Consider the following 71,032-nt stretch of genomic DNA (forward strand, 5'->3'; position numbering starts at 1 on the left):
AACAACTTTGCACGAACTGGACATTAATTTGTAACTCGTGTCGACGAATTACAAAATGGTGTTAATGCCCTTTTCAAAACCCTCATACTTTCAAATCCGTATTGTGTTGTTCCACTTTTCTGAAAACAAATTTTCAAATCAAGGGCAAGAACATCATTTTGTGATTTAGCGTCATCTTAGCATCGTTTAGGGTGCTAGTAGGGTATTATGTATCAAAAATACAATTATCTGACTAATCGTTTCACTCGACCTAACCAAACACTAGATAAGAGTTAGGAGGAATTCTAGATTCCAAATCTAGAGTCAAAACACAAGTTTTGATGAATACAATGTAACTTCAGTGTCATTACACCGAATCATTGTAAAAGCGATCCACACACACGAAAATTGACTACGAACATCCGATATGTCAGATTTTCAAACAAAAGCCGAATGATAAAACATTGGCACGTGTTTGTTTGTCTAGGATAGGATTTGCATGCCAAAGTACCCCGGATCAATAATTCGTTAAAACACGTACACTTGACAATAACAAACACTTTGTCTGTTATTAACATGGCGCATGTTATTTTCTGTACTTGTTTGTCTTGCGGGTCGAGCCTGATCCCTAGGCCGAATAATATTAGGGCTCAATGCCCTAATCATCGATCACAAGGTCCAACGCCCTAATCGTCACTCACAGGGTTCAATGCCCTATTCACTAAGAGCCCACTGAATTGCATTTTTCGGTCATTTCGTAAACTCACGGTGAATCGAGTGGAATATTAACCGAAAGCAAACCAAATGGGATTCAGTCATTTGTAATTTGTAATTTATTGTATTTATTCTGAGAGCACATTGTAAGGAGTTATTTGTACATTCATTATTGTAAGAATCCCATTCAGTGAGCAAACGGTCCGAGAGTCGAATTAATCGAATCTGTCTAATGCTTGCCCAAAGAAAAGTAAATCCAAGAACTCGCGGTTCTGGTTCATGCAAGGATTCAACCTCCATGGTTCGATGAACTGTAACGCAAAATTGTGAACCAATTCCCCGACACACGGGTTTACTTCTCTCTCGGCTTCTCCACCAATATCGTTTAGTTCACCGAATTCTGGTGTCAAAACGTGCGAGCTGAAAGCAACTTAATTCATGTGGTAAATAATAAAACATGCAAGCCTAGCAAATCAAAGTACCGAAAGGGTGTGCGGGATATAGGCCCGCACGTAACATGAACCCCCGAACACGGACTTTCCGGTTCCGCACAGACCAATGCCTTAACAACAACTAAGTGTTTCATACCCCTAGACCCGGGTAACTTATCCACCCTCGACCTTCAGGTCGTAAAATGATAAGTGGCGACTCCTTCTCACGCGTGTCCGTCACGCGTTTCCACGGGAAGGTGGACAATATCGTTTAGTTCACCAAATCTCCGGTGTCAAAACGTGCGAGCTGAGAGCAACTTAATTCATGCGATAAATAATAAAACATGCAAGCCTAGCAAATCAGAGTACCGAAAGGGTGTGCGGGATATAGGCCCGCACGTAACATGAACCCCCGAACACGGACTTTCCGGTTCCGCACAGACCAATGCCTTAACAACAACTAAGTGTTTCATACTCCTAGACCCGGGTAACTTATCCACCCTCGACCTTCAGGTCGTAAAATGATAAGTGGCGACTCCTTCTCACGCGTGTCCGTCACGCGTCCCCACGGGAAGGTGGACACTCCCAAGCCGCGCGATCCAAAAGCGCGCATGTGGGTCCCAACGAGAGTCCACATTCAGGTCCGTACAGCTTAGCGACTCCACTAGGGACCACACTTAGTAGGTTCAGGCTCGATCCGTTTGCTTTGCTTGTATGTTTATTTATCGTTTTTGGTACATTTATTTTACGCACATTTTCTTTTTTGCACTTGCATTGCATCGTTCTAGTGGATTTAGGCACCAAACGCCTGAAATCCCACGGGCGCCGATCTAGGAAGCTAGGTTAGTCAGTGGTTCCGAGTAAGGGAACGAATCGAGTAGGCTCTGCCACCGAACCATCCCCCCAAAGATCCTCGCTCGATTTCAAGGAATTGACACCCTTGAATCGGGAGCCCCCATCCCTAGTTAGTGGTTTTCCCAGTAGAACACTGAAACCATGCATAAACAGGGACCGTCATGCTGGACCAAAATAAAACTTCATGCCGTCAACCGACCCAAAGTCAGGTCTTTGAGTCGGCCCCTAGCTTTCTTTTAGGCGAGCCTTTTGTTGTTTTTCTATAATAAGCGATGTACATTGTAATAGATACAGTTGTACTTTACTTTTCTGCACTGCATGCATGTTTTTAAACAACCTAGGACATTGCAACGGTTTGGTTTTAAACATTGAACCGACATTCTCTCCATTTAGGTAAGGATGGATCGCTCGCATCCCTGTCTTAGGCTCGATGTCATCGTCACACCAGCCACGGACATCATGCGCCTTTGGAGAATATTCAGCCCTGTTGACCGCGCATTTCTCCAACTCATCATAGGAGAATTGCCACTACTTGCGGATTCCCCCATTGACCGGACCTTGCTTAGAACAGCTATCAGTTTTTGGGACACTCAGCGGGTCGTGTTCAACTTTCAAGGGACAGAGCTATCTCCTACAGTAGAGGAATATGCGACACTCATCAGCGGCCCATGCCGACCCGCAACATCGTGGTACCCAACCAGTTTGCCACGATACAGAGTAGACTTGCCATCCTTCTAGGTCTCTGCAACGAAGAAATTCGTCATGAGCTTAGGTATGGATGGGAGCATAGCGTTAGGACCACATAGCTCATAGACTTCATAAATGTTCGTTCTCTCAATGCCACGGGAGAATCATATCAGCGTGACGCTTGTCACGGGTTCCTCTTGCTTATCTTCGGGACCATCCTATTCCCCTACTCGTCGAACCTCATAGACGGGGCACTTGCCCAAGTCATTCTCCAAGTGGTAGGAAGCCATAGTTGCGTGAAAATCGTCTTGGCTGAGACCATTCGGTCTCTTGACTATGTACGAGAGGTTCGATGTGATAGAATGAGAGGAGCTTCGCATCTACTGCAGATTTGGCTTCTTGCACACATTAGGCCGTTCTGCTCATCCCATCCTTTTTTCTACATCACCGACGAGCGTTCACTCATCGCTCGTCTACTTCAGGTGTTTCGACCTTCTGACCGTGATTACACCGACTAGAAGCAGTTTATGGAAGGTCTCACACCGGCACAGTTTCTATGGGCTGCTCGTTGGAATCCCGACGGTCCCATGACCATTGGATGTCCTTCGGCCACAGGACTCCCTTTGATCAGTCATTTAGGGAGCACACTCATCTTTCCAGCCCGAGTCATCAGACAACTCGGTGGTCTACAGGATATCCCTACAAAGGCATATCGCGCTCCATACCACTTCACGTTGGCAGATACGACAGCTTCACTTCCGGATAGGTTTCTACGAGTTCGGGAAGTTCGACGCTTGTGGGGCACTCGCATCGTTCAGGAGCTTTACTTCCCGGAACATTCCACTGACGAAGAACGAGCTTTCTCAGCTACTACAGCATATGTGGTTCAGTTCCATCCGCAGAAGCTCACACCTGTTCGTCGACTATGCACACCACGGATTCCGCATGCGCTGCAAGCAGACATTCCAGATATAGAGAGTTCAGTCCAAGGAGCCAGGCGCACGAAGTTGCAGTCTATCAGGAGGAGCGAGATCTACTCCGCTATGAGCTTGTTGATACACGTTCAGAGCTCACTGACCACAGAGAGCTTCAGAGGGAGCTAGCTCAGACTCGTGCACGCGTAGCGAACCAAGACAGGGAGATAGCGCGTTTGAGCGCTACGTTGGATCGAGCGCAGGCAAAAGCGCGCAAGGTCTCCCATCCTTAGGTTCAGTTGGTTAGTGTTTTTGCTCGTACAAGACCCACGCAGCACTCACTCAGCTACGGGTTGTAATAGGTGTCGGTTTAATGTTTATGTTTTCCTTTTCGAACAAACAGTCTTTGTAAATTATAGAACGTGAATCAAACTGATGTAATGGCATTAGTGTTTTCAAACTCATGCATCTCATGCATTTATACACTTAGTCATTTATATTCTGAAATTAGCCAGTGCACAATAATTACACTCACACACTTATACATACAGGTGCTAACAACTGGCGTCGCATCGTTATCCTACTCGAGCACGCGCAAGGACGGCAGAAGAACAACCACCGGTCATTTCTGAGCAGGAGACTCCACTGGTGCCAGCACATTCTCAAGCCTCACCGACACCCATATGTTGGGAATTGGTGTATGCCCTAGAGGCAATCTATAATCAGTTCTGTAATATGATATCTATTTCATTATATTACGAGGCATATCTGTTATTGTGTAGATTGCGCTAAATATGATTTTACACAATAATGTCCTTGGAATAGTAGGTTCAATAGGCATCAAGTGTGATTTGATTGTGAGATCCTATAATTAATGAACATTATTCCTAAATGTCCATAGTCAAAGTATTATCGTTAATTAGGACAACGATAATACGGTTAGACTAGTGTAAGTGTTGATTGATGACCAAGTCTCATAGGTCATGGATATGGAGATATCAAATCACACCACATGTATACATTAAGAGTAATGTGTATTGGAATGACCCACCATGAGATTGCTACATGGGTTGTTACGTGACTGTCATTAGCATATCTCAAAGTGACTATAGTGTAATGGTCCTTTGACTTGAGGTCACCATAGATTCCTACATGTAATGTCATATACTTTGATACTGTCAAACGCCACTGTAACAGGATGGTTATAAAGACAGTTATTGGGTATACCACAGAGCATGGAGAGGAATGTGAGTGATCAAAATAGAATTTGTCCCTCCTACGAAGCGGGAGCGATATCTCACGGCCACTTGGTGGTTAAGTCTAAAAGTGTATGCATACCCAAATGAGTCGATATAACGATATCGAGCTCATTTGTTCTGATAGACTTAACCGGTAAACCAAGAAAGAGAAATATTGAGCCATACAAGGATGTCATCGACCATGCCTTGGGCTCAATAGAGATATAGGGGACAATGGATTATATTACACGGTAATATAGGTCACGAGGTTCGTCGAGAAATTGACTTTCCGATTACTTGAGTAACGGTGATGCATTGCTAGATGCCGCTCACTGTTTGTAATATTGAAATAGAGATTTTGATATTACTATCAACGTAATTGGGAACCTACAGGGTCACACACTACGACTAAATTGACGAGATATTTTGAAACAAATAAAATCGTCTAATAGAGATTAGATGATTTAGGATGTGACTAATTAATCGGATATTTAATGAGATTAAATTTGTCGATTAATTAGACCCGATTTATTAGATTAAATGGACTAAATTGATGCACGATTAATGCGGTGACACATGGGCCAATGGTTTAATGACATTTACTTGGACACATGTCACTTGGAGCCTTGATTTTCCTTGTCCCACATCGGCTAGAATTGGTTTTCTTCCTTCCCCTGTTGCTTATAAAAAAAGGGGGCAGATCACATATTATATATATATATGCTTATATATAAAAGCGCACACATATTATATATATATATGCTAATATATATATGTACGTGCATATATGTGTGCATATAAAATATATATAATTTGGGTTGAATTGTTCAACTCAAATTAGGTCCATTAGTCTTAAATATTTCGGGTGTTGCATCGGTGTTTCTTTCGAGTGTTGGTCGCTAGCACCGCCGATCTCGAAGACTCGTCGACAAAGTCGGTGTGGACACCGGTAGAGGCGTCACGCGTGGGACGCTTGGTCGACAATTTTAAATATTCCAGGTACGCTTTTATTTACTCTTATTCTTCTAGTAGGTCTTGGAATTAGTTTCACGGGTAGGAAATTTTGAATTTCTGTTCCTTTTTCGCTTCCGTTGCGCCCCGTGGAACTAGCAATTGGTATCAGAGCCTAGCTAGTTAGAATCTGAGTAGATAATAGCATAAAATATGATTTTATGCTTGGTACTGGTATGATTATGTTTGATATTTGCGGTGCATGACTGTTAGACATGGACTATGTCCTAGTTGTGTTAGTATAATAGTTATACGTGTGGACTATTATGTAATAGTTACATAATAGTGTATAGTGAGATCGATTAAATGTTAATCAAATCCCTCAAAATATTAAGTCCATATCCTTCCACCGTGTAACGCTCGTCAAGACCAAGATCGATGAGTGTGTAGACCTTGCCTTCGCAGGATGCCCTTATCTATCCTAGTAAGACGTTGTGTTTACCAGTGGGTCGGACTTAACTGAGCAAGCCTAATAGGATTAGGAGTTCAGAGGCATGTAGTTGGGCATCGATCTATAAGATAGATTTGAATAAGGAGTTATTCACTCAACTAATCAAGAGTTGCATGTGATGCAATTGGGAAAGTGAGTTCCCTACCTAAATAGCCAGTTCTGGGTGAATCAGCCCTCGCTGACTCAGAGCTTGGTGAGATATGGATCTTGAGCTACTATGAGAATGATATTCTCTGAATCAATGTTGAGGGTCATTGATTTGATATAAATAGTGGGAGCAATATTTATAAAGTCCTCATTAAATATTGTTGTGTCATAATACTTATTTTGTATATTTCTATGGTAGTTACCATGGCAGGGAGCACTTCTAGTACTTTCTGTTTGCGATCCGTCCTTGATAAGGACAAACTGTCAGGGAATAATTTCCTTGGTTGGTATCGAAACTTGAGAATTGTTCTCACCCAAGAAAAGAAGCTATATGTCTTAGAGCAACCTCTTCTTGCGCCACCGCCTGACGATGCCCCCCAAGCTGAGAAAGATGCTTATAGTAAGCATCATGATGATGCCGTAAACGTCGGATGTCTCATGTTAGTCACCATGGACTCGGAGCTTCAGAAGCAACACGAGAACATGAAGGCGTACGATATGATCGTGCATCTCAGGCAGCTCTATCAAGAGCAGGCCCGACATGAGAGATTCGAGATCTCTAAAGCACTTTTTCAAGCAAGGTTGACTGAGGGTAGCCCGGTGGGTCTTCATGTACTCAAGATGATTGGGTACGTTGAGACTCTGGGAAGACTGGAATTTCCTCTTGGTCAAGAGTTGGCCACAGATTTAGTCCTACAGTCGCTGCCCAGCAGTTATAGTCAGTTCATTATGAGCTATAATATGAATGACTACAATAAACCATTGCCTGAACTGCTTAGCATGTTGAGAACAGCTGAGCATGATATCAGCAAGGGGACGTCCGTTCTAATGGTCCAAGGGACCAAAAGAAAGGGCAAGAGCAAGAGTAAAGGCAAGAAGGCTAAAGGTGCATCCAATTTTGACTTGGGTGCGTTAAAGCCTAAAGCCAAGGTGGCGAAGAATGATTACTGCTTCCATTGTGGCAACACTGGACATTGGAAGCGGAATTGTAAGATATACCTGGAAGAGTTGAAGAAGAAGAAGGGAAGTGAGACTTCCACTTCAGGTATCCATGTTATAGAGATTAATGTATCTACTACTTCTACATCTTGGGTATTAGATACCGGATGTGGTGCTCATATTTGTGGAAATATGCAGGACCTAAAGGACAGTAGATCGTTGACAAAGGGCGAGGTGAACCTACGAGTTGGAAATGGAGCAAGAGTTGCTACATTAACTGTAGGGACTTATCACCTAGTTTTACCTACTGGGCTTGTATTAGATCTTAACGACTGTTATTATGTACCTGCTATTAGTAGAAACATAATATCTGTTTCTTGTTTAGACAAGAAGGGATTTTGTTTCACTATAAAGAACAAGTGTTGTTCTATGTACATGAATGATGTATATTATGGCAGTGCACATTTAAGTAATGGTCTGTATGTTCTTGATCTAGATACGCCTATTTATAATGTGGAAACCAAACGGCTCAAATCTAATGATTCGAACCCGACTTACCTCTGGCATTGTCGTTTAGGCCATATTAGCGAGAATCGCATCTCTAGACTCCATAAGGATGGATTACTGGACTCGTTTGATTTAGAATCGATCGAGACATGCGAACCTTGCTTAATGGGGAAAATGACTAAGGCCCCTTTTACCGGAAAAGGTGAGCGAGCTAGTGATCTTTTGGCTCTCATACATACCGATGTATGTGGACCAGTGAACAAGCTTGCTAGAGGTGGGTATCTCTACTTTATTACATTTACTGATGATTTCAGTAGATTTGAATATGTGTTTTTGATGAAACACAAATCTGAATCCTTTGAAAAGTTTAAAGAATTTAAGAATGAAGTGGAGAATCAGTTGGGTAAGAGCATTAAAGTTCTTCGATCAGATCGAGGAGGTGAATATTTGAGCTATGAGTTCGCTGACTATCTTAAACAGTGTGGGATTTTATCTCAACTGACTCCACCTGGAACACCACAATGGAATGGTGTAGCTGAGAGGAGGAATCGAACTTTATTAGATATGGTTCGATCTTTGATGAGTCATGCAAACTTACCTGACTCCTTCTGGGGATATGCTCTACAGACAGCTGCTCTCATATTAAACAATGCTCCGTCGAAATCAGTTGAAAGGACACCATATGAGATGTGGTATGGGAAGCGTCCCAAGATGTCTTTTCTAAAGATATGGGGTTGCGAAGCTTATGTGAAGAGATTATCTTCGGATAAGCTTGGCCCTAAATCGGACAAATGTTACTTTGTGGGGTATCCTAAGGAAACTCGAGGATACTATTTCTATAATCCCATCGAGGGCAAAGTGTTTGTCGCTCGAACTGCGGTATTCCTTGAGAAAGAGTTTCTCTTCAAAGGAACTAGTGGGAGGAAATTAGAACTTGGGGAAGTTCTACCACAAAATGACATTGACCAATCGACGGGCAATGTTGCAGAACAAGTATCACAAGTTGTTGTGGCACAATCTTCTACACAGGTGACACAGGAGCCTCGTAGGTCTAGTAGGATACGTCATGAGCCCGAGAGATATGGATTTCTCGTGACTCAAGACAATGACGTATTGCTCATAGATAATGATGAGCCTACAACCTATGCGGAAGCCGTAATAGGCTCTGACTCTGAGAAATGGCTGGTGGCCATGAGATCTGAGATGGAGTCCATGTACACTAACCAAGTATGGACTTTGGTTGATCCACCTGAAGGGGCAAAACCCATTGGGTGTAAGTGGGTCTTCAAGAAGAAGATTGACATGGACGGTAATGTGATTACCTTTAAGGGCCGACTTGTGGCAAAAGGTTTCAGACAAGTTCATGGTGTTGACTATGACGAAACCTTTTCCCCGGTAGCTATGCTTAAATCCATCAGGATCTTGCTTGCAATTGCAGCTTATTATGATTATGAGATCTGGCAAATGGATGTCAAAACTGCTTTCCTGAACGGGAATCTCCTCGAGGATGTGTATATGACGCAACCTGAGGGTTTTGTCGATCCACATAGTGCCAGAAAAGTTTGTAAGCTACAACGGTCTATTTATGGGCTGAAGCAAGCTTCTAGGAGCTGGAATCTTCGTTTTGATGATGCAATCAAAGAGTTTGGCTTCATCAAGAATGAAGATGAACCCTGTGTTTACAAGAAGGTTAGTGGGAGCATAGTAATCTTCCTGGTGTTATATGTAGATGACATACTTCTGATCGGGAATGACATTCCTTCCTTACAGTCTGTGAAGACTTGGTTGGGAAGGTGTTTCTCTATGAAGGACTTAGGCGAAGCTACCTACGTGCTAGGTATCAGGATCTATAGAGATAGATCCAGGAGACTGCTTGGCTTAAGTCAAAGTGCATACATAGATAAAGTGCTTCGGCGATTTAGCATGCAGGATTCTAAGAAAGGGTCGCTGCCTATGTTACATGGCATAAGCCTTTCGAAGGCTCAGTGTCCTTCTACTCGAGAAGAGAGGGACCGCATGAATAGGATTCCATATGCGTCAGCTATTGGATCCATCATGTATGCTATGTTATGCACTCGATCAGATGTCTCGTATGCTTTGAGTATGACGAGTCGATACCAATCAGATCCAGGTGAAAGACACTGGATTGCAGTAAAGAACATCCTTAAGTACTTACGAAGGACTAAGGAGATGTTTTTGGTATATGGAAGCGAAGAAGAGCTCGTTGTAAGAGGTTACACCGATGCTAGCTTCCAGACCGATAAGGACGACAGTAGATCGCAGTCAGGGTATGTGTTTTGCCTGAATGGAGGTGCTGTGAGTTGGAAGAGTTCCAAACAGGAGACAGTAACCGATTCTACCACAGAGGCCGAGTATATTGCTGCCTCTAACGCTGCAAAAGAGGCCGTTTGGATCAAGAAGTTCGTGACAGAACTTGTTGTGGTTCCTAGCATCGCAGACCCAGTGGATCTCTATTGTGACAACAATGGAGCCATTGCGCAAGCTAAGGAACCCAGGTCTCACCAGCGATCCAAACATATACTCAGACGCTTCCATCTCATTCGCGAGATCATCGACAGAGGAGATGTGAAGATATGCAGAATACCAACAGATGAGAATCTCGCAGATCCACTTACGAAGCCTCTTGTGCAGCGCAAGCACGAGGCTCACACTAGATCTATTGGCATTAGACAGATGCCAGATTGGCTCTAGTGCAAGTGGGAGATTGTTGGGAATTGGTGTATGCCCTAGAGGCAATCTATAATCAGTTCTGTAATATGATATCTATTTCATTATATTACGAGGCATATCTGTTATTGTGTAGATTGCGCTAAATATGATTTTACACAATAATGTCCTTGGAATAGTAGGTTCAATAGGCATCAAGTGTGATTTGATTGTGAGATCCTATAATTAATGAACATTATTCCTAAATGTCCATAGTCAAAGTATTATCGTTAATTAGGACAACGATAATACGGTTAGACTAGTGTAAGTGTTGATTGATGACCAAGTCTCATAGGTCATGGATATGGAGATATCAAATCACACCACATGTATACATTAAGAGTAATGTGTATTGGAATGACCCACCATGAGATTGCTACATGGGTTGTTACGTGACTGTCATTAGCATATCTCAAAGTGACTATAGTGTAATGGTCCTTTGACTTGAGGTCACCATAGATTCCTACATGTAATGTCATATACTTTGATACTGTCAAACGCCACTGTAACAGGATGGTTATAAAGACAGTTATTGGGTATACCACAGAGCATGGAGAGGAATGTGAGTGATCAAAATAGAATTTGTCCCTCCTACGAAGCGGGAGCGATATCTCACGGCCACTTGGTGGTTAAGTCTAAAAGTGTATGCATACCCAAATGAGTCGATATAACGATATCGAGCTCATTTGTTCTGATAGACTTAACCGGTAAACCAAGAAAGAGAAATATTGAGCCATACAAGGATGTCATCGACCATGCCTTGGGCTCAATAGAGATATAGGGGACAATGGATTATATTACACGGTAATATAGGTCACGAGGTTCGTCGAGAAATTGACTTTCCGATTACTTGAGTAACGGTGATGCATTGCTAGATGCCGCTCACTGTTTGTAATATTGAAATAGAGATTTTGATATTACTATCAACGTAATTGGGAACCTACAGGGTCACACACTACGACTAAATTGACGAGATATTTTGAAACAAATAAAATCGTCTAATAGAGATTAGATGATTTAGGATGTGACTAATTAATCGGATATTTAATGAGATTAAATTTGTCGATTAATTAGACCCGATTTATTAGATTAAATGGACTAAATTGATGCACGATTAATGCGGTGACACATGGGCCAATGGTTTAATGACATTTACTTGGACACATGTCACTTGGAGCCTTGATTTTCCTTGTCCCACATCGGCTAGAATTGGTTTTCTTCCTTCCCCTGTTGCTTATAAAAAAAGGGGGCAGATCACATATTATATATATATATGCTTATATATAAAAGCGCACACATATTATATATATATATGCTAATATATATATGTACGTGCATATATGTGTGCATATAAAATATATATAATTTGGGTTGAATTGTTCAACTCAAATTAGGTCCATTAGTCTTAAAAATTTCGGGTGTTGCATCGGTGTTTCTTTCGAGTGTTGGTCGCTAGCACCGCCGATCTCGAAAACTCGTCGACAAAGTCGGTGTGGACACCGGTAGAGGCGTCACGCGTGGGACGCTTGGTCGACAATTTTAAATATTCCAGGTACGCTTTTATTTACTCTTATTCTTCTAGTAGGTCTTGGAATTAGTTTCACGGGTATGAAATTTTGAATTTCTGTTCCTTTTTCGCTTCCGTTGCGCCCCGTGGAACTAGCACCATAGGCGTGCCTACAGCGTATTCTGGCACCCCTTCAGGACATCCCCCTCCTTCGACGGCACAAATGGCATCTAATTTCGTTAACGCCGCACGCTTCACGGCACTTGAAGGAATGGTGAATCAGTTGGCAGCTAACATGAACACCAATATGGTAGAACTCATGGCCATGCTTAGAGATCAAAACCGAGCTTCCTCAAGCCATACCCCGCCTCCCGAGCATAGGCCAACGTTCGACCCGAACCCAGTGGTCCCGTCGACCTTTGTTTCGGAGGTTGAGGACACATCATTCTCTGCCATGATGTACGTACCGGCGGTCCATTCGGTCAGTGATCCTCTATCGCCACCACCTGCCCCTACAGCGGTTCCTTTACGACCAGTCGATTTCCTATTGACGGAGTCAACTATGTATACTTTGCCACCGCTCAACATACCAACTCAGCCTCTGATCTATACTGGTCCGCCACCGACACTTCCCCCGGTCACAAGTGTTCCGGCTCCTATCTCCGCCATAGACCATTTCCCTTTCCAAACTCCACAACCCCAAATGAACTTCCCTTACCCAGCTCCACCGCCTCTAAATATTCCTCCCTCTGAATTGGGCACGCCTACTCAGGCTGCCCCTACAGCTCCACTGACAAATATTCCTCCAGAAGCGGAAATGGAGCAGGAAAGAAGAATGAAGAAAATGGAGGAAACCATCGAGGCCCTCCAAGTCGGCACCTCTCATCTTGATTATGGTGACTTCAACTGGAATCTATTCCCGGGCATGCGATTGCCCCCGAAGATCAAGATCCCAAGTTTTGAGAGGTACGATGGGACCAAAGACCCACATCATCATCTCCGCCATTATCAGAGCAAGATGCTACAATACTAGGACTACGAGGAATTCATCATTCAAACATTCCAGGACAGTCTCATGTGATCAGCACTGGACTGGTTTATGACTTTGAAGGCAAGAGACATCCCCACTTGGGCCAATCTTTCTCAGAAGTTCCTCAACCAGTACAGATTTTGTGCGGAGACACCCCCAACCCTCCTAGAGTTAAGCACCATGGAGATGAAGGAAAATCAGGCTTTTAAAGCCTTTGCATTGGAGTGGAGGGGGAAGGCAGCAAAGCACATACCCCCAATCAGTGAGATCCAACAGGTTCAACTGTTCCATTCCACGCTGAAAGGTGTATACTACTCGCACCTACTGTCTCACGCTTCCTCATTCTTCGAACTCATTGAAGCCGGGAAGAAACTCGATATGGGCATCAAATTGGGGAGGATCGAAGGACCCACCAAGAAGAAAGAAGAAGAAGCACTGAAGAAGCACACTGGTAGTACCTCTAAAAGGACCAAAGATACCACGTTAGCACTGTCAATCCGGGACGTCAATCCTCGCAACCAATTTCAGCGGATTATACCCCTACACCGCAAACTTATCAGACATATGCACATCCCGCGCATTATGTGCAGCCCTATCAGTCGCAGCAGGCCTATCCATCGACCCCGCCAACTGTCATTTATCCGCCATCTCCGCAACAGTATGCTCCCGCTCAAGCACAGCAAAACAAAGCTCCGGCTTCGAGATCTCTTCAGCCAGCTCAACGTGCTCCAGCTCCAAGAGCTCAACAAAGCAGTACTGCTCAATCGCGTCCACGCAAGCAGTACACCAATCTCACGACGAGTCGGAGCGGAATAATAACCGAACGCGAATTGAGTGGAATTCAAGCATTTGTAATTTGTATTTATTGTTTTTTAGAGTATTGTAAGGATTTTACTTTGTACATTCATTCTGTAAGAATCTCGATCGGTGAGCGAACGATCCAAAAGTCGAACTAATCAAATCGGTCCAATGCTTGCCCAGACAAAAGTAATCCCAAGATCTCGCAGTTTTAGTTCACGCAGGAATTCAACCATCATGATTTTAATGAATTGTAATGCAAGATAGTGAACCGATTCCCCGACATACGAGCCTACTTCTCTCTCGACTGCTCAATCGACATCGTTTAGTTCCCCGAATTTTCGGTGTCAAAACGTGAAAACCAAGTGCAACTTAATTCACGCGATAAATAAATAAAACTGCAAGGTTAGCAAGCTAGAGTATCGAAAGGGCGTGTGGGATATAGGCCCGCACGTAACGTGAACCCCCGAATTCGGAATTTCCGGTTCCATACAGACCAATGCCTTAGCAAAATTAGGTGTATCCTTACCCCTAAATCTGGGCAACTTACCGACCCTCTACTTTCGAGTCGTAAACAGGCTAGTGGCGACTTCTTCTCACGCGTGTCCGTCACGCGTCTCCCGAGAAAGTGGACACTCCCAAGCCGCGCAATTCGGTCGCGCACATGCGGACCCTGACGAGAGCACATTCGGGTCCATACACTTACTATAGTTTTTTTCAATACCCTAACTCCAACATAACTACAAAATTTTCACTTACAGCTTCTACAATTTATTATGTTTATTTGGTCACATATAAAGGTTTAAATATATCTTTTCTTTTCACCATATCCATTATTTATATACAACATGTGTTAATTTTCTATTTTCAGTTTTACAAAAAATTGACAAAAATTATGGCAATCGCCTAGGAATCATATAATTATATTAATGATTTTAAGAAATTTACAAGCATGTTTACTTTCGAAAAATTAATACTCCATTTTCATTTTATTTTTCTACTTATTTTTTAAATTTATTTCTCCACGAAAAAGTAATGAGAAAAAATTTATTAATGTTCAGTTAGAAAATTTATAGCTCTAAGACAATTGAGAAATACTCATCAATATACATGACAAATTTTAAAATTAATCACTGTATAATGTATAACAAATTAACTCAATTTTATCTTTCAAAATAAAACGTCATACGTGTACAATTGCGCTTATATTTATTATAGTATATAAAAAAATGGGTATTTACCTAAAATGGACAATGGTTTGTCCGTTTTGTTAAATCTATCCTATACTTTTTTTTTGTCAAATCTATCCCATGGTTTACTTTTTGCATTAAATCTATCCCGGCGTTATCTTTTCCGTCGACATCTAACGGCCGTGCTGACGTGGCGCCTACGTGGCTAGTATGGCCCACTATCTCTCCACGTGTCACATCAGCACGGCCGTTAGATGCTAACGGAAAAGATAACGCCGGAATAGATTTGATGCAAAAAGTAAACCATGGGATAAATTTGACCAAAAAAAATGCATATGATAGATTTGACAAAACGGACAAACCATGGGCCATTTTAGGTAAAAACCCCTAAAAAAAATTTACATTTACGATGACAAATCAATAAAATTCCCAAACAAGCTTGATGATGAACTGACAATAAATAAAGTGAAATTTAATAAAAGTTGAAGAAAGAGACTCAGGTAAAAAGAATAGCAATTTATGATAACCTTAGAGTAAAAAATATAAGATCAAAAAGAGAATGTAGCGCAATGACAAATGCATTCACTTGATAAACAAGATATATTATGTTTGATACACATTGCAAGCCAACGCATGCCCCTTAATTAGAATTTTTGTTCCATTATACTAGTCCATGAATCTCCCTCATAATTAAAAAAGTATGAGATTGTCATTAAAATAAGTTATTTATTTATAAATTAGAAGATAGAGAAGGAAACACTTGACTAATGTAAAATTGGAGAACTAACAAAAAAAGCTTTTCTAACTCGTGCAAATTGAAATAGTTGAGAAGGAAATTTTCTTAGAAAAAATCGTTGATTTCTATCTAAACAATAATATTATTTTGCATATTTCTATTTTTTAGATAATTTTCTAAAAAAAATAAAGAATTCTCTAATATCCTCTTTATATCGCGGGAATGGAATGCAAAGGAATAGAATGGAAATCCATCCTTCTACTCCATTTCCTTATATGGTGACACTTCCATAAGTTAGAAAGAGCATTCCATTTAGAGAGGAATTTCTTTAAAACATGATTGAATGGTCATTCCTTTAAAAATTTGCTCATTCTATCATTTCTACTAGATTTTACAGACACACACACATATATATATATATTATGATATCATGAAAAATAAGTGCATCTAATTATAGTTCTTCATAATCTCTAATTCAATTTAAAAATCATTGTTTGTCTCTCAATATAATTACATTCATTATACAAAATTTCACCCCATCCCTTGCGATTTCATTCCAACGCACCAAATAGGTCCTAAAAGTAAGCGGGCCATGTTCACTTAAAAAAAAACGTAAACTTGCCCTCTAATTTTAGTATTCGATTCTACATTTCAATTTTGTAAACTCATCTTAGAAACTATATGTTCACTACATAAAGTCCAGTAACCCAAGACCATTCTAAAATTTTGATGGTCACGCAGAGTCCAAACCACAGAAGTTAACGTACAAGCTTGGCCCATCAATGAACAAGGCCACCAGATAAGAACCCAAGACCATTCTAAAATGGTCGTGCCCAGGCGAAGCACTGGCCGGCCCAGGCTGGGAATAGCTACTACATTAATCAACCTAGCCAGGTTAGGACAGGGCAGAAATCATAGATGCAAGTATCGACGGGCCACAGTATTTCAAGCTGGTTGACGTGGAATGATAGACAGGAGATGAAGGGTATGGGAAGAAAAAATGGAAAACATAAAGAAAAATGATCTTTTCGGAGTAGAAATCGTACTAAGCTATGAGGTTAGACGATAATAGAGTACCACATGGATTGGTAAGTTGGAGAAATTTTAAAAACCTGGTGTAAGGCTTAGGCTGATCGATCGAGTGATCCATTCGAGCCATAGGCACTTTTGACTTGGGACAGGACAAAGCACACCGAACCTGGACCTCTTTCCACCTATACATCAGAGGAGGAAACACCCTTCCATCACAATCCTACTTTGCCATCAGTTACCCAGGAGAATTTGGCCTTTACTCTGAATCATGCGGGATTCCACGTACCCATGCTACCTGGTATAATGTAAGCTAGTGATGTTTTTGGCTACTGGAGTCTCACCACAGAGACACAACACCTACTACTCATAATTTTTATGGACTACGGCGTTGTTCTTGACGTATATACTATCTGGCCAGGGCTTTTTCTTACCAACAAGAGAAGGGTCCTTCTGCAGTCGAATGCCGTGAACCAACTTTTCCAACAATATCTCAAAACAAGTAATTGAATTACATTTCAGGACCTCTATGCACTCAAATATCTACAAATAGTAACTTAGCCGAATGCTTTACCAGATATATTTACATTGTCACGTGATTTCTGGGACTGGAAGAATGTTATTCGAGGCCACCTTTCTCAGCAGAGGAAAGACCACGCTTGCCGGCATCTTACAGCTTCTAAACGAACAACCCTCTTTGGATCATCTAAAACCCTTGCAATAGCTTGCAATACCTGAAAAGCATATATTTATCAAATACCGACAATGAGATTGGCCACAAAGCAAAAACAGGAAAATAAGGAAGAGACTACAGGGTGGCGATTTCATCTATAACAGTAAAAGCCACCTGCGTTCTCAAGGGATAGACCCTAGTGTGGGGCAGCGTGGACATAGCAAAGAGACATTGGAGTCCTGTCTCTCGAACAGGCTGTTCATAGGAAAAGAATATACAAAATCATTCAGTTCAGAGATGTAATAATGAGAATGCTATTGTACCTTCTTAAGCTAACTTACGGAGACATTTCGAATAGTAAAATTATAATACAAAGATTGAGAACAGGGAAAAGATCTGGTACCATCATATGAGGATAAGTAATGCTACTAATGAGACAATTAATGATCATTGATGCATTGTCAATAACAGCGTCCTGCCCTGTACAAGTTGAAATGTAAGAAATAGTCAAACCCTTGAGATCTGAAATGCCTTGAGAACAAAAACTTGAAATTAATTACATGACTCTTGATTAGAGTACCCTGGGAAATATTTGCCTCACCAAAAGGCAAATGTGTAAACAAAGTATTCCCATATTCAAGTCGGATTCGAATCAACAATGGTAGATATATCCAAACTTCAGCCCAAAACTAATTTTTGAACCTCTTAGTGGTAAAATGCCACGATAATGTTACAACACAAAAGGACATGAGTGCTTTGCTTTTAAAAGAATTTCATGAGATAACATTTCATCTGCCAGACTCGGTAGAACCCAATGGTTTCCAAGAATAATTTTGGAGGAACGAGAGAATAGCCAGAAAACAAAAGGAAACAAACAGAAATTCCAATTGCACTTACCATTTTTATCCATCAAAATCCCAGACAACACCAGCAAGAGACTGTACATCAGATCCTTTCCAGCATCATCCTTGCTAAATATCAATATAGCATCCACCAGCAATGGAATGAGCTGAAGAGGAGAGACAGGAAATACAAGAAATTACTCACTATGGGCTCTCGCAATTGTGAAACTAATATCTGCTCAATGCAAGGAAAAAGCCTTTCCAAAAAGTGGTCACTAGGAATCTCAAAGTTGCTCGACTCTCACCTTCTTAGCTTCACCCAAGACAGCAATTAGAGGTGCTTCACACACAACATGAGCAAATGCCCGATAAAGGAGTGATCTGTAAATATATAGCAATTTAGAAGGTATATAACCATATCCTTAAAGACTACCAATCGACAGGTGAGTGCTATCAATTCAGAGCAGCAATGAAATAGGTGCTTACCTTGTAAGTGATGAATCACATTTCACAAATAAAGATTGAAAAATGGGTAACATGATCGAGAAAAATCGTTGCTTGTATAGGGGCCGTATAATTGGATGGAATCTTCTATTCAAACAATCTTCTGAGTCACTCATGAGTATACGAAAGGAATCAGCAGCATATTTCATCACAGATGAATGCAAATTCTGATCTTGTTCTTCTTCTGGTGAAGCTTGCTTTGAGGACATTCCATCGGTAGGCAAAAAGCACTCGAGGAAAATCATAGTTATATCCTTAACCTTATCATGACCTCGCATCAGCAATCCTTTCCCTATCCATGCAAGACCAACAAGGGCACTGATCTGAAGTGATTTATTGGTTGAAGCAGCATGACATATATCAGAGAGAGTGATCTTGCTTTTCCCCGGATATCTCATGGAAAGGTTGAAAATTAGATCGATTGCTTCTTCCAATGAACAATCACTTGGAACCCTCTCTCCATTTTGCCTGGGACATAATTTATTTACAATTGAGCCCAATGCTTGCGCTGACGGAATGTGGCCCTTAAGGAATGTTCTCATAAAAAGATGTATAGCTGCTCTAACATTTGAAATGTGAGTAGTTGGATGTAATGCTATAATTACAGAAGCAAACAACGAAAGCACCCATTTTTCTTTAGCAGGCATGCTTTCCAGCTCATTAGTCGATAGCAAACCCTCCATCTCAATCGGAAGAGTAGGAAATGAGTACTCATCTACTGAAAAATACGAGCTTGAGGAAAGAATGCTGCAAGTCTTCTCAACTATTATATTCTGACTTGCCTCTGAACAGCTTCCCACAGCAAACTTCACCGCTTCCATAGTTGCATCCATAATTCCCTAAAGAAACTCATGTATTAATCTCATTATTCAGAGAAGAGTGACAGATAATTATGAAAAATAATCAGATGTTGCATGATTACAGCATAGAGGAGATAAAATGCAACCCATTGGACCAAATGACAAGTTAATTTTCGCCATATACCTTTTCCTCTGCTACAGAACTCAAATCATTGCAGCCTTCGATTTGACTTAATAAAGCAGCCACAAACTGCATGGGAACCTGCTCAGTTCCTCCAGATTCCTGCATCCTGTGTCAATTTGAAGAGAAGTTTCCCATTAGACAGGGAACTAGACAGCACAAAAGTGATCACAAATTACTGAAATCAAACTGGGTATTCCTATCTTTTCAGGTGAGCTCCTCTGGTTTGGTTTTTGATACCCTTGTAAAGTGAAAATCAGGTCGGCAAAATCCCTCCTTACTATTTTGAAATTTCACAGGTATTCTGGTACTTAACATTATCATGAACCCCTAACTTAGTATAACTATTTTATTTAAATTAAATAAATACTTACAGTTTAGAATATACATATGAAATGAGTCTGACATGAAATACTAGAAAGTCAATTATAATATATCTATACTAATATAAAGGGAAAAGGCTCCTCTGGTGTAACATTCACTTCCCAAAAATGCCCTTCCAAAATAAAATAAAATAAAATAAGAGCCATTAATCTATGGGCAATATTGTAAATCCATATTTTATAACTACCCACCACTACTCTCTTCCTCCCACAACTCTCTCCCTCTCCCCACTCTCTCTCTTACTCATGACCATCACCGTATGAACTCTCTTTCTCACCCTTTCTTCTCTCTCCTCGCGAATATGATACACCATTCTTTTTTATTTTATTAAATTATATATTTCATCATATATAGTCCAATACAAAAAAACTAATTTATCTTTTAAAAATATAATTCATAAACAAAAAATAATTTGTAATGCAATGCACTTAGCACGGGCATATAAACTTTCAAATTTAAATTATGTTTAATTCGTGCGTAGCACGAGTCTCACTCTTGTGTAGCAATATGGTTCAACTAAGCAATATCCAAAGAGAAGACAAAGTAAGCATGTAGTCAACAATTTAATTACTTTTTAATTACATGTACCAGCATAATAGCATTAGTTGTTCCAATAAGGATAAACTAGTCAAAATGAAAACATTAGTGAATATACGCATTGGAATTCGCAAATTAAAACCCACTTATGAGGATTTTTTTAGTCCCAGTAAAATGAGAATATTGCCAATTCGAGATAATTTTAATAACCAAATGCAGTACTATCTGAACTATGGAATCCATCCCTCAGGTTTCTCCGGAGATCATTAAAAAGATGCCACCTAAAAGTAAAATCAGAAGTTGATTTTAGTGGATACCGAATGTTTAACTTTCTGCAATATATTATATTCACTTAGGAACTGTGAACCGCTGTTATATTTTTATCCCAAAAAATAAAAAGTCACTTTTCTGATCTTTCGATTTATCATGGGGTGTCAAGGCATGAAGATAATACATGAAAGGCGAGTTATGTACCATGGAAGAATCTTCGTAGAGTAGCAATGCAGAAGTTGCACAGTCTCTTCAGCTGATTTAATATTTACCTGGGTCTATAAAACCAATTCAGAGAAACACAAACAAATAAGATGGAATTATGCAGATTAGAAAAGAATTCCAATCTTGCCAAATGAAAGATATGAAACTAATTTCCACTTACATAAATCTCTGATAAATTAGTGAACAAAGCTTCTTCTACTCCTCGAACAATTCTCAGCATATAATTCATCTCGATCATTCCAACATTTGAGGCTGCTTCCAGTTTGAGCGGATAAGGCATCCCAAGTTCAGTTGAAGTCAACAGTGAACTAATCTTCTCAACCACAATAGCCATGAAACTAGGGCCTTTCTCTGGCTGATGATATTTAAAAATATAGGAGCCAATATTGACAAGTGCCTTCATTGCCAAGGTCCACAACCACTCGTTCTTGCAATTTTGAGTGACGACTGATACAAGCATGGTCAAAATATCCTCAAATAGGCTGCCCTGAATTGGTAATAGACCTCCAGGAAATGTAGCAAAAATTTGCAAACCTTTCACTGCATGCATATAAGAGAGCAAGTGAATGGGAAGTATGAAAACATATGTCCTAATTATACATCAAGGATGGAAAGAGCTCCCATGGTATTTGTCCACATTTAAGAGAAAATAATTAATTTAAAAATGCAATGAAGAGAAACAAATTTACCTCCGAGAAATACATGTGGGTTGGAGACTTCTGTGTAATTATTTCTTGACATTGTAGAAATAAAAGCTCTTTCAAATCCTGTAGCAAAGCCCTGAAAAATGCTATGAGAAGCCTCAGGTCCAGAGTTAGGTAGAAAAGTAGCTTTCTCAGAGCCCACTATCAAATCCCTAGATGCCTCAAGAAGAAGAACACTAAGGAAGAGAGCACCAAAACTAATCTCTTCAGAATCTACATGCTCATGACCGTGCGGATGATTCCCATAAAGATCTCTAACAGAAATTCCCAGAGCTTCCAGCAAACAAGGACGGATACTCCCGAAAACTCGATTGCAGGAGGCAATGGAAGTTTTAGCAGAAACCGCGAGGATACGACCGACAGCATGCACTCTCTCTTTCATTTCTGATGAAATTTCAGTGTAACTCTTATAGCTGCTGATGCTTTGAATGATCAGATTCACATCAGCATCACCAAGGATCAGATTTAAAAATAAGTCATTATTTTGTGCTACAGCTGTCTCTAGAAAGGTTAATGCTCCATCTGCAATTTCATTCCGGGGAGTTTCTAAGGTATCCAGAGATTCTGGAGAAAAGGATAAAATCAATTCTCGAAGGGACAACAGAATTGTATCTTTAAGTAATCGCCAAATGGCTTCAGCATGTTTAGCCATTCTCTCAGGCCCATACTTTAAACTGCAATGGTTGAGATACTTCAGGGCATCTACCTGCAAGCAGTTAAAGTCAAAATGGACAGTATTAGAGAATCCAATTGATTAAAGGCAGACATAGTTGCTAAAGGATAGAGATGAAGAAGACTTCTAAGAAACCATTCCAGATAGTCAAGTGTGTGCATATATAAACACACACACACACACACACACATATATATATTGCTAAGAAATTAACGTTAAGCTTATAATCTCTTTCCTTTACAAAGATCTCAACAGTAGCATAGTATTCTATTGCTCTACTGATGCATTCATTATGCACATAGGATGGAATTATATAGTATAAGATGGAAATTGTCTAGTATGAATATTTTGACTTATAAGGGTAAGCTCCACCAAGTGATTCACCTCATTACTTATACCTCTGGTTGGGGAATGATACTACAAAATGCGAAACTAGGAAATTATACAAATCACAGAGAAAAATAAAATAGAGACCAGTGTTTGCAATAACCTACCTTCGCTGATGGAAGATCAGAAGAGAGTTTTTCAAGAAGTAGCGGAACTGCAAATGGCTCGAACAAAGGCGTTGACGAAAATGCTAGCTGTGGAGCCAAAATAGTAAATTGAAAAGATGAAACCAAGAAAGAAAAAAAAAACATATTCAAAAATGGAAAAAGGGTGAGGAATTCCAGAAAATTGATGGATTCAATGGCAAACTTCAACAAATGACTTGCAAACAGACAGAAACCCATAATATCAACAATGCAGATAGGTGCGGGGAAAACCGTACAAGTTTCTACTCACTTCATAATATTAAAGCAAATGCAATATAATAAACCCCACTGCATGTGGCATTCCTCTGATAATGCAGGACAAACCATATTAATGCTAAGAAGCCCATATCTAAAGTCAAGAAACCTCCACACAGACGGGAGGGACACCAAGTTCTACAGCAAAGATATACTTCGTGGATATTAGATAAATAACTTTTGAAAGAAGGCCAGGATTTACCATTAATGACGAAGAGAGGTTATCCCTTGTTATATTGAGATCCTCAGCTTTTTGCTGGACATATGTGCAAAGCGAATTAAAAAACTTTAGTGACAAGTAAAGAAATAGATAATCACATAACACAACAGATGAAAAGATGGTTTTTCACAATGACAAGTAAAGAAATCCAAATTTGCATACGACAACAGATGGAAAGACGGCTTTTCAAAAGAGCAGATAATATTACCCACTCAGAGAATGGAAATCCCTCCAACAAAATATTCGAATCAATATTGTATAGATGCCAATATATAAAACAGGACCATTTTTTTCATCAGCAAAGATACAGAAAGAACTCATGCACATGCAAAGAAAAAGTGGTCGGCAGCAGCCATATAAAGGCAGAGCATAGTACTGAATATCTATTAATAAAGAAATTGATCCAAACTGAAACAATATAGGCTCCAATCAGTGAGTAGAGCTTCTAGGAAAGTACACATGGAAACATGTCCCACCATTTGTCTATCTATTGTTCTTGTCCAAAGTTCATGGAAACTAAAAGCTGGAAAAGATTCACAGACAGAAAACATATAATACAAGAGGACAAAAAGAAATTACTTACATGAGTAAAATGGATGGGAAAATAATGACCCAAAATCTCAAATAGTTCCTCGGCAACACAAGCAAGAGGACCATCTGGATCTGGGAAGAGTTGGGCAGCAAGCTTTACAATATGAAATGCAAGCATTAAGCACTCAGGGTCCTTTTCCATGTCGATGGATTCACAGAGTCCGTCAATAACTTGATTGCCCTGAAGTATGGGAAAAAATGCGTCTAACTTTAATAGAAAAGTAGGATATCTAGATATGCATGCATGTTCAATTAAAAAAAGTTACCCAAAGCATTTAGACAGATTACTAGTTTATCAAAGCAATAGCACTTCCTGCATGAAGGCATACATCAGTCACATATCACAAACCATCAATAACAAAATAACCTAATCACCAAAAACTAAAGCTTAACATGAGTGAAAAGATAAATCTGTTGCCCTGCCAATAATCACTACATTTTTTTTTGGGTCAAAATAGTCATTATAGATGAATAAAATATTTTTTTCTGCAAAAGAAGGAACTTCAATTAGAGACACACACACACATGTATATACATTACTATTTCCTTCTGAACAGTCAGAGATCTTCCTGAGCAGTTGAGATAACCCTCAATTTTTCCATGCCCTGTCAAGCATTATCAGTAAATTGCAAACAATCTAGTGAAGCCTTGAACAATTTCACCATTAGGTCCTTGAATGCCAACAAGAGAATGACTTTTCTAAGATGGGCAACTGAACCAGAATATCTGGAATCCAATTGCCAGGTCAAACCTGAAATAACCATCAGTTGCAAGTTCCCCACAAATCAAACTGCACCATTTTATAACTGATTTTCAATCTCTTCTGGCTTCTGATCATATTTTCCAGCATTTACTTGATGTACAAAAAATAGCTTATGCTCGTTCATAACTTAATGCAGGTTCCTTTTCTCTGATGGCTCCTGATTTTCTGAATTGAGACCAATAAATGGTTGATACCACAGGATTTTCCTAAAATCAGGCATACAGCTCATATTTCTATAGTGTAGTAAGGTTTGGGGAGCAGAAAAGATTGAGAATCTTACCAGTGGAATAACTGCATCAGAATAATTTTCTAGAAGGCATTCCAGAAGTTCGAAACAAAGCTGCAAGAAAGTTTTGGAATTCAAATTTCAAAGTCAACAGTGGATGCCTCTAAGAGTAAAATGATCCAGAGAAATTAGAGAAATTTGCATATAATTTGTAAATTCCAGTAATCGTGTCATAAATCAATAAGCAGCACCAACCTTTCTGTCGTGTTGTCCTAAGGACTGAACATGTAGAGACTCTAAAAAGGACTCCAAAACTGCCTTTGCATCGTCAAGTGTTACCCTACCAACTTGATCATTCCTCCTCATCAGAGCCAAGCAACCAACAAGGGCACCTCGTAGGGCTTTCCAGTCTGCCTGATACAAGAACATATGATATACCTCATCTTGTAAACAGAACCTAACTGTATAAAGAAACTCAAACTCACATTGCTTCAGCTTCTAATAAGGAAAAACTAACTCCTTATATTACAAAGATTTCAAGAAAACATGAGAATCTTGCTCTCTAAGATATTAAAATACTCATTGACCTATGCCCCCAGCATTCTATGGCACATAATATGACCCCTTAGGTAATATGACCCCTTAGGTGCAGGGAAATGGAAAAGAATGAGCTTCTATAAAAGAAAATCAATTAAGAAACATCAAAAAAAAAATTGCCAAAGGGATAAGTAACATTTTTTAGTAGAATGCCAAATGGATAAAGTAACTGCCATATCTCTGTAGAAATAACTGAAAGCATAAAGTCCTCTACTAACCAGTCTTTCAGTGAAGAATGTTATCAAGCTGTGAATGGTAATTTTGTCCAAAGGATTTGATGATAGGCATGAAAGGACTTCCGCCAAAAGAAGGATACCTGAAGATTATCATAATCAAAAGTTTAATCTGGCAGAGACCTCTCCTCTAGCAGAAAATAGAAGATAAAATGAGACAGTACATTAATGAAATAACAATTTAGCACTGCATAAACACTGTACAGTGTAGACTCATAGAGGGGTTGCTTAAGAAAGACAATAGAAAGAAATCACAATCATCCAAAGAAATATGCTTTTTCTGTGGGTGAAAGCTATGGCAGTATTGATTTTGCAAATTCAGGTAGAAGTTTCAATAAATAAACATGCATAACTTAGCATCTCTTATAATCACTAAATAGTACCTTTAGCACGGATAATAGCATCTGTAGTGGTCAAATACAACCCCATTTCTCTAACCTGTCATTGCAAGAGGAGGTAAAGTAAGCAACAGGAAGAAAATGTATGGAAGTGTAACCAAAAACAAATGGTCAAAATTACTAGTTTAGAATGACATAAGTGGGGAGTACCATTGCTTCTATTGTCAAGCGACCACTCTTCAGGAGAGAAGCAATCGCCTCCAAGGCGGCAGCCTGTATATTACACAATTAGTTTATATAAATTAAAACTGAGAACATTCTCGTGTTGAAGGTGTTCATGATTAGACAAAACAATAGATCTGCTGGGGTATTCAATTCAGCGATACATTAGTGTTTCTCAAACAAATTCTACACTCACGCGTATCCAATAATGAGAACATGAAACCTAAAGTTTGAGCAAAAGGAAAATACAAACATCCAAACCCATGAAAGCAAGCTTAGAACATACGCAATTCCTATTCCATCTTTTACGAAAAAACACCACAGAGCACAGTCTTTCTCATTTTCCACAAGAGGGATTTAACTTTATGAATGGAAGCACCAACTGGAAAAGACAAAAAGATTTCTAGACATGTTATTACCATGACGAAAAGCCAAACATATCTGCAAGTACAATAGCATCAACAATGCCAATAACTACCGGTTCGAGAACCAAAAGTTTTAAACCATCTATCAACCAAAATATTTACAGGGATCTCTATGTCTTGGAAACTATTAGACAGAGTACCAAGCAATAAGATGACAAATCGACACTACCTTATTATTTGAGAAGAGGACCTAATGAAACACTACAAGGAATTCACTAAACTCCCACGACACTTGGAATAACTGGAGTTCACTAAGCACCTCCGTAAATATAACGATATTTCATGCTCCAGTGACTGGCGAAATCACCTCAGAACCTAGTCCACCTAACCATCTTTAAACCCAGGACAATCTGGAATGGCACACCAGAACCACGTTGGATACTCCAATGGCCACAAAACCCAGAAATTCCCCGAAATGCAGAATGCCCCCACCACCCATCAATGACAGGTGCATCCTCTATTATGTAGAAATTGCTTTAAGCAATTCAAAATTTGAAGGCAAACCCATACAAATACCACGTTTGCTCAATGGCCAGAATTCCTGCTTCCGACATGCATCTAAATGGAGCACATTTAGCTCGGAAAGGAAGTTTTCGTGTCATTCGATTAAGCACCCTTTGTTCTTGCAGGATGTTGGAATTCAAGATACAGGTTATCAACAAGATCAAATTATGAATTTCTCGATGGCTACCAAGAGAAGAAACTCGTAAGCCCGAAAGAAGTGAGAAGGGGAGTGAAGGATGAACCTGCTGAGCCGGAGAACGAGAAGTGTCTATGTAAGCTTCAACATGCCGAGTCAACTCAGTGGGCTCTGCCATTGAAAAACAACCCCAAGTGTGTTCCCCGACAATATTTGTGTGTTCCCCGACAATAACACAAAATGTCCACAAGAGCAGTGAGCTACAGAGCTCCTCCCAGTTCGCAGGGAACAGGAAAGCACAAGACGGCAGAGGATTGAGGACACAGTGAAGAGCTCGGAAAAGGGCAAAGTACGAGGATAGCGTCCCCCTTCAGCAGAAGCTTCTGCAGTTTCCCGGTTCGCAGGGACCAGCGAAGGAGAGAAGACAAAGGAGTTGGGGAAGGGAACTACAAAGGAAAGAGAAAGAGCCCTAAAAATTATTATAATTGGAGAAAATATGTTATTGCCCGCTAAACTATTAGCTAGGGAATTGTTACCCCTAAATTAATTTTTTGTCACAGAGGAGTTGTGTTGAATATAATTGATTTCCTTTCAATCTTTGCTCCAAAAACAGTCCTGGATCTGTTTTTTCAACAATGACAACATTTTTTCAGTCCCCGCAATGAGGCCTTCCCCAATCAGGCCTCCTCCATTCAAGCCCCCAACTTACACTCTCATAGCAGCAGAGATCATGAAAACTACCGGTTCTAAAACTGCTGCAAGATTTACATCTTTTTTCCATCCAATGGAACTCCAAGGATTAGCTACAATTTGTGCAGATGATCAATGGAATGAAGTTGATTTAGTTATATTATGATGAATGCCATGGTTTTTGTGTTACATTTTGGTTTGGTCAATCTAGGGTATCGGTACATGTCACTGTGTTTACATGTTATTTTGAGAAAGATCTATTTATTTTGTACTTTGGCAAATTAACGTGTATTATCTTTTCTACGAACAATGTGCAAGTTATGAATTTCTCGATGGCTTCCAAGTGCTGAAGCTTGTAAGCCCCGAAAGAAGTGAGAAGCAGAGTGAAGGATAAACCTGCAGAGCCGGAGAACGAGAAGTGTCTATGTAAGCTTCAACATGCCGAGACAACTCAGTGGGCTCTGCAATATATAACAACCACGGTTGTATTCCTTGACAATAATACAAAATGTCCACAAGAGCAGTGAGCTACAGAGCTCCTCCCAATTCGCAGGGAAACAGGAAAGCAGATAAGATAGCAGAGGATTGAGGATAGAGTGAAGAGCTCGGAAAAGGGCAAAGTACGAGGATAGCATCGCCCTTCAGTAGTAGCAGCAGAAGCTTCTGCAGTTTCCCAATTTGCAGGGACCAACGAAGAAGGAGAGAAGACAGAGGAGTTAGGGATGGGAATTACGAAGGAAAGAGAAAGAGCCCTAAAATTATATTATTAGAATTAGAATTGGAGAAAATATGTTATAGCCTCCTAAACTATTAGATAGGGGAACCATTACCCCCTAAATTAGATTTGTCACATTTACCACTCAAACTATGACCAAGGAAAAATGCACACGACTAGGCATTAATGGTGGAGAAAAAGCAATAAATTGGGGTTTATCAGGACCGATGCTACTTATGGAATACAATGGGATTTTAATAAAATTGCATTAGCTATCTGCTCACATATTATTATACTTTTTGATGAACAAAAGTAAAAGTCACTTATTCGGCACATGACTTACAAAAGTATTAAAAGGATTGTTAAAAAATGAGTTTATTTTCACTGTCATCCTCGAACTTTCAATTTGCCATCAGATGTGTTCTTGAATTACTTTTGCCAACAAAAATACCTAAACGTTGGCCTTCCATCTATTAAATATGTCCAATCGTTAACTGGTTGGATGAAAATCCAACATGGCATTCAACATGGAACAAAAGGCATCGACATAATTAGTTTTTTAAAGGCAAAACACACGAGGGCCAACCATATGACATAGTTTGGTAACTCAGCCACGAGGGCCATGTAGGCACAAAAATGAAAAAGCCCAAATTCCTTAATCTGAATAGACGGATGTTCAAGTGGATCATCGATTATGAGGAAGAACAACTACTGGAAGATTCTTTGAGGTGTCCATCACAAGTGTGGAGCAATCAAGGTGAGAAAGGTTTTGTTTTCATGCTTTTGGTCCCCAAATTCTTGAAGAGTAGTTGCATTTGGTGTTTTATTCCTTTTTTTGTGCTTGTGGTCCCCTGTTAAAGGACTGTGTTTGTTGTCCATGTGTGCCATTTCTCTCCTTTCAATGATCAGGTATTGTTGGGTTGTCCCGCTAATTTGACTAGTAGCTGATTTTAGTTGCCCTTTGTTTAAGTGCACATCTTCCTTAATAAATAAATAAAATCTCATTTTTTTCATTTACGTAATTGTTTTATCAGATAATGGCTGAAGATGACTTTTATACTTTGGTTTTCCATGATGGGGGTGTGCTTCTATATGAACCCGATAAGTATTACAATGATGGACATATTGATGCATGAAATCTTGAGGATATTGACAATGTTTCAATTCTATATATTGACTGGTTATTTGAAAAACATTTGTGGGAAAGGTGAGAAATACAAGAACGTTTTTTAACTAGTTCCTAGTTTTGAAGTAAAGAATGGATTGAGATTTCTTCTTAATGACTCAGATGTTAAGGAGCTTATGCTACTATTAAAGGAGTAAATATTCAAAACAGAGAGATTCACTTTTATTTTAAGCATGATATACACTTAGAGGATGCACTGGAAGATGATGATGAAGATAATCCTCCATGGGAGACAAATACAGTGGAAGAGATAAAAGTAGTAGAAGACGATGGGGATAATCCTCCATGGGAGAGACATGGTGTTGAAGATTTATGATGATATGGAGTTGATTAGTGATGAGGATGAGGAAGATGAAATGAGTAGCCAAGGCAATGATGGCAGCAGCAATAATGACTCTGATGATAGTGCTTATAAACTAGAACCAGAGGAAGAGAGTGAAGACAATAAGGATGTTGATGGTGATGATGCGGATTGTTCTATTAGGCCAAACCCAAAGGCTAAAAAGGCAATGAAGGCAAACCCAAAGCCCAAAAAGACAAAAAAAGCCAAAGTGAAGGGCCTGATATGGCAATCACAGATATCCCATAAACGAGAATGAGGATAGAGTTAATACCTCCCATGCTACGAGAGCTGCTTCTACGGAAGATCAAGATGGATACCATACCGAGGAGCTGTCCAACATTAAGGGATCTGATGATAAGGAAGAAGAGAGGAAGCCCATAAAGTTTAAGCAAGGTTCACCATATGGACATGTTCATTTGAAATTGTATATGCTCTTCCAAATTTGAACATCTTCAAGCAGGCATTAAAGGACTACACCATTTCTCTTGGGAGGCCACTAAGATTAGTAAAAAGTGACAATGTCAAATGTAAATATATTTGTCATGAAGGTTGTAAATGAGAAATATTTTGTTCTTGGGAGAGGCATATGGGAGTTACCAGATAAAGACCTTTTAATCCTAATCATGCATGTAGTAGGAAATTGAAAGTCTATAAAGCTGATGTTGATTGGATTGCAATCAAACTCATGGATAGGATGAGAATGACTCCTGATATGACTGTTGCTGATGCACATCTTTACATGGCCAATACTTTCCAACTTCAGTGTTTTAAAAGCAAGTTTTATAGGGTCATACGCATTGCTAGAAAGAAAGTTGAAGGGTCTGAAAATGAGCAGTATGCACTGCTCAGGGATTACTGTCAGGAGATCCTCATAAGCAATTTTGGATCAAGAATTGGAGTACTAGTTGAGAGACCCAATCTGTCTATGCTTCCCAGGTTTGATAAGTTGTAATGTTGTTTTGATGCAACCAGAAAAGGAGCTATAAGGTGTTGCAAACCTCTCATTAGTTTGGATGAATATTTCCTTGAGGAATATTATGGAGGTACTCTACTGGCAGTTGTAACCTAAGATGCAAATCAGGCATTTTACGTCATAGCATATGCCATCGTGGAAATTGAGACCAAGGAATCATGGAGCTGGTTTCTAACTAGACTATTTGAATATATAGAACATCCAAGGGAACATGGATGAGAATTTATATCTGGTGTGCAGAAGGTAATTAGCATATTGTGTTGTGTAATTTATGATTATAGAGTTCTAAACTTATATGCAGTCTAGTCATCATCTCTTATTGTTTGCAAGGTCTCCTACCAGCAATTGCAGAGTTATGTCTAGGAACCTTACACAGATTATGCGTTAAACACTTGGAAGTCAATGTTTGGAGTAATTGGAAGCATGCAGAGATGAGGAGCTTGTTGTGGAAGTGTGCTAAATGTTGGACATTGCTAGAGTTTCCAAAGAAATTGGAGGAGCTAAAACAATTTAATCATGCTTGTGGCTTTATTTGAAGGATCTCCCTCTTCATAGTTGGACAAGAGTTGGACAAAGTGATGCTTCCAAGAATGAACCTCTCCTCAGCAACATATGTGAACAATTTAATGCAGCAATTGTCAAATTTCAAGGGAAGCCAATAATAACAATGTTAGAAGACATACTGATTTACTAGAAAACATACTAGGAATGAGATACAAAGGTGTAGGAGTCCAATCACTCCCGCTACTCATACTAGGCTAGAGATAGCCAAGAAGGCAAGCCACCCATGCATCCAATTTGGTAGGAGATCTAGATTTGATGAGGTTCGAAATGCAGCATATTCTGAGTTTCAATGTGAAGCATGTTGTGGATTTGAGTGAATTTATCCACCAATTTTATGACATTCATCCAACCAGTTAGAGGGCAAGATTTATGGAATAAAACTGATCTGGAAGCTATCTTACTCCCAACTCATGATAAGGGTGGTGGTAGACCTAAGAAAAAGAGGGACAAAAAGAAATATGTGCCTCGAAATCCTTACAAGGCAAAAAGGAAATACAAAGAAACCACATGTGGAAAGTGTAGATTAAAAGGACACAATGTTAGGAGGTGCACGGGCACAATAGTGAAGGATAAACAAGCAAAGAGGGCAGGACTACTAAAAAAGATAAGGTACACTTCTGAAAATAGTTGAATTTGCAGGGTTATGTGTAAATCTTATAACCATACCTTGTTATGCAGGGACAAACTAGCAAAGAAAGAAACCCAAGAGCCAAGAGCACATGCCCATCAAGAATGACAATTCAACATTTGTAGTCCTGCAAATTGAAGAGATGCCACCACCAGGCTCACCTCTTGATGCACTGGTCTTTATTCCTACTCCTAGCATCCATAATGTGCAGGTACTTTGTATAACTTAATGTCATTTGGGTTGGGATGCATTTATGTAAGAGATTTTACAATTTTATTTGTTTATAATTATAGGGTCCAAAACCAATTGATACACCGATCTTTGTTCCTCCTCCTAGAGTCCACTATGCGGGTACTTTGCATGACTTAACATCATATTGATCACTCATGGCATTTATATATGAGATTTTATAATTTATTGTTTATAATTGTACGGTCCAAGACCATTTTATGGCTATGGAATGCCTCCAAGCAGTGGCTATGGAATACATCCACACCCGCCTCCTTTACCAACCATGCATTGCTACCCAACTCCATCAGCAACAAGAGCCCCACCTCGCAGGCCTCCATCTAATAGCTCAAGGATTGCCATTTTGCCATTTGCATCAACCCCGCATGTCCACTTCAGCATTCCATTACAAGCACCAAGTCCTCTTCCTCCACCAGTTCAAAATCCTCTTCATGCAATAAATGAAGCATCATTCAAGTTCAATAGAAAAAAAAATATGTGACAAAAAAAACCTCTAGTGGCAGCAAGTAGGGTCACCAGAAGTATGTACTAGAGGAAAGTTTCTTCAAGTTAGGAGTCTTCATCCAACTCCAACAAGCAAATGCCCAGTCAAAAATCAACCAATGCAAACCCACGTCGCAAGAGTCAGAAATAGTGTGAACCAAGTACATTTGTGCTTTTTTTTTGTGAACATATGATATCTTGTCTTTGAATGTCATAATGGTTAGAATTATGGTCTTGTTAGTGTGAATCAAGTACATTTGTCACTTTGTATTATGCTTTTCTATATGCTTGACCATGAAACTCATTAGATCTTTGAAAGATAAGTATGACAAGCTTTTGGTATGTGGTATTCTTGTCAAAGGTTTATCATATAGAACAACACAATTTTCATTACTTTGATGCAACACATATCATCATAGGAGTTGCTTCAAACAATATTACCAAAACGCAAAGCAACTCCAATCCGAAGCCAAATCCTCAGCCAGTCACAAATTTCTAAGCTAAAAAAGTATTATAAATCCTAATACCACAATTGACTCAAATCAACAAAGCCATCAACAAAACCAACACAACCAAACAAAAAAAAACCAAAATTCCCAAAATACAATAAACAATTCTATGTCCATTCAGTCTTTTTTCATATTAGAGAATCCTCATCCTCAATTGATTGATCACCCTCTGCTCCTAATAAAAAATTTGTGAGCTTTCTACTTGATCTACCCATTCAAATTACCCACAACTCCTTCCATCGTTCTTCCAAAATGGACATCTAAAGAATGCTCTTTCAGGGTTTGTTGTAGTGTTGGAGATCATATTCAAAGCTCTTTCCTAACAATTGCAATAGATTGATGGAGCTCCTGTGTTGCTTGAACTGTTGTAACTCGTGCTCCTTCGATAATGGTTCTCGTTCCAGTTGAGAGGATCATACGCACCTCCTTCATTACGACAGTTACATAATGAACTCATTGATCGAAGCAAAGTTCTCACTTTTTGCTCGGAACACTGTGAAATTGCGAATTTTCGGGGTTAGGGTTTGCAATTGGATTTGGATTTCTCATTTAAGATGGAGGTAAGGGGCGAATAGGTGACGACGTCGTATGATTGTTTCAGGGGGGAGACAAATGGCGGCATTTGAGGATGTCGTGTGCTTGCCTTTAAAAAACTAATTATGTTGACGTCATTTGTTCCATGTCGAATGCCATGTCAAATTCCCATCCAACCAGTTAACGATTGGACATATTTGACAGACGAAAGGCCAATGTTTGGGCATTTTTGTTGGCAAAAATAATTCAGGGACACATCTAACAGCAAATTAAAAATTCGAGGATGACAGTGACAGTAAGCTCTAAAAAATCCATTTTAAAATAAAATAAAATAAAAACAAAGGATTTGGTACCCTTTGTGCATCCATCCCTTGTCCCTGGTTGCTCTTTACCCACACGAGATTGCAAGCGATCAAACCAGTCACCTCCAATCTTCTGACAGAGATTGGTGGCCGAAGGCTTATGTGATGAAAAGAAGAAAGAGAAAGAGACAAAATTGGGAGAAGGGGAGTAAGAGAAGGAGAAGGAGAGAGACATAGAAGGAGAGAGAAATTGAGGGTTTTAATATAGGGGATTTCTAATTGCCGTCACCCATCGCTCGAGGTCACGACGACCTCAGCAATCATTGGCAACCTTGTGACAGGGTGGATGGTCGGAGGCTTTATTGGGGATGGCAATCGCAAGATGAGGAGATAGAGAAACGAGAGTGGGTATTGGCCAATGACAATCCCGATTATCAAAACAACTTCTAGTTTCTCTCTATCTCCTTCTCGTGATCTTCTCTTTCATTGCTTTCTCTCTTCCCCCACAAACGCCTCCGGCCATTACCCTCTGTCACGAGGTTGTCAGCGATCGTCATGGCTGTCGGCAATCTCATGGGAGTATATGACAGTTGGTGGAAAGAGTGAGGTGCCTAACCCTCTATGTTTTTTTATCCTGTTAATTTGTTAATTTTTATTTTTAAATGAAATATTCATATTTTTGCATTTCATATATTTATCTAAGTTCACACGTCGAGCACATGACTACAGGGGTAGATTTTCCCCTCACCATAGCTTAGGGAGTAAATGTGTCAGAAAAATTGTTCATTGGCCAAAAGTGCTGCGTGTCCATAGTTTAGGGGTTGATTATGAATTTTTCCTATTATAATAGTAATTAATCAGGATGGTACGTTGCACAGAATGGATTGTATATAGAGTAAAATATATTTTGTACCTTGACCTTTTTGTTTTAGTGGCAAAGTGCCCCTTGACTTTTCAAATTTTACACTATGCCATCCAAGCTATATAGAAAGAAGAAAGGTGCATCCCCGATCACTTTTGTCAGCAAAGATCTAATTTGTTATTGTTTTAATAATTTCAGATTTAAAAAATAATTTTAATTAATAGAAATTCGGAAATCAAAAAAGGGAACACCAAAGAATGTAAAGACACCACCGCAATCTCCTCAAAATTCACTGGTGACTAGCAGTGGATCAAGTCGCAATCCTATCGCTAGATTCTCTACCGAGTTTGTTAGTATCCATCGAGGAATCCGTACGTGAAGGAAGCTGTGATATAGGAGATTGAGAGATCGACCTTGGTCAAATTTCTATGGAAGGATTCAAATGGAATTAATCTCTGCTGATTTGAGAAGGCAGAGATCATCAATACTCCACGAAGAAATTTTGATGGGATTATTCATCTAGCCACAAGGAGCAATTCATCATATTCTCCATTGATATGTTATTCCTTGAGCTCCATGAGAATCACCACGGAGCAATTCATCAGAATCTCGACGAAGCAATTCATCAAAAGCTCGGGATTATTCATCGTGACTCTCAGAGAAATCCGAATAATGAGAAATTCCAATGGGATTAATCTCCATTGAGCTCCGTGGAGCAATTCATCAAAATCTCATTGATCAAAATGATTCTGCCCCCCTTCTCTCCCTCCCGTCTCTCTTTCGACGATCTTTTGGGCTCTTTTCTTTTCGACTTTCAAATTTTTTAATAATTGAAAAATCATTTTTTAAATCAGAAATTAATAAAAGAATATTGAATTAAATCTTGGTCAGAAAAGTGATCGGGAGTGCACCTTACTTCTTTCTAAATAGTTCGGGTAGTGTAGTGCAAAATTTAAAAGGAAAGGGAGCATTTCTCCACTAGACCTAAAGGTCGGGGACCGGTGCAAAGTATATTTTACTCCTACTGTATAATTTAGTGTTTTTTTAATGGTCGATAATTGTAATCTATAATGATATTAAGTATATGACTAACCGTAATTTAGTTTGACGAATAAAGTAAGAACTATATTTTTTTGGTGGAGGTAAGAACAATTATATTGAAGATACAAATCAATATATATATATATATATACACACACACTTAAAAATTGAAAGTCAAAAGCATATTGACGATGGGATGAATAAAAATTTAAAAAAGAAAATTCTAAATACGACAAGATGAAACTGTTTAGTCATGCTGGTAACATACTCATGCGGTGTTAGATTGGACATTCTGTTAAATGAAAACGTGGCAACATTTATTTTGAATTTTAACGTGATACGTAATAAAATTAGTGAACCTAAAAATACCAAATTACTTGTACACATTAAATTGTTTTCTTGAAAAATGAAAAAAATTATTTATCGAAAATTCAAAAAGACAACTCGAGATATAAAATGTTTTTCGTACACTTAATTTGTATTCTCCCCTCTCCTTAATTGATTAAATAAATTCGATCATATTTTTTCAATTGGACTAAATTCAACCAAATCTCCATTGAGTAAAATGAGTAATTTTTTTTCCAGAATATATCATTTAAATACAAAATTCAAATATATATTAGTTCAAAAATCAATCAAAATATTATGAAAGACAATTATAAAGTATATTAGTTCAATAAATAAATGATATATACATGAGTAAAATATCCATAAAAACTTTTATACAGCTCAAAGAGTCAAGAAAATTCCATTTGGTAATCCAGATATTCTTAAGTCATATGACGATGCCGTCACAACTCTGGTTTACTATATATATATATATAGATGTAGATAGATTGATATAGCTATATAGTAGATATATATATTTATTTACTAATAATGAATAAGCATCGATTTGAAGGCCAAACATTTATTTTGTACTAGATAGGAACATTACGTTTCCAAAAATTATTTAAGATTTTTACATTTTATTTTATATTTACTTCATATTTTTATAATAAAAACCATTTAAAAAATTAGAAATTTTTAAGGCGTTGTTTTGTGGGATTGTGGCTGGAAATATCAATTTGGTAGAAAAATAGGAGTAAAATCATCATTTTCATGTAACATAATCTCCCGAAAAGAGGATCTAAATTGATGAGGCATGTAGATCACAAACAGAGAGGAGCAGTAACATGTTTAAAGTGACAATTTTAGGTTTCATCCTCACCAGAATCGCTCATGGACGATAGAGGGAGAGACTTGGGAAGCCATAGCATGTTCGGCCTCAGCATGTGAGAGGATTCATGAGACACACACAGAAATTTGAGGAGAAAAGAGGCCGTGGTCGCCAAATAAAATTATTTTACAAATTATGAAATTAATAAGTTAATAGTAAATTAAATATTGGCTGAAAAAAGTGACCGGAATGGTAAACGTGATGTACTTTGCTTCCTTTTAAGTAGGTCGAGAGTATGGTGCAAAAAATTTAAAGGTTAAGAGACACTTTGCGTGAGCTTGGGAGATAAATTGCATTTTACTTGAAAAATGTAGCTCAATAACTCAATTTGGGCTTTCTCGAGCTCCAAAATTTCCCCTCACTTTCCTCCTAGATAAAGTCTATCCATCGGGAAACTTTCCCTCCAATAATAATATTGATTCTTTTTTTAAAATTTGACCTTCTTACCGAGAAAGAAGGCCAAGCTCTTTGCTCTTTTAAATTTTCTATTTACATTTTTTATTATTTAAAAGTAAAATTCATTAATTAATTCTCTATAAATATTCATAATTTATTATAAATTAAAACAATAAAGTGAATCTTTATCATTATTTATAAATATAATTTTATGGATTTATTATTACTTATTATTTATAAGTACTTATTAAATAAATAAGTATATTTACACATATTAAAATTGATATTTTGAAAAAATGAATTTTACTGTCATTTTTAAAATTTTAATCTTAACTATTTTATTCATCTAAAAACATAATAGAATAAGGGTATGATCATAAAATGGCATATTTTTCCATTAAGCCATTTTTCGTATCAATTACCAAAATATGACATTAGCATATACTTTTCCAGCAATACAATGTACTTATACATGATATTAAGACGTGTGCTGCTATAATAATCAAGCATATTCTCGTATATATCATTAAACAAAGAAGAGTACAATCTGAATTCATTCTTTGAAAGATACCTTTTTCTACTAATTTTGGAAAGTAACTCATGTCAAAGACAGTACAACGCACAAGTGAAACACTAGTATACATGATACGATGAATGGTTTTCACTATTGTCATCAGATGAACATCTTTTGAATTGTGAAAATTCTTTAATCTTATTGCAAGTACTTTTTGAGCTTTATCTCTTTGCTCCTTCAAAATTTCCTTCCACGAGAGATGTAATGATCAACTTGACATGCCTTAGCAGCATTTGATACCGTAATCTTACCCTGTTATCTATCTATCTATCTATCTATCTATCTATCTATCTATCTATCTATACATATTATATAAAGTTGAATATAATGTAATAAATAATGGCATAATAGTAAATATAAATACATCTAGATTTTTTTTGCCCATGCGTTGCACGTGATTTTTACGTCAAATATATATGTACTTACATAATTCAAACTTAATTTTTAAATTTAAAGAATTTCATGGAAAAACATATATTTTTTCTATATTATATAATATCTAAAAATTATATCCAAATATCTTTAAAAATTATGGGTAATTCATATGTTACTACTATATTAGAGAAGTAGAAGGAAAGTAGTACTGTAACATTTTCAAATCATCATTTATCTATTTCAACGAAAAATTAGTAATTATAGGTTTTGAGGATAGTCTTGTAATTATCGCATTTATGCATAAGTTTTGAAGATATGTTCAAATTAAATTATTTCATATCTAAATATATTTATATATAATTATCATATTTATGCATAAATTTTGAGGATGCATTAAAATTTTAATATCTCATGTAAAATATTTATACATATATATCCAACTTATTAACATTTATATATATATATAAATTCTTAAATTATATGCAATTATTAATTTAGTAATAATATATAGTGATCATATTTATGCATAATTTCGAGGATATATTATTATTCATAGAGTACAAGTTAAAATAAATTTATACATATATTAAAATTATTGAGCATTTTTATTTACAATTAATTCTTAATTTAATTATCTGCATTTACTAATTTGGTCTCCTTTTATCCTAAATGCATAATATTTATAATTATGTTATTATTTATTCCACTATATATATTATTTATATATTTACTGTTTTAACCATATAGTATTTAGACATTTACTGTTTTAACCCGATTTTGACATTTACCTTTCTAACCTATTTTATTGATAAATTAATAGTGCATATACATTTACTAATTTAATCCCATTATTTATATATCCTAATTTTATAAAATTTACGATTATGTCATTATTTATGTGTTTATTGTTTAAACCCTATTGTATTTTGCCATTTACCTTTCTAGCCCTTAGTCTTCTTTCACCTATGCGTTGCACATGTAATTTTTCTACAAATATTTTTAATTTTTTTTCTTAATATGTTATTGTAATTATTTTATTCCAGTGGAGAATTTTAATGCTTTTCAAATTTAATTATAGCTTCATTTTGAACAAAGTAGTTTTCATAAACTATGCAGGATCTAAAGTACATATAATTATATCATAGTTTTGTGCTTATCAAATAATCAATTTTTTATATGTATTATAAATTTCATTTGCTATAATAAATTTTCTAGCATAAATTTCAAATGATAGGAGATTCGTATTGTAATATTCTGATAAAAATATGAGTTGAACTTTGCACTTAGAAATTTTAGTTCATTTATAAATTGTATAATTAACTTATCAACTGAAAATTAATTTTTTTAACAAATAACATTTTGCAAAATGAGGGCGGAAATGCCTATATAAATTAATTCAAGTAATATTTTTTTTCTAATTTTGTTCTTTTAAAATTAAATTTAATCTAAATTAGATAACAAAGTAAAAACTATTTAGATGTTTACATTACCCTATTTCAACAAACATTTACTTTTTAACCCTATTTATTGCATGAATAATGACTTTTTAACCGTATATCAATATATTTTTATCTCTTCAATCTTATTTATTACATGAGATAAAACTTTATATATATCTATATATAGATTATGATTAAATGGAATAAAATAAATAAATGCATATAAATTAAGAACTTATAATTAATAAAATTAACAATTACTTTAGTATATAAGTAAAAATATATTTGGACGTGAAATATTTTAATTTTAATATATATATATATTCTCAAAACTTATTATAATTACAAAATTATCTTCAAACCTTTTAGCATAGTAATTTTTTACCGAATTGAAGAAATGTTAATTATAAAAAAGTCACATTGCTGCTCCTTTTTCAATGTAATTGTAATATATGAATTAATCCTCATTTCCTAATATATTTGGATACGATTATTAGAGATATACTATTTAAAAAAAGAAAATATTTTTATAAAATTTTGAAATTTAACTAAAAAAATTAAAGTTTAAATTGCGTAAATATAATTATATTTGTACCTAAATTTCCATGGAATGCATGGGTTAAGATAACTAGTATAGGCATATGCCTTGCCTCAAGTCTGTCAGTCAAAGAAATACTGCTCACATTGTTTATTTAGAGATTAGACGAGATGTATCAGATGCTGTTTGGAGAGATTTAAAAATGTAAAGCGCAAATCAAAAACAAATATGAGGTCTCGTTGTAATACTATCCAAAAATAGATATCCTACACAGAATTTTTGTTTAATTAAATTTTTACCAAGTTGCCCCACAGACAGCAAGCTCTATTTGTGTAGGAATATCTGAATCCCCAACCTTGTGGATTAACAATGAAATGTGTGCACATTCGATCTACTTTTGTGATCCAACGTATGAATATTTCATCGATATGCAATGTAATGAGATTTGAATTACAAAAGAGACCAATGGATCAAGTTCAATATAAGTAAACGAGAAATAAAGGGAGGATAAGTTCCACTCCCGAACGTCATACTTAAATCTCTTGGCTCCATGCGAGGGTAATTGCGTGCCGCTGCACTAAATTTTGCTCTTACGATATTTAAAGAAGACTATTCGGTGTAACTCTGCAAAATATGAGTCCTTTCCTTTAGCCTCATAAGTCATAGTCACAATTTACATCATAGGGAGAGAGAATTTCCCACGCAACTAAAAGGGTATAAAAAAAAACACTCAAAAAAATTTACCTATAATTGGAAAATAACACCAACTATTACAATAATATGGACGATGACAATTAAATCGACAAAATAAAATTCAAATGACCCCTCTATCATAATTATCACAGTATAGCTACGATGAACATAGTGAAAAAGGCAGGTTTCCGAGTGAAGTACGAGGAGTAACGTATATGTTCCTGACGTGAAACAAAGTTGAGGCCACCATCATACACATAGCCTTCATCGTCCTTGAACGAGGCCACTGAAAACCTGGCTGTTCCCAGCAAGAGTGGCTTCCCACTCGACCGATGATAGGAGAATTTGAGATAGCGTTATCACCACCTGCTTCATATCCGGTCTTAACACTGGATCCTCATCCACGCACTGCTTCCCTAGCATTGCCATCTTAATGAAAGAAAGAGAAAAAAAGCCAAATAAGTAAAGATATGACATCCCTAGTTCACAAGTTTCACTGATAAAGTTCAATCAGACTTTTTCATGCTCAGACTTCTTTGACATTGAACTTTGATTGAGCAGCATTTTGGGATCAAAATGTAATTTTACAAGAATTTACCTTGAAGAAACAATCGTGAGGATATAATTCCATCAGATTAGGATCAATGTAATCTTGGATGCTTGACATGCTTAGAGAGTCAGGTACGTTTCTAAGAGCTGCCAACATCTGCAGATACAAAAAAGAAAACTCTAAAAACTACCATGCAAGATTAGCTTTTATTAGAGGGATTATATGCAACAAATATCATTCCTTCTCAAAGCTAAATCTTGAAAATCAAACATCTGTTAAACTTCCTTACAATGGATGCCAATGAGCGCCTTTCGGCACTTTTCATCGCTGTGGCTTCACTGCGTATCACAGCTTCCCGACCCGATATAATCTCGAAAAGAACAACACCGAATGCGTACACATCACTTTTCGTCGTAGCTAGGCCATTGCTCAAGTATCTACCATGAAGCAAACACCAAACGGGAAAACAACAAAGGAACAATTCAAACTCAGTAAATGAAATGAGTTATTGGCATGCAAAAATATTGGTGATAGACCACTAATGCAGATTGGGGAAAGCAGTACGAAACCGTTTCTTTACTTTTAGGTTAGGATCTATAGCTGATGCACTAATCTTTAGGACCAATCTATCCCTCAACTTCTGGGGTTGTTTAGTCCATCTACTGCCTCCATTTTTTCTTTTCTTGGCCAAGTAAAACGGATAATACATATACTCCTGCCAGGTTAGGCATCGATTTTTCTGGAATTGATTTTATAGCCAATGTGGCGCTGCAAACTAATTTCAGAAATAGGATCGGTACAATAAATCAAGACCCGAACCGAAATCAGTAGCTCCTTATCCAATTAAAAGAATAGGTCCTTAGATGGAAAAAAAATGTTAAAGAAAATGAATACACACAGACACCCAAACACAATCATTGAGGTGCTTTGCTGTCATGTTGGCTTAAAAATTAAATTTCATCCAAATTTGCAGCTTTGGCAGGGCAGAGATCAAAACACATCTTAATACTAAAGTAGAGATGGCTGAAAAATAGAGCAGGGGCTAAAATAAAGCAGAATCTAGAAGTACAGGGACCAGGTAGGTGCTCTTTTACTTTAGATCACTTACTCGGGCGCCAGATAGCCATATGTTCCCACAACTTTTGTCACCGTTGCTTCCTCCTCACCTGACTTCCCCACAAGTTTTGCTAAACCGAAATCTGAAATCTATAAGAAGGCAAGGTATCGCTATCAGCGAAGCGAATAGCTGAGATTTAAATGAAAATTGACAGTGAAAGAAGTTGCTCGAACCTTCGCTCTAAAGGCACCATCGAGCAAGATGTTGCTCGTTTTGATGTCTCGATGAACATAGTGATTCTTAGTGTGCTCATGAATGTACTCGAGACCTCTAGCAGCATCAAGTGCAATCTGGACCCTCGTAATCCACGAAAGAGATGGATTGCCTGCAAGCAGCCAGTTGAGAAATGTACATAGTGAAGTTAATGTATTGTGGCCTATAAAAATTGTCATATAGTGCAAGGACTATTCTTGAAACTTCACCAATAAGATATGAACGACAATAGAAGATGTCAATGCTAAAAGATAACATACCTTTGCTTTGTGGATCATGCAAATGAGACCTTAGTGAACCCTTCTGGGCATACTCATAGATAATTAACAGCTCATCATTCATAGCAGCATAGCCAAGCAATTCCACCTAAATACAAATCGAACCCAAACTTTGAGGTCAACTCATAAATTAAGAAAGCAAAGAGCTTCGAACAGTAAAAGGTTAGTATAAACTTTTCTTTTACGAAAAAGAAATGAAAAGGTTAGTGGAATTTTTTTTGGAAGAGAGAATTACCAGATTCGCATGATGTACTTTGCACAAGACCTTCATCTCCACCAGAAATTCTTTCGTTTTTGTTGCAGTCATTCTCTTAATTGCAACTTCCTTAAAGTCAACCGGAGGTTTCAATAAGCAACAACAAAACAAAAAGATTTACTTTACAATTGCAACATAAAGCTGGATAAAAACCTGGTCATGGAGGACTCCATAGTACACGGAACCATATGTACCATGGCCAAGAAGACTTGAATCAGAGAACCCGTCAGTTGAGAAAAGAATATCCTCATATGAGAATACTACAGGCTTCTCTACATCAAACACGTCGGCTCCTAGAGCTGCATAATATGAATATCACCATTACACAGTATATACATAAATATCATCAGTTGACTGCGCTTGAAAGCTCTGAACAGTTTATCAAGCATTCTTTAGATAGCTCGATAATACTCAAGAATAACACAAATTCCCTTAAGAGAAAGAAAGGACCAATACGAGTTGCCAAGACTGAAAAATGTTATTTGTATGCTGTGATGTAATGTCCAATGCCCAAATCATAAGCTAAAGATTGCATAGACCCAATAGCAACACATACAAAGGCATGGTTAAATATTTCCCCAGTTGCAAGAAGCCAGAAACTGACGAAGTCAATCATTATGTACCTGTTGGAACATTTATCTGGTTGTTGCTTGATTCTCCATTTGTTTGCTTCCAGTTGCCCTGCTTGCAGCAGATGTAGCGGCCCGAACCACAGAGAAAACTCGGGTTCCGAAGAATGTGAAACTTATGGGAAATCTTTCCATCACCATCTTTTGAACGATTAGCAGAGCAGGCTGATGATCTAACTGAAATGAAAGCAACAATGCCCAGTATGATCACGAGAAGACCGACTCCAACACCCCCTATGATCCACCCATAGGGAACATGAGTCTTGTGATCGCGAGGCCTTTCTGCAAAGAGATATTTTCTAGTTTTCTCAGTATTCTAAGGGGAAAAGAGAGTCGGGTTTTCAATAACATGTTCAGGTAGCACAACTCTGCACAAGAGACTAATACGACACTCCACACATCCTGGCTTTCATATATTGCTAATAAAAGAGACATAATGTTCAGTCAAAACACTGGTAAAGAAAAAATAAGTCAGCAATAAAGACAAACATGAAGTAACATAATGCTGACGTCTCAAGAAACATTAAGAAAAGGAAGAATGGTGCTTCTAAGTGAAAGCATTAGATCGAACCTGGAAGGCCCTCGATAGAAGATGCAGGAGCCGGGGCAAGAGCAGGACTGGTAGCATTTTCCAAAGGATAGGGCTCTCCAGGAACTACAACAACCAAATTCAAGAAGGAAACTCTATAAGGAAATGAAGGAATATGGGCATCTTGCATCAAGTAAACTTTGCCAAAAAAGTCAAACTATAGATAATGCATTCAAAATATTCTAGAAAAGGACAGATCAATTGAGTAATATGCTTACTGATACTTCTAGTATTACTGTCTAAGCTGGAAGACAGTCCTATGATTCGCATTCTCTATTTGCTTCTATTCTTAAAATGCCTTCCTCACAAGTATGCATGTTTAATGGATTCCAATGGCTAATGTTCTGCTCATTTGCTTCACTTAGGATCCCTAACTTGCTCCTCAACCTTCCATTTCTATAATGCTGTAGTTTCTCCGAACAATTAGAGCTCCTGAATGCAAACTGCACCTCCCTGATTATAGAACCATATAGTCTGTATGCTAAGGCCATCAACTTCTTCCGTGAATCATCTGCTGTTACACTATACCATTTAATTCAGCTTATCGCATCCGTGCTACAACCTTAAACACTCAGTCAATTTCATCATAAATGAACAACCGATTTTATGTCCTAAAGAAGACAACAACCAGTGCAATCATTCACATGATGCCCAAACTCCATACATAAACATGTTGTGCCTCTGTCAGATAGCATAATCTTTAAATTGAAGTCAGAAGCTTTCGAATACTATCAAGCTCCCAGCCTAACAAGCATGTATGGATCGCCAAATTGACATAATCGAAACAAAATCTACATAACAGATGGAACCAGAACTAACCTGAGTCCAGGGGAATAAAGTAAAGATCACCAACAGTGACATTATCAGGGTTGCTAATCCCATTCACTGTCTCGATACTATCCATACTGACCCCGAACCTGCTCGCCAGCGACTGCACGCTGTCGCCGTCCCTCAGCACATAGCTCATCAAGTAATTCCACAGCCCGCTCGAGCACCCGCAGTACAGCCTCAGCGACACCACCGCCCCGACCCTCGCCCACCTCGTCGAATTGGGCACCATGGCGAGCCCGTCGTACGCCCCGCCCACGATCTCGGACACAAGCCCCCCGGCGGACCTCAAGGTGTAGGTTGTGTTGGTGGCGTACTTCTTGGTGGTGGAGAGGCAGGAGCAGTTCTTCCTGATGAAGACGTAGTCGAGGGCGGCCGGGTTCTCAACGGTGATGTCGGAGGGGGAGACGTCGAACATGGACTGAAGGACGCTGAGGGTCTGGTTGGGGTCGGGCTTGAAGGCCAAGAAGGATGCGCAGAGGCGTGATGTGTCCGTGCAGTTCATGGGCACTGCTGGGTTTGAGTGGACGGAACAGAGGTGGGCAGTGACCCAGAAGATGAGAGCAGCCAAGGGAAGACTGCCAGATGGGTGCATGTTGGCAGGTGGCTCAGTTCAACATAAGAAGGAAGTAAAGCTTCAAAGATCGGATTTCGATGGGATTGATCAAGAATTTGTCAAGCCGGGTCTCTGTTCATTGCTGAGTTTGGCAGAGAAACTGCTCAAAGATCAGAGCTTGAGGGCGGGAATGCACTTATGGCTAAGCGATGAAGGTTTGAGCTGCTCAAAGGACCAGAAACACGTTTTGGGGGAGTACAATTAGTGAGAGTTCAGCTCTGATGGAAGTTGAAGCTGAACAGATGATGGAGCTTTCTGGCTGAGAAATGATCCATCAATGGAGGAGAGACCTCAGTCAGAGGAAAGGAAAGCAAAGAGAGACGGATGTGCAGTGTGCTGAAGGACAGGAAGAAGGAAGGAATGGGGGTGGGGGCTCGGTGAAGACAGCAAAATATTTTCTTTCTGTCATTTTCTTTCTTTTGGCCCCCCGTTCCCCCCCCCCCCCCCCCCCCCCCCCCCCCCCGGTTACGAATGCTAATGCTCTATTGATGGACTCCGCATCGCTCTCTAATTTCCGATATTATTAGATTATTATCTCTTTTCTGAGACTGAAAATGTATTTGAATTTCACGTTCGGATAATTCTCAAGTTCATGACTTAAGTCAACTTGACAATAAGTTAAATTTTCCTTCCTTTTATATGTTTGAGAGTTATCCAAAACTCGATATACCTTTTATGCATTAATACAACCCCTATCTTATTTATCAAAAAAAAAAAAAGAAGAAGATTGACTCTCACTGCTAGGAACTGGTCTGGATTTGCACAACACAGTAAAAGTCGAAAGCGACACGGAGAGAGAGAGAGAGAGTTCACAGACTGGCAGGGCAGCCCTCAACTGCAGCAGATATTTGGTGGGTATGGCTGCTTCTGTATGATTTTACGAAACTGTCCCTGGCCTGGTTGTAGTTTGGGTTGCCAATCTTATGACATTGACTCAGACTTTTTGGTGATTGATTTGATTAATCCTGAATCCGATGAAATATAAAAGGGTTTAGACCTCTGAAAGCAGATGATTAATTAATTAAGTATCCTATAATTATGGTCCCAATAACGTGAGACTTCTGCCGAATAGATTGTAGATTAATTTCTTGTGCTAGTGCCGATGAATTCAATAGTTTAGCAATTTCTCTTCGATTTATTACATGTTCAATATATGTGGGTACTTTGTTCTTTTGGCAGTAACGTGTGCGTTTAAAAGCTGGGAAAATAAACATTGAGGGTGTAATCATTAAATATTATAGTTAAATTATCAAATCTTGATTAGTTGATGCAATTATGCTTAATTTTTCTAGGTAAAAAAAAAATTCATATCTTGCTCGTAATATAATGTATATTTAAGTTAGGGAGAAAATATTAAATAATCTTTCTATCATTTGGCGGCTCCTCCAATCGAGTAAAATCACGTCTCTCAGTCCGTATGCTTGACAGGCCAACCCTCATTTGATGCAAACTAATGCTTTAGGAAAATATTGAAGCTTTGGATTCCCTAAACTGATAGCCCATCACGAGCCCACGTCTTCATATATCTACATGAACCTTTGCTCTGTTTCTCCCTTCGATCGCCCACCGCCAAACCAAATCTTTCTTCCATACTAGTCTCTCGAGACTTGGTCACTCGGTGGAGGGAGAGAGAGAGAGAAGCGCAAAATGGCCGGAATTGTGGTGGTATTCGACTTCGACAAGACCATCATCAACTGCGATAGTGACAACTGGGTCGTGGACGAGCTGGGATTTACCGAGTTGTTCAATGAGCTCCTCCCCACAATGCCCTGGAACCCCCTCATGGTATATTTAAGAATCTAACCTCGCCCGACAAGATTATTCTTTTTCTATTGGGGTTATTATGTTCCATATCCTATAGTATCACTTGTTTCTCAAATTTATTCTATGATTTACATATTGTTCCAAATCTATTTCTCCATCTATATTTAACGGTGTTGCTGACGTGGACCGGAAGTAAGCCCATTCTTGCCATTGTAACCATTTGCCCATGATAGATTTGAAAACAAAAAAATTAAAATCATGAGATAAGTTTAGAGTCTACTTACATTTCATTGACGGATAAATTGACTGCGTGATAAATTTGGAATAAGATGTAAATCATAGACCTTTTTGATAATTTTTAAAATATGAGATAAATTTGATAAACGGGTAATGCTATAAGATATTTGGCGTAATAATCCTTTTCTATTTAATTCCTTTGTTATTCAATTTGTTTTCTTTTGGCTCGGGATGAATGTACAGAACAGGATGATGGGAGAGATTCATTCCAAGGGAAAAACCATCGAGGATGTCGCAGAGGTTCTGAAGCGTGATCCGATTCATCCTCTTGTCATCCCAGCCATCAAAACTGCTCATGCTTTAGGGTACGTTCTTACGTAAATCTTTCGTGCCGAGAGTATATATTATCAGATGCGTCTGAGAGTTCTGACATCAATGATGACAACTTCTTCTGTAATGGCGAATCAACTAACTATAATTCCTTTTTCCTGGGTTGTGGGTGATTAAAGGTGCGATCTGAGGATCATCAGTGACGCAAACGTCTTCTTCAACGAGACGATCCTGAAGCATCTTGAGTCAAGAGAATGCTTCTCCGAGATCAACACCAACCCTGGCTGTGTAGACGAGGAAGGGAGGCTGAGGATCTCCCCTCACCATGATTTTCACATATCCCCCCATGGCTGCCCTCCATGCCCTCCTAACATGTGCGAGGTATCATTCAAATTGCACAATTCCGACATTGGAGAATCGATGACCAAATTTTCTCTGTTCCGAGTCAAAGATCGAATGTAATTCCCTTCCCCAATTTTTAGTGCTTTCCCATTAAAAAAGAAAACCATACTATTATACAGAGAAGATTTATGAAACAGAACACGAGCCAAACTAAATCAGATGTTCAATATCACCCTTAATCAGAGTTCAAGTAATCCTCAACTGGAACTATTTCATAACAATGAATTGTTTTTCTTAAGTAAAACATGTCCTTGTTATCTACATATTTTTTTAGCATGCCACTTGTTGTTAGTAGTTGTCTTTCCCTTCTTTTTATAATTGATGATATTATTACTCTCCTTCTTGAGTGGAGCAAACAACGAAAGAAGCCTGAAATTAAAGCATATACGTTCATTTTTTTTTGTACATAACTACATTTAATTTCCGTTAACTTTTCGTTTAGTTTACAAAAAAAATATAAATAAAAAATAACATTTTAGAAGATAATTTTAAATTTTTGTCGAAAAAAATACTGTACCGTGAATTTCTATATTGCTACTAGAGACATGACACATACGTGGACCTTTTTCTTGTCGAGAAATAAGTTAGTGTAAGAAAGTGACTTCCCAACTTAATGGAAGCTTTGGTATTTATTTGATAAGAGAGAACAGAATTGGATTCATGGTTTGCATTAACAATTGCCTAAACTGATCATTTATCTATTTCGTCTGGAACAGGGGCTGGTGATCGAGAGGATACAAGGTTCAGTCGGTAACAAGAAATTCATCTACCTCGGAGACGGGAGCGGGGATTACCGCCCCAGCTTGAAGCTCAGCAACAGAGACTATGTGATGCCAAGGAAAAGCTGCGGGACTTGATCTGCAGGCGCCCTCTGCTCGTTAGGGCAGAGATCCTCGAGTGGACCGTCGGGGAAGAGTTCGAGCAGACTCTATTAACACTAGTCGATAGGATTATGACGGAAGAAGAGAGCAACAATAGCTGTTTCGTTTCGGCAGCAGACTGCAAGTTTCATCCAATCTCTGTGGCTGTCCATGAAGCCTTTCCTCATGTTCTTCCAGTCCCCCAGTAGGATAGGAATAGGATCATTTCCCCAGTTAATATAAAGGAAATGCTCAAATTAACAAATCTTTTTTTCCTTAGTATTTGCTTCTTCTTTTATTTTTATTTTTATAAATTTGTGCGGGTAGCCCCTGTACAATGTTGGATGGGGAGTAGGAGATTGCATGGGCCAAAAATGAATTCTAATATCTTTGCTTCAGTAATTAATAGTTACTGAATGACGGTTATAGAGTTAATAATGGCTAAAATTATTGCTGTCGTTAGTATAAATTCCAAGAGAGCCCATGATTTGACGACGTCCGCCGGAACGGTTCGAAATGTCACGGTTACCACGAAAAGTCAGTGGGTAGGCCTGTCTTGCTGGTGGGTCGGAGCCGAAGTTAGGATGAATTTCTTTCCCTTGGAGGCGAAGCAAGGCGGAGATTGGGCCGAAGAAATGCAAATGCCATATTGCAGCCCAAGTAAGGACTTAAACGTAATGTCAACTGAAATGGGTCTCTAAAATGTGGCCCAAATATCATTCTTATATGTATCTATATCTATATCTATATTTACCGTGTATTTACCTTCACGGTGATATCTGAAAGTATGATCAATCTCAACTAATTCAATTTAAGTTGGATCGCCCCGCTATAATATAAAACTCTTTTTGTATGATTTTTTTTTTCACAATACTCAAATTCAAAACTGAGAACAAATCGAATCATTTAAATCAATACAAATGTATAAAAATAAATTACTAGATTCTCCGGGAGGCGTTCATGGGTTTAATTCAAACCATGGAATAGATTTGCCTTCTATACAAGGGATGCAAATGATCTGGCCCTTCTCCTGTCTGATCTCCTATCTCATCAATTAGTTCATGCCCCATGTCCAATCATGATCTCATAGAGAGAAGCATCTTTGGACCAACATATTCAATTCTAAATTTAACCTTTAAAAGCCATTTTATATTATTATTATTATTTTCTTTTTTAACACCACGCTGCAAGAAAATAAATGACATAAAATCAAACAGGAAAACTTCTATATAATCAAAAATTCAAAATTATTTGCAAACATACATCTCGATACATAAAAGAATTCTATTTCATTTAACTGCACTTTATTTTTTGATAGAGCTTATTCTGGGAATATTATAAATTACAATACAGTTTAACGATCTTTTTCACGCTGCAAAACAAATCAAAATAATTTCACCGTATAGCATAAAAAATAAAATTTATTCACGCCACAACAAGCTGTCTATATTTGGTAAAAAAATATGAACGAAAAGCTGTTGTGGTGGTTTTTTCTTGGCAGTTTTTCATGGATGAAAACTTGAGGGATCCAAAACAAATTAGAAAAAAACTAATACAAAATTAACCGAAAAAGGGACAGGAGAAGGGGGTGGGGGCATTGTCGCTTGTTAGCCCCCAAATTGCTGTACTTTGAATGGTATACTCTACCAAATTGCTATGGAGCGATTTTGAGGAGAAGACAATGGAGTTGTGATTTTTTTCCATAGGTGCCGGATTGTAAAAGCAAAGATCACACCTCAAGGGATTGGCAAATGGGAGGCTTGCTTTGAAGAAATGTTAAAATGGATCCAGTCTTTAACAGGAGCAGAGAAGGACGCCCTCTTGGCATTTGGGAAGCAGAAGATTCTGCCATGAGGTATTCGCAACAGAACAATCTCTAAGGGTATGTTCAATAGTTTCTAGGTTTGATCGACAAAGAGAGCACTGGGATGAGAGCGACAGACCTCGCTGAGCAAGAAAAGCTACGGTTGCAAGTCTCTCTCGTGCACTGAGTCAGATAAAATATTGGATACGAGGTAGTGTTGGACATTTCCAGATCCATTCCCAATCTTCGACCACCATGCCCATATCATTGAAATTCAGAAAGGCATGTTGAACTAGAAGAATATCTACCATCCCCAGTAAATCCTCAAATGATGGAGTCGGGATGGTCACTGTTAGATCCTAGTGAATATATCGTAATTGGATACGCCTATAATTACAAAATCAAGATAATATCCAAAATTGGAAGTAGTAGTGTTATCAGAACCGATCAGACATTGAACCGGTCGAGATATGAGTTCATGGGTTTAAGGGTTCAACCGATGGTTCGATAGGTCGGACCGCATATTTAATTATAAAATAAATAAATATTTATTATCTTAAGAAAATAATATAAAACAAGAATTTTTATAAATAATTAATTAATTTAATTCCATATCAGATTGATGAGATAAACCTCTAAATTTATCCAAACTGAAACACATATGGCCAAGAGTTTAGCTTACAGCTCCGAAAAAAATCAAAAGAGGGACCACCTCCTCATTTCCTCAGCATAATGAACTTCTAAAAACAATACAACAAACTGAGATCTTCACCTATACTGCTATCAATTCCTATTACCTGAAAAATGACCACCTCCTCGATGGTTTGGTGGAGGCTTTCCACCTCTACCAAAAGAGGCCCCTCGGTTGAACATTCCTAGAGCTTTAGTGAAGCCAGGAGGAGCTGCAGATGGGTCGATCTGTAGCTCATTAGGTTGAATTCCTTGCGCCCCTCCAGTAAGGGGTGGAAATTGATGAAAGCCGAGAAGAGACACAAGGAGAAGAGGAAGCTCGAAGCTGTTGGGAATCTTGCGATGCTCGAAGGAGAAGAGGAAATTCGAAGCTGTTGCGGATCTTGCGATGCTCGAAGGAGAAGAGGAAGCTCGAAACTCTTGTGCTCGATCAGTTCAACAGAAACATTGAGAGAGGTGAAGAGAAGATTGAAGCCATTGAACTGAGGAGTGAAGAATAGGGTTTCAGCCTTTGGTGAGAGAAGTGAAGAGGAGACTACTGAACTAAATAGTGAAACTAGGGTTTCAGCCTTTAGATTCAAAATTGATTGATTCGATTCAATTAGCTCATTTTCGGGTTTTCCTTTAAAAAATTATGAACCCAACCGGCCGGTTCACATAGGTTGGATGGGTTTGTCTAAAAACTGCCTGGGTTTTTGGATTCACCGGTCTATTTATGCATTTTCAATTTTCAAGCTAATCGGGCCGAACATAGGTCTGGTTTTCGATCCGACTAGTCGAACCGCCCGGTCCGGTTCGACTTTGATAACGTTGGAAAGTAGACTTCTAGAAAATCTAAATTGCCTAAAATCTCTAAGACCAAATATTCTAGACATATTTTAGACCAAATATGTCTAAAATAAATAGCTGCAATCTTCATTCCTTGCTCCATAAGAATAATAGGCTGCCAAAGAACTAAATTCCTCACCGCCTCTGTACATGGGAAGCACACCTGTACATACATATATTTGTATCTTCATATGAGCTCTCTTCATACTGGGCTTCCTTCGTGAATAGGCCAATCTTCATAGATTCTCGGGCTCTTTATCCACTTGGGCCATAAATTAATCCGGCCCGTGCGAGAAAATATCGGCCCACTTCATTAGCTTACATCGGAAACATCGAGAGCACTCCTGGTTTGGCAATTCTCACGAGGTTTTTCTGGTGTTCTGAATAATTATCTAGAATTATTTCGCCCAACTTTCTTAAAAATTCTAGATAAATAGCAGGATATGTTTGAATTATCTAGAATCATGTTGGAAAGGGAGGAAACTATTTCTGTAAGTTTTAGAATACCACGATATATGTTTGAATATATTTCTCTTATTTTTCAATGACAGAGAATAATTATCCCGAATTATGATTTATGTTATAGTTTAAAATTGAAAATAAATAGAAAGAGAACTTGAAAAATTCTGAAATTTTTTTCTCCAGTTTTAGGAACCTGTGGGAGTTCACTGAAAATTAGATTCAAAGTTTGTCGCACTTATGTGTTATTTATTTGGATCTATTTACTTGAAAATGCTAAAAAAATTAGTAATAAATACAAAAAATTCTGAATACGGATGGAGTGATTATTTCAGGCGTTCAGTAAATAACAAGTGCATATATTGCATGGTGTGATGCATGTTAATGTGCACCTTGATTTATTTTTCATCACGTGTTAATAATTGTCTTTGTTTGATGATTTATTTATTACGTTTACTCCATGACATGGAAATAAATATGGGTGTGAGTGTCTATATATATATATATATAGATATATTTATTTATTTATTTATTGAATGTTTAGCGTACATGATTTTTTTTTTTTGCGTGTGTGTGTGTGTGTTTTTTTTTTTTTGTGGGGGGTGGAAATTGTTGTGTTTTGGGGTGAGGTGGGGGTTTGTCGACTGAATTTGTTTGCTCCAAAATTAAGTTTTCCGTGAAAATTAATTTAATTTAATGATTATGATCACTTGGATGCGTAAGATGATTAGGAACTCCGTGAATTTTCGACCTTGTGACTTGTGTATTATTTTTATTGAATAATTTATAGGAAGAGAAACATAATGTGGCGGTTACTGAAAGCGGCACAACAAAAAGATATTGACAGGATCTTCAAGACTCGTCAAAAGTTCTTTCCAATCCATCATGCCCAGAAGATATATGGCATTATGGTGATAGTAACGCATGTTATGAATGTGATCGAATGCAGGCGCAGTGTTATGGTGAAAGTGATGCATGTTGTGAAATTGATCTACTGGAGATGCTAATAATATTTTCCTTGGGAACTAACAAAAAATATGCAGTTTAGTTCGAGAAAAATCCTCAATTTTTAATTAGGACACAAGAATCAACCTCATTTTTTATCTACAAGAAAGCAAAAGCCAGCATATTACTTGCAGTAGGAAAAAATTGGAGGGGAAAAAAAATTCATGGCCGAGATTCTAGAGGACCTATGGTCTTCAAGATCAAGAACTGGTCGGAATTGGCCACGCAAATGATAACGAAGATAAGTGTAATGGACTGACATGAAAACGAAAATAAGCAATCAAAAAAATTTTCAAAAATTTTCAACTCTACTCAACTTAACTCAACTTATATTCAATTTAACAACGCAATTACTACTTTTCCTTTTTTCTTTATTTTTTTTAATCATACAATTCAATTTTTAATATTAAATTCTTTCAACTATTCATTACTTTTTTCACAATTCAATAATACAATCATTACTTTTTATCAACTATTCTTTACTTTTTTTTTACACTTTTTCACATAATTTAACAACACAATCATTACAAATCAATTAAAACTAAAACTCAACTCTAAAAATAAATATATTCGAAATCTTTTGATAGGCATACAAGAGTACAGGTCGCGACTCCTATTATTATAGTGTGTTTGGTTTTAGAGTTGAGTTGAGTTGAGTTTTGATTTTAATGTGTAAATTGCACCGGTGGTCCAAAAGGTTTCATGAATGTTTCAAGTTGGTCCAAAATTTTTTTTTGTTAACTTGTTGATACAAAAAGTTTCAAAACAGTTTCAATGTAATACATTCCGTCAATTGTCCCTGACGCCATTAACATTTTGCTGACGTAACGCGTCCTATGTGTCACTTTTGTTACGTGGAACCAATCACAGTACGCCACGTTATTTAAGAAAAAATAAAATTTGAAAAAGTCCAATAAAAATACAAAAAATAATAAAAAAAAAAAAATAGTAAAAAATTAGAAAAAAAATTATTTAAAAATTATTAATTTTTTTTAATTATTTTTTAAAATGTAAATTTATTTTTTAAAATTTTAAAATATTTTTAAAATAATTTTTTTTATTTTTTAAATGTTTTTAAAATAATTTTAAATTTAATATTTAAATTATTTTTAATTTAAAATTAAAATTAATAAAAATTATTTTAAAATTATTTTTTAAATATTTTTTTTTCTAAATATTTACTATTTTTTTTATTTTTTGAATTTTTATTGGACTTTTTCAAAATTTATTTTCTCTTAAATGACGTAGTGCACTATGATTGGTTCAAAGTAACAAAAGTGACACATAGAACGCGCCACGTCAGCAAAATGTTAATGACATCAGGAGTAATTGACGAAATATACTATATTAAAACGGTTTTGAAACTTTTTGTACCAACAAGTTATCAAAAAAATATTTTGAACCAACTTGAAATAATCATGAAACATTTTGGACCACCGGTGTAATTAATCAAATTTTAATTTATTTGTAATGATTGTGATATTGAATTATGAGAAAAAGTGTGAAAAAGTAATAAATAGTTGAAAAAATGTAATGATTGTATTGTTGAATTGTGAAAAAAGTAATGAATAGTTAAGAGAATTTTTTTATTAAAAGTTGAATTGAATGGTTAAAAAAATTAAAAAAAATGAAAAAGTAATAATTGTGTTGTTAATTTTTATTGTATAGTGAATAAAGTTAAAGTTAGAGTTAAAATTTTAAAATCAGATTGCGAAATCAAACGGGTCTTACCGGAAAACATCACTGCATGTGAAGCTCTGGAAAATTCAAGCGGATACTATGCGATAAAGAGATCATGAAATGGAGAAATACGTGCCTTGCAGGGCTTTGTCAGGAAAATAATTGAGAAAAAGAAAAAAAATGTTGGTTTGACAAAAAAGAAAGTGGGATGGCAGGAACTTGTCTGCCAATTAAAAAAAAAAGGACAGACGTTTGATGCCTATGAAAAGGAACGTACCAAGGCATGAAAGACACATCTCTAAAATGCACTTCCTCTCTTCCATATCTCCTCTCCTCTTTGATGTAATGTTCCCTTTCATCCCTCTCTCCCATCCCTCGTTCTTCCTTGGTAGTTCCAAAGAATTCCCCATTTTGTAACTTTTCTTATACAGGTTTCAATAGTACTTCCTTGTATAGGTTTTTGTAATTTCTATTACTAGATTTTGTAACTCATATATGTTTGTGCAATTTGATCATTCAATAAGTCGTCTTGCATGTTTTGAATTCATATATTTTACTCTCTTTTTTATGAGAAGATCCATGAAAAAAGATGGGCTAAACAATCTTGCGCAGAAAGAACAAATCCACGCATTAATAGATTGTTTATTAATTTTGTCTCTTGGAAATAGAGAAATATACAGAAGAGAGCCCGAATTTGATATACATTATCTGAATGAAGATTGGTATACATTTAAAACATTATTTCAAAATTTTTGTATAATTAAAAAGCGTCATTTTTTAATTATTTATAATTGTTCATAAAACTTTTATACTATTGATATAATTATAATTATTATCTTTATAATTATATATATACCTCTGATTCTGCGGTCTTATATAAATATATATATAATCGCAGAATCAGTGGGTATATATGTAATTATAAAGATAATAATTATAATATCTGCCATTAATCTCTTCGTAATATTATTATTATTATTATTATTATTGTTTTTTTTTAAGTTTGTTATTATTTTTATTTTGGCGTAGGAATTTTCCCTGCTACTTAAGAAGGGGACTTAGTCCTTGAGAAATGAGGGTTTTGGTGCTCCGGCATTGCCCTTAATATAGGATCAAAAGATTATACTTTCATTCACCAAAAAAAATAAAAAATCTAATTTCAGTTTTTACATATAGAACTCAGTAGCCTTGTTTGGATTCAAAGTTGCATTTTAAAATATCACTTTAACTTAATTCTACCCACAACAAAACAAAATTATATTCACAACAAAACAAAATAACTCATATAAAGTCAAAGGGTGGACCCCATTTATATCACTCTTTTTCAAAATCAAAATCACATAACTCATACAAAGTCAAAGGGTGAGTCACATACATAACCATTTATACCACTCTTTTTCAAAATCAAAATCATATAACTCATACAAAGTCAAAGGGTGAATCCCATACATAACCATTTATACCACTCTTTTTCAAAATCAAAATCTGATTTTAAAATGTTACTTACAAACTAAATGCAGTATAAACCCTTGACACAGAAAAGCAATGGGAGCCTCCTGCTGAACAGTGCGGAAGCAGGGTGGCATCATCTAAAATGGTCCCATGCATGGTAGTTTTGGCTTACCACATATAGTGGCGGCAAATATTCTAAATAATCCACTATATTGGATTAATTAATTAGGATGTAAGGCTATCTGCCGTAGTTTCTAATAACCTCAAGAAAAAGGATGTTATTGAAACCGAATAAATATCTCGAATTGATGTATAAGGAAGGGTAGTTAATAAGACTTTAAATTGTCGAGGTGTCACGCTGAAATAATATCATAATTCTTCCATTGCGGTCCAGTTGAAACTTTGTATCTGGAATAAAGAACTAAGTAGGTCGAAGTAATCAACTCTCAAACCAAATCTCTGGAGACATACACAGGAGCAAACAAATGTGACCCATAAGATGAGGAAAAAGTTAGGGCAAATCATACCTAATGCTTCGATGTTTTAAGCTCTTTGTCGACCAAATGACGCTGCTAAATAGCGGCAACAATCCAATAGATGATGCTGAGTCGAAACTTCAAAAGCAAAGAAAGAGGATGAGAGCTTAATACATGAAATTCAGAACATTACAACAATTGAAAAGGGATACACGGAGACGATGCCTTGCATCATCTTTCTGATACTGTCTAGGCTGATAATCTTGAACATTTACCAAATATCAGTCTTTAGTTAAGTAGTGTTTTACTCAATTATGGAATATGGAGCCCAATTTGATGATGCGAAGCTTCACAAAGCAGTGCGAGGTAGCCTCTTCAGGAGCTACTGCTGATTACAATAGAGCCTACTTTATGTACAGATGAACATATCTGGAAAAACCTCCATGTTCATTTATATATATTTATATATATAGATCTGCTTGATTATGCTCTCATCAAAGGGGTTTCTCTTTGTCATCATCTTGTAGCGATTCAACTTCGATTCAAATGTTAATCCATTCCACGAAAAGAAAAGAAGGGTAGATCGATCTAGAGAGATGAATTAATGAATAAATAAAAAGTAATACATTCGATGAGTAGAGAAGTTCATTTAAAGATTAGAGCGTCAGATATTATTGCGCTTGATATGCGTCATGTGTTTGTTTAATTAGCATAATATGCAAGTCCCTTCAGTCTGTTTGCTTCAATATGCCTGGCTTCACTCCTGTCTGCCATGTATATTCTACCATAGGTGTATACTCGTATATTGAGAGTTGCAGCACGGCGGAGGATGATCCTAATCACCGGTATTTCTTGCGTAGCTGGCCAAGAGGTGGTGGAGCAAATGGAGAAATAAATAATGGCAGTTGCTCCATCAGAGGTTTGGGTTGAGGGGGGAGGAAGGCCAGTGGGAAAACAGAGAGTTGGGCGAAGTTTGGTAAGTCAATTGCACTATATAAATCTCTCGTACTCTCGAGTATAAAGCGAATCATCTTATATATTCGAGATTTTCTCTCTATTTTTCGGATATAACTCTCAACAAATCTCAATCGTGAGAATCGAATTGAGAATCTCTTGATCAAATTGAAGGAGATGTCATTGCACTAGACCGTCATTCTCTAATTTACTCTGCCAAACTCAATATATAGAGAAATATAAACATGGTTGGTCATGGACGATGACCACGGGAGTGAATGACTTTATTAGAATTAATGACTAACTCTTTGATTAATTAACTCTAATCGAAGTCTGAGTCCCTTACTAATAGACAAAGTAAAAATAGATTTCATCAATTTAAGTAGACTCCTCGTCTCCTACAGTATAGGCCTGTTTACAGTACTTTAGTCTCTATTCCATCGCGCAGAGACTATATTCGATGCTTTCCTAACAGCGAGGATATGTGATGACCGGGCGTTGGGAGCAACAAAACAACTCTCAAGTGCATTTTTCAAGAGCGGTTTGTGGGCGCCGTGAATGGGGTGAACTGCAAGAAATAAGAACAGGGAATGCACGGCCATAGGAGAGGAAGTGAGAGTGGGAGCGATCCATAACAGATATGTAAGACAGAAATGCCGATCGGAGATAGGCATGAAGTGAAGTTCCCTCGATGCTGTCGTGTGGATACAACATGAATTGGGTCATGTAGTTGCTGGTCATTGACTGCCCATCTGGACTTCAGTGACAACGTCTTAACCTGGGCATGTCACTAGACGATTGACGACAGCCATGCGCCAGCTCCAGTGGTCAAATCCATTTGTTTAGCCGCAATCTGCTAACTATATATACACATCGATTCAAAGGTTTGTTCAGCAAAAATGAGAAAGAAATTCAAGGCTGACAAAAGAAAAATAAACAATAACAATATACGAGAACAACTTGTACGAATTGATTTTGATGGCTCTACGCCTCTTCTAAAATAAATTCTCTAGTTCGAGTCTTATATATTGATAAAATTCACGATTGTGAGAGTTTTGTTTATTTTTTTATGTGTGCCGATCAATGTCCAAATCTAGATTAATCAGGGCTAATTAAATTTTTGAATATCACGTCATGCATACCGACAAACAATTAGGCCACACAACTTGCCCACAAATTTCTCTCATAACTAATCTGATTGATTGTTACTATTCCAAAGTGGGTAATTAAAGATTCAACCAATTCTTTAAAAAAAAAAACAACAATAGGAGAGAAGAAAAAAGAGCAGAAAACAAAGAGAAGAAGTCAAGCCAAACAGAACACACACGTGGGCTTTGCCCACGCTCTCATTAGATATATTCCAATTCTTGATTGAGAGAGACCACTCCCAATGCTTGTCCCCATTGTTAGGCAGCTCAACGAAAATGACCCCTTCGTCTCATATGGAACGGAACTCCCTCCCCATTTCAAACTCTCACCCCACTTTTATTCACTTGCATTTTGACCCTCGATCCAAACAAACCCTCGAGCATCCTACCAATCAATATCACAGCCATCTCGAACCATATATCGGTCCGTGCCACACTCTTAAGTACTAGGCAACATGCCAAGTCTGGATGCCAATCAAGTTCACCCAAGGGACACCTTGATACTGATTTACCTCAGTATCAATCACTTATTATCCGCTTCCGCTAAAAATATGACTCATCAGTCATATGCCTTCTATATCTCTTCAATTTTCGAGATACGAAGAGATAACTTGATAATAGAGAGGAAAAAGAAACAATAGAGAATTTGGCACCGTAGAATTGGTCAGATTTGAATTCTTTAGGACAAGAAACAAATTCCTAACTTTCTTAAAAGAGAGAGAGGAAAAGGAGAACATGAGGAGAGGCGGGTCCGGGTACAGATTCCGGAGACAAAACAAAAGGGCAATTTTAGGGACAAAAAGGCTTAGGGATTTGGAAGTGATTTGAGTGTTTTTACACTTTACAGCAAAAAAGAGAGCATTTTTTTTCCCTTTGCACTTCAAGCTAAGCCAAAATGGTCAATTTTGCCACACAAAAGTGCTCTTGGTCGAACGATCAATGAAAAATAAGGTGCATGATGAAAATTACCGACAATATATTACCGACAACATACCGTAAAATTCAATCGATCAGTTATATCATGGTCTGCCATAGCACGGATCTCTCTCCAGGCTATACCGCCTCCACCGCAGTATTTAAATAAAACAATGGGGAGAGAAATCAGGGTCTTGTAATCCTAGTTTGTAGTCGTAACATAAAGTTGGTGGTTCCAACACACATATTTTGCCCTTTGATGTCATTTTCATGATACACCAATAATAATAATCTTTAATTTGGGGAGCAAAGTAGACAAATTTGACCAGGAAAATGTCATGCCCAAATGGACCATTCACTCTTATGTGGCATTTTCCTGATCATCAACACTCATCAGTAAAGTATGAAAACAATAGTGTCCTAAACTGTCTCCAGCACGCAACTGTCCAACCCGATTCTTCAGTCATGAGATGCGAAGAGCGTACTTGGGGAGTTGGCTAAAGCATCCACCCCCTTTAAGGGTTAAAGTCAGGAGTCTGGATTTCTAATCCGTTTTAACTCCAAATTAACTTGAAATCATAATCATTACTTGTCAATTAATGAAACAGGATATGAACATTCATTGACATTCAGCAAACAAACAAAACCATCCACCCTTTCAAGATAATCTAACCACTACTTTGAAATTGCAAGCATTAAGCTAGCTCCTAAATAATATTACTTCTTTCCTTCCATCATTAATCTGAGATGATGAAATTACATAGAAGAAGCAGTTACCCTATGCAATTAAATTAATATAAAAAAAAGTCTTAAGTCTCTAGAACTACACAGAACAAAAGTCTTGTCTTGCTTTAGTTCAGTTCTTCAATATATATATATATATATATATATATATATGTATAGATATATATATTCACTTTAATGCAGAGCCCCTGAACCCTCGTCTTGCTTCCTGCACCCAACTGAACAAAACAGCAGGGAATTCCCATCAGAAACCGATCCAACCGTTGGAAAAATTCCGGGCAATCAGGAAAATTTGTTCGCCAACTTACTGCTGAGAACCGAGAGTTCGGAACTCTTCAGCACTCGGAGTCTCTTCACCGTCGAAACGAACATCCTACAAAACAAGGCAATACAAATAAACTGTCAGGACTGGAACTTAAATGGTTTAAACCAAGCTGAATGATTTTAGGAATTGGCGCAGAATATTTGGGGACAAGGACGGTGCCCCAGCATCGAGTTCTGTGAACGCATAACAACAAGACAATGCCCACTACATTATTAGGAACCTAATGCCGATTTTTCGGGTGAATTAAGAAAACAATTAACATGGTGGATGATGGATAACCCAAGAGGCAAGAGATGAACTTTTTTAAACGCCCTTATTATGTAATATTGTTAAAATAATGTGAAATAAAAAGCAATCAGCAGATTAGATAATAATTTCTTTGCATCGTAGGATGAGGATCTACAGTGCTTACTGCCATGGCACATCCCCAACAAGCATCCTGTCCCCTTCGTAGTCCTCATAAACAAGAGTATATTCTCCTCTTCCATCCAGCAAGCCCGTGATTGGTTTCTCTTCCTCTTCCTTGCTCTGTATTCCACCAGCAGAGGAATCTCTTTGGGCTGAAACGCACAGAAGCAAAACGACAAGGCCATGACATGAGATCACAACTCCCACACATTCCTAATAATTGAAAAAAAAAATTACATAGGAAAATTGTACATCATATGACCCCTTGAGTACATCCTTGAGGATGTCAACTAAGCATCACATGTCCATGTGATTCTCGCCTTGTCCGACAGAATTCGTGTTTTACTGCTTAATGGTTAGAACTCGTGTGTTACTGCTTAATGTTTAATAACGTAATCAAGCTCGGAAAAACTTCGTAGTATGAAATAGTGAGGGGGGGAAGAGAGAACAGATTTTACCAGCAAGAAGGCCTCTGAAGAGGTCATCGACAGCAGCAGAGAGCTTCTTGTAGCTGTCGTAGGCCCTGAGATCGACTTTCCTTCCGATGGGGACACCATCCATGTTGATCTTAACAAACAATCCCTTTGAGCCATTTTTGAAAGCGGCAGGCTTCTCGCTCGCGGGTTTCTTCGTAGTTTGGGACTCCGGAGGAGTGGGAGGAGGTGGACACGGTTGCTTGGCTTGGTTTGTGGTTGTACTTGCAAGGTTCTTCCTAAATGACCTGATTGGAGGCCACCCGACTACAGGAGAAGGAGCACTCCTTTTTTTTTTGTTTTAAAGACAAAATGTTTGATATAAATAAGTTAAGCCCATAAAATAAAGGGTTAATAGCTCCAAAAAAAACACCAACTTTCAGGTTTTTCCTCATAAAAATACACGAACTATTGGGGCGTTGTTCCAAATATAGCATCCGTCGAAAAATCCATCCGTCCATTTTAGTGACGTGGCGCTGTGACGGATTTATGGACGGGTGCTATTACGCCCAATAGTCCGTGTATTTTTAAGAGAAAAAATAAAGTTGGTGATATATTTAGGTAAAACATGAAAGTTGGTGTTTTTGGAGCAATTAACCCTACTAAAAATGGATTGAAAGTCTCAAGAAAGGGATATTTCAGTGACCCATAGAGATGATAAGAACAAAGGCAAAGGGACAACACAACACACAAACCTTCTCATGTGGGGTTTTTAATCTTTGTCAGATGGGGAAGCAGAGGAAAAGAGGACTACTTTCACCAGAAAGGGAAAAAGATAAAGAGATGGTTCAAATATTGCCAAAACCATCAAAGCTCACTCACAAGCAGGAAGGAAACTATATAGCTATGAAGGAACTAATCAACATCTGGGGAATAGTTAGATGCAAGTATATGAGGGGGGGAGGACAGACAGCCTTGTACATATGTGAGGGAAGTCAGGAGTTGCTTGAATGAGCTCTGTCTATGTCTGAAGAAGATGAAACAAACAACATTAAGGAAAAGCTGATACCTTTTCAGGGAGCTGCTGGGTACGGCTGCGATTGAAGAAAAAGCCTTGCCTTTTGAGTCATTCATCTCTATCTCCCCCAGTCTCTCCGGTTCCTTAGAAGAAGGCGGCATTCTGTTGTGTTGAGGCCGAGGGATTGTGGAAGGGAAGCCCAGAGAGTATTGATTAGGGGCCGTCTGGGTAGGGAAGTAGCCAAAAGACGAGACCAGAGGACGAGACTCATGGCAGTCCTTGCTGGTGTGGGCTCTGTTCTTGAGGGTCCAGTGATCTTCTCTTCCGCCAACGCCACCGGGGGGTCCAAGCCGGAGCTCTAGCTGCGGGCATGCCTCACCATCTCCTGATTCTCCTTCCATTTGTAAACACTCACTTCTGGGAGGGAAAGCTTGCTTCAAGAACAGCCAGCAAAGGAGAATCCCAAAGCTACATAGACGAGAGGGTAAAAGCTCACGGCTTTTCAGTTTTGAGAGAACGCAAAGGGGCCGAGAACCAAGAAAGAAGAGGCACGACCACCGACTTAGCAAGAAATCCTTAAACCCAACGACAGCAGAGAGATCTTATACAACACAGACAGACAGACAGACGCAGAGAGAGAGAGAGAGATAGTGCATCTGTTACTACATGTATGCACTGCAAACGATAGAGCACAGAGGAGGGCAAGCGAGAAATAAGGAACCCCACAAAAAGAAGAAAGCTAGAAAAAGGAAGGGAAGGGGGGGCCAGCCAGTAGTAAGACCAACACTCCCCTGTCTTGTCCCTCTAAGATAGGGGGGGGGCGCGGTTGGGGGTTTTATATTAATGGAACCCTTATTCTGTTGAAACAATTTGAAACTTATTATGTTGAAATAAAATTTGAATTCGAATTCTTATGAATATAAAAAATTCATTTTATTTTTACTCTTTAATAGATCGATTAGATTAGTAAAAACTAATTAAACTTTCGAATATCAAAAATTACACCTGAAAAAGACTTATTGTGTTCATTCTTTCTTTCCTTTTGCTGCTTTTTATTTACTTTTGTTTTTTGGGATCGAGGGGGGAGTTGGTGCACAGCCAGCTGTTGAAAGGAAACGGGGTGATGTAATGTAGTAGAGGATTTTGAAATATATTGCCATCTTCCATATTTTTTAATCTCTTTATTCATTAATTTTTTCAATGCACATCGAAAATTTCAATGAGTCGTAATTGATATTCGATCCGGATTGGCTCATTAAGGATTAAAAATTTCAATTTGAATTCTTTTTTTTCATGCATAACATGGAATTCAAATTTTTCTTAAGTATAATAAGTATTGAATCAATTGATCTAATTCATATTTTTTTGTTTTATTTTTATTTTTAAGGAACGGGGAGATTCTTTTCCATTGAACACAAGATGATTTGATAAGATCAGATTAAAGAGTATAAAGCAAAAAATAGCCCCAAAAGGGGAAATCGGAAACAGTGGCAAGAAGGGCACGCAACCAACCCCTTTCGTAGGTAACCTTTGGGAATTATTACCCCAAACAATTAATAAAATAAAAATATGCATAAAATTTATATTAAAATTATTTTATCTTTTAGTTAATCCATTCGACACTATTAAATTAGTTAAAATTCATTAAATTTTTAAGTATTAGGTTTACACTGAAAAATGAAATAAAAATAAAAGACATTATTACAGAAGAAAAGGAAAAACGTTAGGAGTTGGTCACTTGAGCAAGCAAAGGTTTTGGGTTTTTGCTGCTGTGTTCTGCTCTGCTCCTATGGCTAGCCCTAAAAGAAACCTATAGAACCCCCTCCTGCGCCCCAAATGCCTTCCCCGTATGCATTTTTCGATTTTCCTATTACTATAGAGGCCTCTGAGTTTTAGATAATTCTTATCATTAAAGGTAAATAAATGAGTATGAAAAATTTATATCGGAGATTATCAGCTCCACATTATTTTGATTTCGGGAGAGATTGTGTGCACTCATATTGCAAGTAAACTAGGAAAATCCCCTATCCTCCGAACACTTCTAATTTTATAATTGCCCCTGCTTTATTGAATAATTATATAATTGCCATTTCGGAAAGGATTTGGCCAAGCCGATTCAGAAGGTGCAGCATCAATCTTGCAACTATTTTATCTCCACATAAATATATATTTTATTACATGTAATGATTCTTTCAAATTGAAGGAGGAGCACGTGTACGGAAATGAAGTAAAGTATTGGAGGTTCTACTGGTAAAACGGAAATTAACGGCCTCCCAGTTTCAGGTCAACAGCGGTAGCGAGTAAAAGCAATTATTAGTAACACATACATTATTGATCAATTGGCAAAACATATCATAAACATCCTAGAAGGAAATACGTACACATGCATTATATCCGTTCATATATGTAAAGTTTTCGTTTATAGGTGGTGAAATTCAACTTGAAATTGGAGATTTTTACTCTTGTTTTTATCTATCTCAATAATACAGTACACAGCGGACCCTGGAGGGGGGATTAGGGGACAAAATCTTAGTTGGATGAATCACATGGAAGCACGAGGAGGCGAAGGGAGGTTAAGGTGGGCAAAATTAAGAAAATCCATTGACAAGAAAAAAAAAAGGCTATTTATTTAGAAGAAGGGATTTTAATGTAAAGTATAATATTCAAATGTTGATTTGAGAACAAGAGATCATAGATTTAATTTTCACGGAATGTATGTGTTCATTTATTTCGTTTAGTTTCCTTCCTCATTTCTGTAATCGAAAAAATTATTTGTATTTCTGTAATTGAAAAATATTCTATTTATTATTTGTTAATCAACAACTTAATTAATCGATTATTCAGTTAATTAGTTAATTAAATTTTCGGTATTTTGGCACATAGATCCAAAAACTTGTGCAGAGGGTTCTGCAATGAAACCATGCAGATCCTTTGGTCTTTGTCCACCACCACATCCCCCCCCCCCATTTCTCTCTCTATATCTTCGCTGTCCAAAGCCGAAGGGAGACATAGAGCCATGAGGAGGGGTTGGCAATTATATGGTGCGGGAGCTTCCCACGGTAAGGCTGAGCGAACCGTACTCCACCAGCCGTTGATCTCTCGAGGTGGGAATCTGACGACAATGATGACGATGTTGGGGGTTTCTGACGCCAAGCTAAGCTATAGCTAAGCTGCTGATCTGATACGATCTGATCATATTAGCGGCAGCAGCAGCATAAAAAGTAAAAAAGTAGACAGACCCTCTCTCTTGTTTTTGTTTTTGTTTTTCGTATTGTTACAGGTACACTGCAGCAGGGAAGGAAGGAAGGAGATTGAACCTTTCCCCCTCAATCACAAAACCAAAACTTCCCCATGTCATTCATTTGTTTTGGATCTGGAGAAGGAACAATTTTATCTACAGCATACAGTCCTTAAAATAATGTGTATATATTAGGGGTGTGCACGGGTATCGGATATACCAGGAATCGATCGGAATGTACCCGTTAGGATAGGATTCGGGTAGCTCGTATTAAAAATAGGGTAAAGTCTGGATATTAAAATGAGGAATCGGTGAAATCCGATTCTGGTTCCGGTTCTTACCTATAGGGTATCCAGAACCGAAATCGAAATCGAAATCAGTACTCGGAACCGGTTATTATTACTATAAAAAAAAGAGGTAAAGTTCGTCTCATTGCCTCACTCTCAAGCTCTCAGCTCAGGAGTCGGGATTGGGAAGACAGACCTAAATTGCCTTCCGTCTCAGCGCCTCCGACTCCGATTCTCCAGTCCAGCTCCTCTCCGTCACTCACCTCTCGTCTTCGACTCTCCAGTCCAGCTCTTCTTCGTCGCTTGTCTCTTCGTCTCAGACTCTTCTTCCTGCTCTCTTTCTCGGTGACTCCTCTCCGTCGCTCTCGTCTCCAACTGCTCCTCTCCGTCACTCTCATCGCCGACTCTCCTTCAAGCTCTCTTTGTCGGTGAGATTCTCTTGTGGACTCTTCTGCTCACCAAATTTGTATAAATCGGCTTTATAACCTCTACTAGTCTGTATTGTTGGTAACCTAAATTAGCTTTGTACTCCAATGCAGGTCTGTAGCTCCTCTCCATCGCTCGCCTCTCATCTCTGACTCTCCTTGAAGCTCTTTCCCGGTGAGATTCTGCCTCCTCTGTCATCTCCAACTCTCTTGTGGTGTTAGATAGGATACTGCCATTAAAACAAATCTGTTGAGCTGGTATGTTAGATAGGATACTGGTGATATTAGATACCAGATAGGATACTAAATAGCAAACCAATGGTTTCGCTTGCTTTGGTTTCTCCATTACCCTTTCTCATTTCAAGGGACTACACAATGGTTGCCCATGGGTTTCCTCGCTCGGCCTGTCGCCCTTTCTCATTTCAAGTGACTTCCCTGGAAAATTGAAGTCTTCAAGCATCAAATAACAACAAGAAGTGGGAGATGCAAAACCATGCTGTGATTGATGGGGTAGAATTGAAAATTTGAGCCTCCTCCTCATTTAAGTGTGCCTATTCTTACTGGCTTTATTGAAGATGGATCTGTTTTATGCTATGTAGCTCTTTCTAAGACTTCAGAGCACAAAGTAGGGAACTCTACTTGCAAGCTGTAGGGATGTAACAATATGAAACAATTGAGACTAACTAAAATTGACATTCTTTTTACACCTTTTGATAGGAAATCAGCTGCCCAAAATCCCTTCACATTCAATGAAGGGATTTCTATATGATCGGTACTCATTCATATTGATATACATTCTAATAAATTTTATTCACCTTGGTTATTGACATTCAATAGTTTTCTAGATCAGCTTCATTACTTAGAAATTTAATAATCTTATTGAATTTTAGCCTTTAGGCACAAATCTGCTGAGGTGGTATGTTAGATAGGATACCAGTGATGTTAGATACCAGATAGGATACTGGATTGCAAACCAATTTGTAGTATTGGTATTGTCACTAGTAAACTTCCTCTCGACGTACAGTTCTTTCTTTAAGTTTCTCATGTATTTCCCATACATAATTGATTTGTGTTCTTCTGCTCCCTCTAATACATGTACATTGATGTGAATTAATTTAAATCTATGTCGATATTATATTTGTCATGATTACTGATTATGGGTGTGATATTTTCGGTTTTATTTAGCAAGACAAAAAAATTTACAGATTCCAACAGGATACTCAGAACCTGTGGTATAATACAGGTTCCGAGTAGGTTTCGGTTCCAGGATTCAACAGGGTAGGGTCCGGTTCCAAAATCTTGGAACCGGTCCCTTACAGGGTAGGGACCGGGTATTGTGAAAAAAAACAAGATACTCGGAATCGATCACCCCTAATATATATATATATATATATATATTCATGTCTATGTATTTATTCGCAAAGTATCTAGTAAAGGGGAATTCTTTTAAGTCTAGGTTAAATATTCAATTGCTGCCTGTACAAAATATTTTCATATTTGAATAAAAAGACATAACATTTTCTATTAGGAGAATAACGTTTTATACAAAAGCATTAGCCGGTTAATGTCTTATAAGAAATATTATTCTCCTTGTGCGAAATGTTATTTTTGGAGTACGAAAATATTTCGTACGATTTCGATTAAATATTCAGTCCTTGAACTCAAGAATTACCTTATAAGTAGAAAGGATTTTTTTTAATACATATTATTTAATTCCATGTCCAATTCAAAGTGCTTTTGACATTGTTGGGGCATGTAACCTCATATGCAAAAGTCTAATGGATCGTGAGTTTAGATCAAAGTCCACTGCTAAGGCTGAAGATCTTCCATTCTTAAACTATATTATTATTATTATTATTATTAAAAACGGTAAATTTGGTGGTTCAAAAAGTTTTAATAATGTATCAGATTGGTCTAAAATTTTTTTTGTTACTTGATGATATAAAATATTTCAAAGTTGTAACATGATAGTACAAATCGTCATCTCGCCATTGACGCCGTCAAACCGGCGATGATAGTGCAAAACCGATTTTTGTGGGACGTTACATGATGGTG

The 71,032-nt window shown here is 37.7% G+C and overlaps 3 protein-coding genes and 1 pseudogene across 5 annotated transcripts; 1 reads left to right on the forward strand and 3 right to left on the reverse strand.

Moving 5' to 3' along the window:
* Positions 1–17,341: 17,341 nt before the first annotated feature.
* Positions 17,342–28,172, reverse strand: LOC116200663 (MMS19 nucleotide excision repair protein homolog). Of its 2 annotated transcripts, XM_031531499.1 has the most exons (19): positions 27,833–28,172; positions 26,650–26,712; positions 26,485–26,539; positions 26,087–26,184; positions 25,527–25,685; positions 25,326–25,385; positions 24,275–24,463; positions 23,674–23,727; positions 23,178–23,264; positions 21,996–22,716; positions 21,467–21,846; positions 21,286–21,359; positions 19,894–19,999; positions 18,892–19,748; positions 18,711–18,786; positions 18,461–18,572; positions 17,967–18,043; positions 17,738–17,818; positions 17,342–17,624 (listed from the first exon to the last, which is right to left on the reverse strand). In XM_031531499.1, exons 1-19 carry the CDS (start codon positions 27,902–27,904, stop codon positions 17,529–17,531), a joined length of 3,417 nt encoding a protein of 1,138 aa, XP_031387359.1. In that variant the 5' UTR covers positions 27,905–28,172; the 3' UTR covers positions 17,342–17,528. The 2 variants fall into 2 exon arrangements, with proteins under 2 accessions (XP_031387359.1, XP_031387360.1); XM_031531500.1 differs by lacking the exons at positions 26,485–26,539; positions 26,650–26,712; positions 27,833–28,172 and having other exon boundaries at positions 25,527–25,681.
* Positions 28,173–41,965: 13,793 nt separating this feature from the next.
* On the reverse strand, positions 41,966–47,532 carry LOC116200140 (lysM domain receptor-like kinase 3). The gene is made up of 11 exons (XM_031530860.1): positions 46,491–47,532; positions 45,654–45,737; positions 45,077–45,364; positions 44,607–44,752; positions 44,433–44,522; positions 44,180–44,285; positions 43,880–44,031; positions 43,698–43,795; positions 42,879–43,026; positions 42,638–42,745; positions 41,966–42,468 (listed from the first exon to the last, which is right to left on the reverse strand). Exons 1-11 carry the CDS (start codon positions 47,092–47,094, stop codon positions 42,304–42,306), a joined length of 1,989 nt encoding a protein of 662 aa, XP_031386720.1. The 5' UTR covers positions 47,095–47,532; the 3' UTR covers positions 41,966–42,303.
* A 1,230-nt stretch (positions 47,533–48,762) lies between these two features.
* Positions 48,763–51,155, forward strand: LOC116200141 (annotated as a pseudogene).
* An 11,560-nt stretch (positions 51,156–62,715) lies between these two features.
* Positions 62,716–65,832, reverse strand: LOC116201813 (auxin-responsive protein IAA2-like). Of its 2 annotated transcripts, none has more exons than XR_004155949.1 (5): positions 65,079–65,832; positions 64,055–64,356; positions 63,592–63,748; positions 63,172–63,236; positions 62,716–63,081 (listed from the first exon to the last, which is right to left on the reverse strand). XR_004155949.1 is itself a non-coding variant. In XM_031533231.1 (5 exons), exons 1-5 carry the CDS (start codon positions 65,426–65,428, stop codon positions 63,038–63,040), a joined length of 909 nt encoding a protein of 302 aa, XP_031389091.1. In that variant the 5' UTR covers positions 65,429–65,832; the 3' UTR covers positions 62,716–63,037. The 2 variants fall into 2 exon arrangements, 1 of the variants encoding a protein (XP_031389091.1); XM_031533231.1 differs by having other exon boundaries at positions 63,601–63,748.
* Between the last annotated feature and the right edge of the window lie 5,200 nt (positions 65,833–71,032).

The sequence above is a fragment of the Punica granatum genome, chromosome 3, assembly GCF_007655135.1.
Source record: "Punica granatum isolate Tunisia-2019 chromosome 3, ASM765513v2, whole genome shotgun sequence".
In the NCBI taxonomy this organism is placed as follows: domain Eukaryota; kingdom Viridiplantae; phylum Streptophyta; class Magnoliopsida; order Myrtales; family Lythraceae; genus Punica; species Punica granatum.

What these genes read in the sequence shown, in the direction of transcription:
- LOC116201813 (XM_031533231.1), bottom strand. Translation starts at nt 65,428, where the DNA reads ATGGAAGGAGAATCAGGAGATGGTGAGGCATGCCCGCAGCTAGAGCTC. An exon ending in CCCAGCAGCTCCCTGAAAAG is followed by an intron (nt 64,357 to 65,078) that starts GTATCAGCTTTT and finishes CAAAAAAAAAAG; the next exon opens with GAGTGCTCCTTCTCCTGTAG. An exon ending in CGAACTCTCGGTTCTCAGCA is followed by an intron (nt 63,082 to 63,171) that starts GTAAGTTGGCGA and finishes TGTTTTGTTCAG; the next exon opens with TTGGGTGCAGGAAGCAAGAC.
- LOC116200663 (XM_031531499.1), bottom strand. Translation starts at nt 27,904, where the DNA reads ATGGCAGAGCCCACTGAGTTGACTCGGCATGTTGAAGCTTACATAGAC. An exon ending in CTCGTTCTCCGGCTCAGCAG is followed by an intron (nt 26,713 to 27,832) that starts GTTCATCCTTCA and finishes TGTAATATACAG; the next exon opens with GCTGCCGCCTTGGAGGCGAT. An exon ending in TCTACGAAGATTCTTCCATG is followed by an intron (nt 20,000 to 21,285) that starts GTACATAACTCG and finishes AAATTGACACAG; the next exon opens with GATGCAGGAATCTGGAGGAA.
- LOC116200140 (XM_031530860.1), bottom strand. Translation starts at nt 47,094, where the DNA reads ATGCACCCATCTGGCAGTCTTCCCTTGGCTGCTCTCATCTTCTGGGTC. An exon ending in CTTTATTCCCCTGGACTCAG is followed by an intron (nt 45,738 to 46,490) that starts GTTAGTTCTGGT and finishes TGGTTGTTGTAG; the next exon opens with TTCCTGGAGAGCCCTATCCT. An exon ending in TATGGCTATCTGGCGCCCGA is followed by an intron (nt 43,027 to 43,697) that starts GTAAGTGATCTA and finishes GCTTCATGGTAG; the next exon opens with ATACTTGAGCAATGGCCTAG.